The following is a 72,089-nucleotide window of genomic DNA, read 5'->3' on the forward strand; positions in this document are numbered from 1 at the left end:
TTTAAGGAATTAAACAGACTTTTTGTAAATCACCAGACACCAGAGAGATCTATTAGCAGCGTGTAGTTTATTAACAGAGTAGTCAGACAGGCAAGGGTCAAGGACAGAAGACAGCACTGGAGACAAGGTTAAATCGAGGTCTAATACCGGGCATAAAGATCAGGGCAGGCAGAGAACAGGCAGAGTCCGTGAACCAGGCAGAGGTAAAGTAGGCAGGCAGCAGGCAAGGAGAAGTCCGAGGCAGAAGGGGCAAGAAACGGTCAGGCAGTCACTGGGTTATAATGCTCGGTAGTGTTCACAAAAGCAAAACAAACTTCACACTGAGAGCTGTGTGTGGTGCAGTTAAATAGCCTGGTAGATGGGCTGCAGCTGGGCATGGTGATTAGAATCATTAACGAAGCTTGTTATGGGAAATGTAGTGTGAGTGAGAGTCAATATCTGCTGGCCAGAGAGAGGTTGCGGAGTCTGGGATTGTGACAGAGCCCCTCCCAGCAAGCGACTCCTGGGGCGAGGAGCCTGACAATGTCGGGGTCTTCCTCGTGGAGCCGGTTTGGTGGGATGAGCCTGGTGGAAGTCTGTAATCAGGCTGGGGTCCAGGATGTCTGAGGCGTCTACCACGAAGGTTCCTCAGGGCCATATCCCTCCCAATGAACAAGGTACTGCAGGGAACTGCCCTGACGTCTGGATTCCACGAGCTCCTGAACTCGATAGCTCTTCTCGCTTTCCACTAGGATGGACAGGGGGCTCTGGTCACGGGATCTCCCCTCCTCCCTCTCGTTGGGCCCATCAGCAGATTTAAGTAGAGAGACATGGAAGGTGGGAGCGAGACGGTACTGGTTAGGCAGGTTGAGACAGTAAGAGACTGGGGTGATCTGTTGTGTGATCTTGAATGGGCCCACATACCTGGGACTGAGCTTTTTGCAGGGGAGTTGCAGGCGTAGATCTCGGGTCGACAGCCAGACCCACTGGCCCGGGTGGTACTCCGGCCCCGGCCGCCGCCGACGGTTAGCCTGTTCCCTCTGACGGCGAACCGCTCGTTGGAGGTGGGTATGGGCTTGGTTCCAGGTCTCCTCGCTGTGCTGCAGCCAGTCGTTCACGGCTGGAACATTTGTGGGTTCTCCTGACCACGGGAAGAGAGGTGGTTGAAAGCCCAGGACACACTGAAAGGGGGTTAGGCCGGTGGAGTGTTTCGGGATGGAATTCTGGGCGTAGATCCCAGATCAGGTAACAACTCCAATCCTGCTGATGCTCATGGTAGTAGGAATCTGCAGGAATCTGATTACCTCCTGGTTCATGCATTAAGCCTGCATGTTGGATTGAGGATGATACCCAGACGTGAGACTGATATTGACCTGAAGGGTCTTGAAGAAGGCTGACCAAACTTGAGAAGTGAACTTGGGTCCTCGATCGGAGACAATGTCTTCGGGCTGGCCATAGAATCAGAACACCTGATTGCAGAGGTGTTCGGCGGTCTGCAGGGCTTTGGGGAGTTTTGCGAGGGGAATTAGGCGACAGGCCTTGGAGAACCGATTGATAACGGTGAGGATGGTGGTGTGACCTTCGGAAACAGGGAGATCGGTAATGAAGTCGATGGCAATGTGCGACCAAGGGCGTTGCGGAATGGGAAGAGGTTGTAACAGACCGGCAGGTAATTGACGTGACGACTTCTGGGTATTACAGATCCGGCAGTGTTGGACATTGGCTGTAGTATCGGAGGCTAAGGAGGGCCAGCAATAATGGTTTTGAAGTAGCTGGATGGTGGTCGTGATTCCTGGATGCCACCGAGCTAGGATGGGCATGAACGAGTTCCAGGACCTGATTCCAGAGGGTCTCGGGGACAAAGACTCGGTTGGGCGGACAGCCGGGTGGGATATGAGCACGGGAGTTGATATGTTCGATCTTAGTGTCGATGTCCCACTGGATGTGAGCGACAACAAGGTTGGGAGCCAGTACCGTCTTGGGGTCTTGTGATGTAGGTTGGTGATGGTATTCCTTGATATTCTTGGAACCTGGTCAATAATACCCCTTTTCCACCAAAGCGTTTTGAGAGCCGGTTCGGAGCCGGTGCCAGCGCGCGAACCAGTTCTTTGTGTTTCGACAGCCAAAGAACCGGTTCTCGGCCAGGAAAACTGGTTCCAAAGCGGCACCAACTCTTTGCTGGACTAGAACCAGAGAACCGTTCTTTTACCACGTCAGGCTTACGTCGGGGGCTGGGGGCGGGTTTAGATGTGTCCTAAACATCTTTTCTGACCGCAAAGCCAGGAGAAACATTTGCAGAAACACGATGTAGTCCGCCATTGTAATTGTTATGCTTGAAGTTGGCGCAAGCGTTTCTAGCTTTTTTTAAATTTTTTTTATTGAAAACATTATGTAAGCAAAGAAGAAAACAGTCACAAAATAGAACAAATAAACAGAGAGAAAAAAAAGACAAGACAGGTGTACATAACTAATCAGAAAAGATTACATATCAAAGGAAAAGATTAAAAGACTTACATATTTCAATTGTTTTTAAAGCCTTCTTGGTTCACGAGTTAGAGATAATCCCAAAGTAATGTTGTACTTGCAAGCGTTTCTAGCTGAGACGTATAGCGATGTACACAGTGACGTAACGACGTCGTTCGCTGGGCGCTCTAGAAGTGGAAAAACAAACAGGTTCTGAGGAGGTTCGCAAGTTGAACCAACTCCGAACCAACTTTGAACCAGCACCAGTTCCGAACCCGTTCTTTTTTGGTGGAAAAGGGGTATAAGTGACAGTGAAGTGGAACTGGGTGAAGAAGAGTGACCAACGAGTTTGCCTGGGGTTTAGCCTCTTTGCGGTACGTAGATACTCCATTAACAGAGTAGTCAGACAGGCAAGGGTCAAGGACAGCAAACACAGCAAGTCAAGTCATCCTCATTTATATAGTGCTTTTAACAATGGAGATTGTTTCAAAGCAGCATTACAGAGATACACATAATTTTAGGTAACAGAGATTGGATTGGTTTTATAGTGGTTCTTGAATGTTTTTTCCAGCTAAAGTTAGTTTTGATTGATTTACTTCCGTCTAAATGATCATTTGTTATTAAATTAGGGGCCACTAAGATGACACCGTTCTACTACTGAATAATCTGCCAACTACAATAAGAGAGATAAGGTATGATTATATAATGTTATCATTTCAGGTTTGCATGGAATATTCATGCATATTATATGATAAAGTTGTTTAAAGCTAAATAATAATGTATTGTAATCACTCGGTCTGGGCTCTATGACACGTGAAGAGCTCCAGAGAGTGGTGTGGAGACGAGCACATGTACCTGAGCATCTGCACACACAAACTTCTGTTTCAACTGAGTCATTTATACTCTTGTGCCCTAAAGAAGAGAGTGTGATCTGCTATATAGTGTGTGAAATAGATCATCTGTTTCCTTCGGGAACTGGTGCCGAACCTGTTTGCATTTTTCGAGAAACTTCAAAGTTTGATATCATGCAGGGTGTATTAGGTGGGTCTTCTTTTCTGTACATCATTAACACTAAATAAACTTTGTAATTGATGATCTGCATGTGTAGATTTGGTGAGTCTCAAACTGAATGCTCTCTACTCTCTTGCATGTATAATTATGTTATGTATTGAATAAGTTGCCCACTGGAGTATAAAAAAAGCTTTCCACTTAAATATACAATATACATACACCAAATAAACATTCAACTCTGGTCACAAATAGAAAGGGAAATAAAAGAAAGAGTACAAAAGTCTATAGAGTTGTTATCTCTTCTCCTGCTCACCTTACCTTTAACATCTATTACAGACACACTCTCTAAGCACGTACACAGTTCTCATTGTAGGTTAGGGAATATAATAAACAGTTTGTACAGTATAAAAGTCTTTATGTCAATGGAAACATATACCTGTGTGTGTGTGTGTGTGTGTGTGCGTGTGCATGTGTGCATGTGTGTGTGTGTGTGTGTGTGTGTGTCTGAAGGGTCTGTAATATGTCCATAAGAGCTGGTTAGTTTGTGAGAAACCCAGGCTATTGCGATGTCCAGTCCCGATATTTCCAAGTCATTTGGAATGCAATATATTTGATACATGAATCGAACACTGGCTTCTTTCAAATGCTCACTGGCACTTTGGCTGCTTAAACACTTGGCATTAACATGTGATCACCGTGATCTAAACAATCAGATCGGATCATTTAGCAAAATTCGTACTAATTCGTACGAGTGAGGTCGTATGAATTCGTATGAATTAGCCACCTCGTAAAATTCGTATGAATTGCCGTGAGATTAGGTTGTCATCACCCAATCCTAAAATCATAAAGTGACTCCTGTATCTGGATGACTGATCGGATCTGTGTTTCCCATGCAATATTTAAAATAAGTCTGTCATGGAAAAATAGCCCCGGTGCAAAGTCGACTTGAAGTGCTGAGGTTTCTTTTAAAAACTGTTTTCAGTCACCGGGCTGTGTGTTTCAAATTTCGTAAAATGAGGAGGAGGAAGTTGCAAATAGTAATACATTGATGATCAAAACAGTAAAAAAAGACATAGGTCTGAACTCATTGCCAGATGTGTTGGAAAAATTGTTTAGTCTTTTTGTAGACAGTTACAGCTGTGCAACTTTTGGGTGCAAAAGCAAACTTGCAGCGTTCAACTCTGTCTTCGCTCTTCATTGTCTCACAAAAGCTCCAAGCTCATGACAGTGAACAGGGTTTTGTGTTGCATTGACCTGCAGATACGATAGCTAGATTTTGTTTGCATTGCACTGAGATCCGATAACAATGCGTCCTCAACTCCTCTGTAGTAGGACACACATTCCCATCACAAACGTGTTTACACTTGTCTTTCAGTGTGTGTGTGGACAACACCTGGACACAGGTCACATGCCCAGCTAACAGGGAACATTCACAGAACTTCAGCTAACATTGTGACTCTCAAAGTTATGAACAAATATCCTTCTAACATTAATGTCTTCAATAGTGTTCTCAAAGCATTAGAACAAAAACTTATTGATAAATTGTTTGTGGAACTTTTTTCCTGTAATGTTTTATTTTGATGTTCAATTAATGTTTTTTTAAAGGTTTCTACTTGTTTAAGAAAGTTCAGGGAACATTCAAAAGTAATGTTCCCATGATGTTTGCAAAAATGGAATGTTCTCTTAACATTGGTATAACCAAGACTTTAAAACATTATAGAAACGTCCCGGGTTACGAATGTAACCCTAGTTCACCGAAGGGACGGACGCTGCGTATAATCGCAGTGGGAACGCCCTCCAGCATAACGTGTCTGAAGCATGAATGAAATCAGTCAATGGAGAGATGGAGCGTCATAGCGAGTGACATCATCGACCAGGAAGCTATAAATATCCCCTGAATACACAATACGCAAGCTTAAAGTTACTGAAGCAAGCGGCCCAAGGGGATGCCGGGAGTATGGCAGGACACGCAGCGTCCGTCCCTTCGGGGAACTAGGGTTACATACGTAACCCGGGACGTTCCCCTTCAGGGACTACCGCTGCGTGTAATCGCAGTGGGAATGCAATACCCTCATCCCCATACGACCAAATCCCCTTCGTGTGTCATTAGGAGACACAAACCGACGAGAGAACCTGAGCCCCGGGAGTGGAGCTAAGATCAAGGGAATAAAATCTAACGAAAGTGTGCGGTGAGGACCAGCCTGCCGCATCACAAACGTCCTGAAGAGAAGCTCCTGAAAGAAGAGCTGTAGAGGCAGCCATACTCCTGGTGGAATGAGCCCTTACAGCCAAAGGTGAAGGCTGATGGGCCGAACCGTAAGCAAGCGAGATGGCCTCGACCACCCACTTGCTCATCCTTTGCTTAGATGCCGGACACCCTTTCTTAGGTGACCCAAAACAGACAAACAGTTTCCGATCTCCTCCACAGGGCAGCTCTGTGGACATAAGCATCTAAAGCCCTAACGGGGCACAGCAAATTAAGTCTCTTCTGGTCTGACGTCAGAAAAGGCGGAGGACAGAAAGCCTGCAGAACTATAGGTCTAACAATAGTAGTTGGCACCTTAGGAACATAACCTGGTCTCGGACAGAGAAAGGCCTTAACCATACCAGGAGCAAATTCCAGGCACGAGGGAGCCACCGAAAGTGCTTGAATATCTCCAATTCTTTTTAGAGATGAGATAGCGAGAAGAAGGATAGTCTTTAGCGTAAGAAACTTTTCCGAAACTTCCTCGATGGGCTCGAAAGGAGCTAGGGAGAGACCTTCTAAGACGATGGCCAGATCCCAAGCTGGTACCCTCGTGCGAACTGCAGGCCTCAGCCTCAAGGCGCCACGAAGGAAGCGAGATATATGTGGGTGTCTCCCGAGAGAACCTCCGCTCGAAGGGGCGTGGTAAGCAGCTAAGGCCGCCACGTACACCTTCAGTGTCGAGTGGGATAACCCTGTGGAGAGACGGTCCTGCAGGAAATCCAGCACTGTACCAACCGGGCAGTTAACTGGGTCCTGCTGGCGCTCACCACACCAAGAGGTGAAAAGTTTCCACCTCGCGGCATATAACTTCCTCGTGGCGGGAGCTCTGGATTGGAGGATGGTCTCAACGACCTTAGTCGAGAGACCAGAATCTATGAGCTGGGCCCCCTCAGAGGCCAAGCCCACAGCCTCCATAGTTCTGGGCGGGGGTGAAGGATCGACCCACTCGCCTGAGAGAGTAGATCTCTCCTGATCGGTATCTCCAGGGGAGAGCCGTCGAGGAGAGACACTAGGTCCGCAGACCATGCTCGGGCCGGACAGAACGGGGCTATTAACAGAAGACTGAGCCCGTCCCGGCGAACCCTCTCCAGAACTCCAGGGAGCAGAGCGATCGGGGGAAAAGCGTACAAACGTGACCTCGGCCACAGATGTACCATCGCGTCCTACCCCAGTGGGGCTGGCAGGCTGAGAGAGAACCACAGTGGACAGTATGATGTCTCTCGGGAAGCAAATAGGTCTACCTCGGCACGACCGAAATGCTCCCATTGGAGCTCCACCACCTCGGGGTGAAGACTCCATTCCCCGGGCCTCGGCCCCTGCCTCGACAGGATGTCTACCCCCTGATTTAAATACCCCGGGAGATAAATAGCTCTCAGAGAAAGAATTTTCCCCTGGGACCATAGAAGGATCTGACGTGCCAGTTTGTAAAGTGGGCGAGAACGCAGACCCCCCTGATGGTTGATATAAGAGACCACCGATGTGTTGTCTGACCGGACAAGAACATGGTGGCCCCTTAGGTCTGGGAGGAAATGTTTCAGTGCCTGAAACACTGCCAACATCTCTAGACAATTTATGTGCCATAGACGGTGATGGTCCTCCCACAGACCCTGATCTGGGCGACCACTCATGATCGCCCCCCCACCCCGTGGGAAGTAAGCGTCCTTTAGATCTATCGTGACGAACCTGTCCTCGGATCTGATTTGACACAATCTGCTTGTAATTAAGAGACGCAGATCTAGAAAGGGACGCAGCCCTCCATCTTTTTTCGGGCATCGGGAAAGACAGGGCACCGTGTTTTTGTGCAGTGAACTCAAGTCTTCCACAATGGGGACCACCCTCAGAGTCCTGACGTTCAGCACGTCAGGATTTTTTCGACGCGGCCTTCTTTGCGATAATGACTGTCCTCAGATCAGCCCTACCCCGAGAAGGTGACGCCGGAGAGCATCCCGCCTCGTACCTCCATTTTCTATGCGGGGGGGCACGAGACGCGACACTCCATTTCTGCTGCGCTCTTTTTGAAGTACTCGGCGGCTGGGACTGCCCTCGCTCAGCAGCCCCAGCGACACGCACTTTAAGGGGCATAAATTTCTGAAAAGCAGCCGCCTGTTTCTTCTCTTCCTGGAACCTCTCCGTGACAGAGTGAAGAGCGTCACCGAAGAGGCCCGCAGGCGAAACTGGAGCATTTAAAAGGAGAGTCTTATCTTTCTCCTTCATAGAGGTCTGACTCAACCACAAGTGTCTCTCTGTGGCCACCATGGCTGCCATAGACCGGCCGATAGATTTAGCGGTCTCCTTGGTGGCCCGGAGAGTGAGATCAGCAGTCTGCCTGAGCTCATTAATCATATCCACAGAAATTTCACCCCCCTCACAAGCATCTTTAAGCAGGTCAGCCTGATAAGCCTGCATAATGACCATAGTGTGTAGACATGCAGCCGCCTGACCCGCCGCCGAGTAAGCCTTCCCCACTAACACAGAAGTATTTTTTAGTAGCTTAGAGGGCAGAGCCGGGGCTTTAAGTGTAGATGACGAAGCAGGAGAGAGATAGCTAGCGAGCGTCTCCTCTGCCTTCGGCATGGTCACGTACCCTGAAGCTTTTGCACCAAAAATGTTTCCATAAGCATTAGACTGGTTAGTATAAATTCTATTTGAAACAGGTCTAACCCAGGTCTTTGAAACCTCAGAGTGAAGATCTGGGAAGAATGGTAAGCACCGGCGAGAAGGCTGAGGACGTGCAGACAGAAGTCTATCATCTAATTTGCTTTTATTTCTAGACTCCTGCCTATCAGTTGGCCACTCGATGCTGAGCTTTTCAACAGCCCGAGATAAAAGTTCCACATCATGTGCCTCGACCCAGGCAGAAGTAACCGCCGCAGCGCGTGCTTCCAGAGGCGGGTGAGAGGCACTAGATCTCGCTGGAGATAGCTGAGATAGGGCGGAGCCCGTCTCAACGTCGCCAGTGAGATCCATCTGCGAGCCCCAAGACAAGCGCCGTCGCTCTGCCTCAACAGAAGCGGGACCCGAGCCTGGGGGAGCTCGCAGCAAACCACTCTCCTCGAAGAGCGATCGCCGCGAGGGCAGAGTTCTCATGGGAAAACAGACACCAGAGAGATATATTAGCAGCGTGTAGTTTATTAACAGAGTAGTCAGACAGGCAAGGGTCAAGGACAGAAGACAGCACTGGAGACAAGGTTAAATCGAGGTCTAATACCGGGTATAAAGATCAGGGCAGGCAGAGAACAGGCAGAGTCCGTGAACCAGGCAGAGGTAAAGTAGGCAGGCAGCAGGCAAGGAGAAGTCCGAGGCAGAAGGGGTCAAGAAACGGTCAGGCAGTCACTGGGTTATAACGCTCGGTAGTGTTCACAAAAGCAAAACAAAACTTCGCACTGAGAGCTGTGTGTGGTGCAGTTAAATAGCCTGGTAGATGGGCTGCAGCTGGGCATGGTGATTAGAATCATTAACGAAGCTTGTTATGGGAAATGTAGTGTGAGTGAGAGTCAATATTCGGGTGAGGGTGCCCTCTGCTGGCCAGAGAGAAGTTGCGGAGTCTGGGATTGTGACAGAGCCCCTCCCAGCAAGCGACTCCTGGCGCGAGGAGCCTGACAATGTCGGGGTCTTCCTCGTGGAGCCGGTTTGGTGGGATGTACATCATTAACACTAAATAAACTTGTAATCAGGCTGGGGTCCAGGATGTCTGAGGCGTCTACCACGAAGGTTCCTCAGGGCCATATCCCTCCCAATGAACAAGGTACTGCAGGGAACTGCCCTGACGTCTGGAATCCACGAGCTCCTGAACTCGATAGGCCTTCTCGCTTTCCACTAGGATCGACAGGGGGCTCTGGTCACGGGATCTCCCCTCCTCCCTCTCGTTGGGCCCATCAGCAGATTTAAGTAGAGAGACATGGAAGGTGGGAGCGAGACGGTACTGGTTAGGCAGGTTGAGACGGTAAGAGACTTGGGTGATCTGTTGTGTGATCTTGAATGGGCCCACATACCTGGGACTGAGCTTTTTGCAGGGGAGTTGCAGGCGTAGATCTCGGGTCAACAGCCAGACCCACTGGCCCGGGTGGTACTCCGGCCCCGGCCGCCGCCGACGGTTAGCCTGTTCCCTCTGACGGCGAACCGCTCGTTGGAGGTGGGTATGGGCTTGGTTCCAGGTCTCCTCGCTGTGCTGCAGCCAGTCGTTCACGGCTGGAACATTTGTGGGTTCTCCTGACCACGGGAAGAGAGGTGGTTGAACGCCCAGGACACACTGAAAGGGGGTTAGGCCGGTGGAGTGTTTCGGGATGGAATTCCGGGCGTAGATCCCAGATCAGGTAACAACTCCAATCCTGCTGATGCTCATGGTAGTAGGAGTGCAGGAATCTGATTACCTCCTGGTTCATGCATTAAGCCTGCCTGTTGGATTGAGAATGATACCCAGACGTGAGACTGATATTGACCTGAAGGGTCTTGAAGAAGGCTGACCAAACTTGAGAAGTGAACTTGGGTCCTCGATCGGAGATAATGTCTTCGGGCAGGCCATAGAATCAGAACACCTGATTGCAGAGGTGTTCGGCGGTCTGCAGGGCTTTGGGGAGTTTTGCGAGGGGAATTAGGCGACAGGCCTTGGAGAACCGATCGATAACGGTGAGGATGGTGGTGTGACCTTCGGTAACAGGGAGATCGGTAATGAAGTCGATGGCAATGTGCGACCAAGGGCATTGGGAATGGGAAGAGGTTGTAACAGACCGGCAGGTAATTGACGTGACGACTTCTGGGTATTACAGATCCAGCAGTGTTGGACATTGGCTGTAGTATCGGAGGCTAAGGAGGGCCAGCAATAATGGTTTTGAAGTAGCTGGATGGTGGTCGTGATTCCTGGATGCCACCGAGCTAGGATGGGCATGAACGAGTTCCAGGACCTGATTCCGGAGGGTCTCGGGGACAAAGACTCGGTTGGGCGGACAGCCGGGTGGGATATGAGCACGGGAGTTGATCTGTTCGGTCTTAGTGTCGATGTCCCACTGGATGGGAGCGACAACAAGGTTGGGAGCCAGTACCGTCTTGGGGTCTTGTGATGTAGGTTGGTATTGGTATTCCTTGATATTCTTGGAACCTGGTCGATAAGTGACAGTGAAGTGGAACTGGGTGAAAAAGAGTGACCAACGAGTTTGCCTGGGGTTTAGCCTCTTTGCGGTACGTAGACACTCCATTAACAGAGTAGTCAGACAGGCAAGGGTCAAGGACAGCAAACACAGCAAGTCAAGTCATCCTCATTTATATAGTGCTTTTAACAATGGAGATCGTTTCAAAGCAGCATTACAGAGATACACATAATTTAAGGTAACAGAGATTGGTTTGGTTTTATAGTGGTTCTTGAATGTTTTTTACAGCTAAAGTTAGTTTTGATTGATTTACTTCCGTCTAAATGATCATTTGTTATTAAATTAGGGGCCACTAAGATGACACCGTTCTCTCTAAACAGACTTTAAACGCAAACCTGTGATAGATGCTGATGGCGTTCACATGCGCATTAAGAATTGATTCTATAGTTGTGTACGTTTGAATATATGTGTGCAGGTTTTAATTCCTTACAAACCATGCCTAAACAAACTACTTGTCTTGTCTATAAATTGATGCAGAATTTTATTTTATTTTATCACTTTGGGTAGGTACGCGAACCGAAAATTCCACAACGCTTTATCTGTAGAGTGGTATAGGGATCCTCCATAGGCAGAGGCTAGTTGGCACTTCAGCACTGCATTGTCATCGGGTTGTCCAGGCGCAGGTCCTTCGTAAGATCTGGAAACGGCCTGGATCCGGCAGGCTGCGGGAAAACCTCGGGATAAACAAAGACACTAAAATTAGCGTAGATGCCATTCTTCTTATGAGGTAACGAGTACATCAGGATTTAAGGGAAGTGTTCCCAGTTCCGGCTGACCTAATCTATGCAGCCAAATATTGAATTATAGAAGTCTATAGTGTGTTATGTGTATGCTAGGTCAAAGAGGTGTGTTTTTAGTCTAGCTTTGAACTGACAGACTGTGTCTGCTTCTCCGACAATGTTAGGAAGATTGTTCCAAAGTTTTGGTGCTAAATAGGAAAAGGATCTAACGCCAGCAGTCAATTTTGATATTCTAGGTATTATTAACTGGCCGGAACTTTGAGATTGCAATAGACGTGAAGGACTATAATGCGTTAAGAGCTCGCGCAAGTACTGGGGAGCTAAACCATTTAGTGCTTTGTAAGCACTGGAGACAAGGTCTAAATCGAGGTCTAATACCGAGCAGAAGATCAGGGCAGGCAGAGAACAGGCAGAGTCCGTGAACCAGGCAGAGGGAAAGTAGACAGGCAGCAGGCAAGGAGAAGTCCGAGGCAGAAGGGGTCGAGAAACGGTCAGGCAGTCACTGGGTTATAACGATCAGTAGTGTTCACAAAAGCAAAACAAAACTTCGCACTGAGAGCTGCGCATGGTGGAGTTAAATAGCCTGGTAGATATGCTGCAGCTGGGCATGGTGATTAGAATCATTAATGAAGCTTATGGGAAATGTAGTGTGAGTGAGAGTCAATATTTGGGCGAGGGCGCCCTCTGCTGGCCAGAGAGAGAGGTTGCGGAGTCCGTGATTGTGACACAGACATGACAAATCATATGTCAAAATAGATTTGTTAATGCAGCCTTTTAGAGCTGTCACTGTCAATGATGACATCAATAATAATACAATGCTGGGGGGCCAAAATGATGCTGAGAGATGAACTAATGTTTTTAAACAAATATTTAATTCATCAGAATTCATAGAAAGATTAATAACAATCATAATTCATAACTCTCACAAATTTCACCATGTACTCATTAGCCAAATGAGACTGAGAAAAAAATCCTGGACAAACTTCTGAGACCTCAATGAGTACATACAGCAATAAAATACAGAAATCTAAGACGGGCTTGATAAGTATAGTTTATTTGTTTATTTGATTGAGCATTTTATTAAATTTAGAATTGTGTGTAGAGTTCAGATTGTTTGAAGTCGGCTTGAAACGGAAGTTGCGCTCGTCTTTTCTTCCCTTTTGTGACGTATATCCGAGTGAAACGGCTTCAGGAACGAGAAAAAATGTATTTTGGATTTTGTCTGTGGGGAATTGATTGGATGGTTGTGGTTTGCTATTGGCTGATCTTATGTGAGTGACAGGTTGCCCCGCCCTCGTCTTCAGAGAAGAGAAGAAATGCTGCAAGAAAAAGTTATTCTGATTCAAGATTATGAGAGTGCAATGAATAATGCAGGAATAATGATGTGTATGGATAAATCATGTATAATAAACTCTGCAATATTACATTAAAAAAACAAAACAAGAATTGTCCATTTTTATTTCAGTGTGACTTTAAACAATGCTTTCTGTCAGAAAAACTTTCATTCAGATAATAATAATAATACATTTTATTTTTAACGCACTTTATATTTAAGCAAAATTCCAAAGTGCTACAATGTAAAAAACAACCAACCAAAATCTCTTCCAAAAAGGTGAGTTTTAAGACTGCATTTAAAGCATCCACAGTCTGTTGTGTCCTCAGGTGTTCAGGGAGATCTCCCACAGAACAGAGCTTAGTCCTGGGGGGTTTCAGCAGATATGATGAAACAGAACGGAGGGAACGTGTGGACGTTTTGTAAGAAAAGTTTCCATAAATGCACTGGTGTGTGAGAAGGGAGACCTTGTACTCGATGCGGAGTGATCAGTGATTTAAAGATGGGAGTGATGTGGTTGTATTTGCACACTCATCAGGATCCTATCAGCGCTGTTTTGAATGTATTGTCGCCTTTTTCGCGTTTGTTGCCATTGGCTTTTGGCTTGCTTAGTTGGGGACATTTAATTTTATATTTAACAATATTATTACAACATTATTTTCCTGTTATCTCTGTAAAGCTGCTTTGAAACAATCTGTATTGTAAAAAGCGCTATATTCATAAAGGTGACTTGACTACTGCAGATTCTGAAGGCTTAGATAATCTAGTTTGGCTTTTTGGCTTTTTTGGGCTTTTTTGCACCTTTGGTTAGATGAATAAACCTTACATTGTTTGCAAACCTTGTGCTCTGTGCCCAAAGGTTTTTACAATCATTAAATATTGACCTGAGAGCCATAAAGTTGCATCACACCTGGAGAAGCAGGCGGAGTCACACTTTAAAAGGCTTCTCCTCAGTTTTCCTCCTGCTCTTCGTTAGGGAAGGACAGGATAATCTTCCAGCCACATTAAGACCAAAAAGGTATGTTTTTAATCATTTCATGTTGTTGTCATTTCAGTTTTTACATGTAATATTCCTGCATGAGAAAGAAACTGTCATGCAAATGAATTAGTTTTAGTTCAGTCATGTGCATACAGACGTTATGCAAAAGCAGTGGAAGGGTTTTCCCGAATGTCTGCGTAATTTGAATGAGCCTAAACCAAAAGTAAATGGAGAAATAAGCAGAAAGTTAAAGATTCATGGGTAACACTTTACAATAAGGTTCATTAGTTAACATTAGTTAATGTATTAACTAACATGAACTAACAATGAAGAAAACATATGTATGTATTATTACAGTATTTGTTAATCTTTTTTCATGTTAGTTACTAAAAATACAACTGTTCATTGTTTCTTCATGTTAGTCCACAGTGAATTATGTTAACATAACATACATAATGTTAACAAATACAACTTTGATTCTTAATAATGTATTAGTAAATGTTGAATTTAACGAATTAACCTTAAGGTAAAGTTTTATCAATGCATGTATTATCTTCATGTTTACTGTTTCATTAGCTCTGTGCTCTGCATAAAAAAAGGTTCATCTAATTTAATCGACTGAAGGGTAAAACCAAAGTACACAACTATAAAAGCTATTGGAAGTTTTTGTTCACCATAATGCAGAGTGAAAGCAATGCACAGCTTTCTATTCAACAGATCTGATCCACAATGCCAGCGCCTGGTGTGTGTTTAAACATTTTGTCGGAGCGTAATCTCAAAGATGGACAGGGATCTCCCAACGATCCGGAAAGGTTCCTGGATCAGGACTTCTACCAGCTCAAGCAGTTCTGCCTAAAGGAAAGACTGAGGTTTGGAGACAACTTGTTCCCCCCAGAGATGAAATCGATCGGTTTTGGTCCTCTGACACGTGAAGAGCTCCAGAGAGTGGTGTGGAGACGACCACATGTACGTGAGCATCTGCAAACACAAACTGAACTAATAACTGATCTGATTATAGCAGAAACTCGCAGAAATGAACCTGCTGATCATGATATTCTTACATTCAGTAAATACTAAGGTTCTCATAATGCCTATTCATGTTGACTTTAAGGCGTGAGTATAGTCAAGTGTACTAAAGAAACTGCAGAGTCATGCATGCTTTACTATATAGTTTATTCTATGACTTTTTCCACACGTAATAACCTAGAATACCGTCTAACACTTGATGGCTGCTCTGTTAAGTCTTGGTCGTCAGTTAGGAACCTGGGTGTGCTCTTTGATACCAATCTTTCATTTGAAAGTCACGTGTCTAGTGTCTGTAAAACCGCATTTTTCCATCTTAAAAATATATCTAAATTACGTCATATGCTCACATTGACAAATGCGGAACAACTAGTTCATGCGTTCATGACATCAAGGCTAGATTATTGTAATGCTCTACTGGGTGGTTGCCCTGCACGCTTAATAAACAAACTACAGCTAGTTCAAAACGCAGCCGCTAGAGTTCTTACCAGAACCAGGAAGTATGACCATATTAGCCCGGTTCTGTCAACACTGCATTGGCTCCCTATTAAACATCGTATAAATTTTAAAATATTGCTGATTACTAACAAAGCACTCAATGGTTTAGCTCCCCAGTACTTGAGCGAGCTCTTAACGCATTATAGTCCTTCACGTCTATTGCGATCTCAAAGTTCTGGCCAGTTGATAATACCTAGAATATCTAAATCGACTGCTGGCGGTAGATCCTTTTCCTATTTAGCACCAAAACTTCTTCCTAACATTGTCCGGGAAGCAGACACAGTCGGTCAGTTCAAAGCTAGACTAAAAACACATCTCTTTGACCTAGCATTCACATAACACTCTATAGACTTCTATAATTCAATATTAGGCTGCTTAGATTAGGTCAGCCGGAACTGGGAACACTTCCCTTAAATCCTGATGTACTCGTTACATCATAAGAAGAATGGCATCTACGCAAATTTTAGTGTCTTTGTTTATCCCGAGGTTTTCCCGCAGCCTGCCGGATCCAAGCCGTTTCCAGATCTGACGAAGGACTTTCGCCTGGACCCGATGACAATGCAGTGCTGAAGTGCCAACTAGCCTCTCCCTGTGGAGGATCCCAATACCACTCTACAGATAAAGCGTTGTGGAATTTTTCGGTTCGCGTACCTACCCAAAGTGATAAGATAAAATAAAATTCTGCACCAAAATTTTTAGACAAGACAAGTAGTTTGTTTAGGCATGGTTTGTAAGGAATTACAAACCTGTGCACATACATTCAAACGCACATAACTATAGAATAAATTCTTAATGCGCATGTGAACGCCATCAGCGTCTATCACTGGTTCACGTTTAAAGTCTGTTTAGAGAGAACGGTGTCGTCTTAGCGGCCCCTAATTTAATAACAAATGATCATTTAGACGGAAGTGAATCAATCAAAACTAACTTTAGCTGGAAAAAACATTTTTCAAGAACCACTATGAAACCAAACCAATCTCTGTTACCTTAAATTATATGTTTATCTCTGTAAAGCTGCTTTGAAACAATCTACATTGTTGAAAGCGCTATATAAATGAGGATGACCTGACTTGACTTGACTTTTTCAGAAGAACTTACTGTAATTAGGTCGGTCTGCTGTTATTTTTTATAGTGATTTGTACCCTTGTGATTCTGTGTGATTTGCTATATAGTGTGTGAAATAAATAATCCGTGTCCTTCAGGAACTGGTGCCGAACCCTGTTTACATTGTTCAAGGAACTTCAAGGTTTGACTTCCTTCAGGGCAATTTAGGTAGGTCTTCGGTGCTGTACAAAAAGTGTATATTTGCTGAGGGTCATACACAATTGTTTGCCATTTAATATAAATAAACAAATCACAACAGTGTCCACACCAAGCTTACATTACATCCTTGAAGCTATCAAAAATGTGCATTTGAAAAATAAATCATTAACACAAATGCAACGAGGTAAAGCAAAACCGACACATACTATCATTTAGAGGTGGTGAAAATGTCAAAGGTCGCAGGTCTCATAAAGTGGCAGTGCAATAAATCACAGGTGTATATGGTATTAGATATTATATTAGATGAATGCATGTGAATATAAACAGAAAATGTCAATAAACACATCAGCACAATAGCGGGCGATAATAGGTCATTCCCTTACTACTTGACCAAATAAACCCCAAAAAACAATAACAAACAGAAAATCAATGCAACATCAAAAGAACAGAAAATACCAAATCCAAACCAAACACTCCTAATAGCATACACGTATCAGGGTGACACACATAGATCTTCTTCCTGTAAGGTTACCCCCCCCCCCCCCCCCCCCCCCAACCAAATGGAGACCGGCACACTGTCGAGTTAGAGTTCACATACAAGTTCACAGAAAAATACACAGTTCGAACAAGAGACGGAAGGGTGGGCGAACACGGCGACTGGTAAATGAGACACCATCTAATCCGTCCGGAGTCGCCGTTGTCCAACGCAGATACGGTCTACAAAAGTAGCACGAGCCTCGCGAAAGTGTGCTAAGCTTGCTGCAACACCTCCACGCCTTGTACCACTGCGTTGGAATATCACATTAGTTTTAGGAGGCAAACGTCTCGTTTAGCTTAAGTGTAAGAAAAATGCATCACATACCTGGATTACATAACTCAAGCTGCGCCCTTACCTCCTGAACCTAAACTGGCACCCAACAAATGACATCACTTCCCAAACCTGGAATAGCACGCTTCCCTAGATGTCCGTCTCACCTATTTTATATATTCACGGAACACCATATTTGGGAATTAACCCTATAATGGCTGACTACATCACCACAATCTACCCTCCATTGATCATCTTAGTCCTGACGATGAAAAACACTACTGGTCCCACTGTCTGAACCAGGCCGGGCCCAAACTAGAACTGGCAGTAACCTGATGGACTTCACTTCCCACCGCTCGCGGCAAGTGGTGCCGGTTGGAGTGCTGACCTCCCCCAACACGGCCCGTTCTTCTTAGGGCACCCCCTAACATAGTGGCCGGTCCTGAAGCTATGGGTTCTAACTCTAGCCGAGAGCTCCAGGTATTCTCACTACAGGCTGGTTAGTGGATTCCTCTGCTCCCGGAGCTAGACTAACCCTTGCATCTAGTAGAGCCCTACCCCCTTCTACACCCCCTGGAGTAACCGACCGGGGCCTCTACCACCACACGGGCTAAATCCCCGTCCTCCAGTTCGTCCTCCAGTTCGTCCTCCATCTCTGGGTGTGATGATGGCTCAACAGGCCCCACTAAAGACTCAATACATGCTGGGTTATTCTGATTACGAGGTTTCAAGGACGCCCGATGAACATGACGAATCTTCTCGAGGTCCTGCACCGGTGCCACGGTATACACTGACCCCCCGTCTCGTGGAGCCTGGACTATCTGATATACCGCCAAGCTCCAAAGGTCCGGCATCTTATGACGTCCCACAAACCCATGCTCGCGCAGATAGACTAGCTGACCCTTCAATAGTGGCTGTTCCCTTACCTGCCGGTCATGCTTTACGTTCCGATGTTGGACTGCTGCTTGCAGCCGTTCACGGGCACCATCAAAAGCCACTTGAAGCCGGGACTGATGCTCTTCCACCCAATGATAGACCCTACCAGCCACTGGCACCTGCACCCGACCCAGCAGGAAATCCACCGGCAATCTAGGCTCCTGCCCAAACATCAAATAGTAAGGGGCTTCTCCAGTGGCCTGGTGGGGAGTGGTATTATAACAAAACAGCACCTGGGGCAAACAGGATACCCAGTCCCTCTTTCTCCCGGTGGGCAAAGTCCGCAACAAATTGTGCAGAGTACGGTTACACCGTTCGCACTGGCAATTGCCAGCTGGATGGTAGGGTGTAGTGCGAGACTTGCCCACCTGGTAGAGATTACACAGCTGCTGAATAAGACGGACTCGAAATTTCGGCCCTGATCCGAATGGATTCAAGCCTGTAACGCCAAACTTATAAAACCACTCACCCACCAAAACACGAGCCACGGTCTCCGCCTGTTGATCCCGAGAAGGGATTGCCACCGTAAATTTACAAAAAACGTCATCACGAGCACATTTCTTGCCCAGAATGAGAGGGTTCCAAGACTGTGAAGTCAAGGGCCACTATTTAATTCGGACGAGAGGCCAATAAGTGTGCCATATAACTCAGAGCAACTGATGCAGCCCCTTTGGCCTGTTGACACCGCTCGCTCTGCTGCACCCACTGGGCTTCATCGGCCGACATCCCTGGCCAGTAGCATCGTTGTCGCACTAACTCCAGGGTGCGCTCGATGCCTTGATGCCCATGGCCCTGATGTAATTGGGTCAGTACCTCAGATCGCAACACAAGAGGCAGCACCAGCTGAAGCATCTCTTCAACACCATCGGGACGACGGACCCTTCGATATAACAGATCGTCCCGTTTCTCTAGACCAGGGGTTCCCAATTTTTTTAGCCTGCGACCCCCTTGATAAATGCGCTGCTGCCCCGCGACCCTGCACTTTAATGTGATGGGTGCGCGCTGTGCGCTGAACAAAGCAGATCCAGTCTGGGTTTAGTTTTGGAGATGGCAACACGGAGATCATCTTCCACGTTAAGACGCAATCTAAATTATTTTTTTTATGTAAGTCAGTCCGGAGAAAGTGTTCTCGCATAAATAAGTTGATCCAAATGGCATCAGTGTATCCAAAGCCATTTTGGAAAGCTGCGGGTACTCATCCTTCACCGAAATCCAGAACTCATCCAGCGTTCTTGAGTCTCAATGTGTCCTCCAGGTTCAATCAGATGAAAGTTCAATAAGCGCGTCCTCCGTGTAACACGTCAGACGGTTTGCGGTGGCAGTGAAAGGGGATTGAATCCAATCGTGTTTTTCTTGCGTACCTTCCTCTGGAAAGTACTTGTTAAAATGACCCAGAAGGGATTAGAGATATTCAGTAATAGACTCCCTGAAAATATTTACACTCAATGTATTTTCCTCGAGGAATTCATCTAATTTGAACATGTCTATGCGCCCAGTTTCCACCCGTTCTCTCCAGCGCTCCACTTTGCACACAAATGCCTGCACTTTATCATTAAGAGACAGGATGCTAGTGTTTTCGCCCTGCAGTGACATGTTAAGTCCGTTCAGTTTTTCCACTATAGATGACAAATATGCAAGCTTTGTAACCCAGCCAGGATCGGGGAGGCGCTCGGCCAGAGGAGATCTTTGGTCATTGAGGAAAATGCGCACCTCATCTCGCAGCTCATACAGACGGCTCAGCACATTGCCTTGCGATAGCCAGCGGACTTCTGTGTGGAGCAGCAGGCCCTGGTGCTCTGATCCCATTTCATTGCAGAGAGTTGTAAACAGTCTTGTGTTAAGTGATCGTGATTTAATGTGATTGACCATTTTTACTGCAGTGTCAAGAAGTTGTTTAAACTCAGGGTTCAGTGTTTTACATGCGAAGGCTTCTCTGTGTATGATGCAGTGAGTAAAAATGACATGAGGTGCCACTTGCAGGACTCGTGCTTTTAAACCCTTATTTTTTCCGAGCATTGCGCCTGCACCATCTGGCACACTGACAAGCACTCGCTCCTAGAGAGACCCTCTTCTTTTAGATTGCAGTCCAGTTTGTTAAAAATGTCCTCACCAGTGCACGTTCCGTCCAGCGGCAAAACAGCATTTCCTTGTTAATCTTCCACTCAAAAATGTACCTGACAAAACTAGGAGCTGGGCGGAATTGGAGACGTTGGTTGCATGCATAATCAGACTCATGGCTATTGCCGTTGGCTTGATTAAAGTTTCACCTATCGTGTGAGGCTTTTTAGTCTGTGCAATTAAATATGCCACTTTTTTAGGAAGCCCTCTGAGCTTTTGTGGGGATTGTAGTTTGTGTAGTTAGGAGTTTCTTTTGCCCTCGTAACTCTCCCTCTTTTCTGCGGAAAAACTCGATTTTTACCGGCTTAAGACTCTCGTGAGCAAGGACTTCAGAGCTAACAACACACTGGGGATGTTGTAATCCGTTTACGACCTGACACACAAATCCATACTTAATAAAGTCCTCTCTGTATTTTCTTGATTTGGAGTAAACCGGGTCCGAGTGATGGGCTTGGCGGGCTCCACTCTTAGCAAAAGTGGAGGGCATTTCTTGTGGCTCACTGTCACTGACCTCCGCTGCCCTCTTGGATGTTCCCTCCGCAACTGCAGTCTTCGCACCATCAACCAGCCTCACATGTGACTTTTCTCCCCCTCTCGGTTTTTCTGTTGTGGATATTAACCACCGTTTCATTTTAAAGCAGGTATTATTTGTTTGTAGCCTCCAAACACCTTTACCTTCAGCAAACAACAGCGGGACACGTTGTGTTGCTGCGCGTGATGTACGTACGTACCTTGATTGTGATTGACGCTGACGTAATCTCGTAATGTTCGTAATCTTGTAATGTCTCGTAATATATGTATTAAATTTTTTTAATCAGACTTTTCTGCAAACACCATTTAACAAGTATTGAATTAAATTAATTGCAACAAAAATAAAATATTGCATTTATATATTTTTCCATTTTTTATTTATTTATAGAAATCATCTCGCGACCCCTACTTTTGGAACCACTGCACTAGACGGTCCCACTGACGGAGTAATATTAGCACTAGATTAGATAAGGATCGTCTCTCATGAGTCCCTGGGCCTCGCCCTTGACGGCAATACCCAAGGGCTACACCAATGACAGGGTCTTCCTCCTGGAGAGCCATCAAATCTGGCCCGGATCGACTGGGCATAGCCTGCACAGCCCTCACCGCGGTGGATCCCATTGGACCTACAACCGCTACAATCTGTCTACTCACTTTCCCTTTGTTTGCCTCGGTGACTAGCTGATGTAACGGAGCTGCTACCTGAGCGAACCCCTCTACGAATCGCCTGTAGTAACTAACAAAACTGAGAAAGGCCCTCAGCTCTGAGACCGTCTTAGGGCAGGGCCACTGCGCTACGGACTCAACCTTTCCTGGGTCTGTAGCCACCCCCTGAGACGATATTACATGTCCAAAGTACTGCACTGTTTCCCTGAAAAACGCACACTTTTCCAGCTTAACTTTGAGGCCAGCAGCTCGTAGGCGACCCTGCACCATCCTCAATCTCTGCAGATGGTGTTGCACGGACGAGGAGTACACAATAATGTCGTCAAGATACAATGAGGCAGACTGGTGTCGCTGGTCGCCAAAGAGCCGCTCCATCAAACACTGGAAGATTCCGGGTGCGTTGCACAGGCCAAAGGGCATACGATTCCATTCATATAGCCCAAAGGGTGTGCAGAAGGCCGTTTAATAACGATCAGATTCCGCAACAGGGATGTGATTATACCCGCTGGCCAGATCTAATGTAGTGAACCAGCGGGCCCCTGTTAAAGAATCCAATGTTTCCTCGATTTGAGGCAACGGAAACGAGTCTCTTCGAGTCTTAGAATTGAGTTGACGGTAGTCTACGCATAAGCGCAGGCTACCTTCGTTCTTCTTTACCAATACTACCGGGGAAGCATATGGACTGCATCTCTCCTGGATCACCTGAGCATCTAAAAGCTGACTAATATGAGTCTTAACCAACTCATATTCAGATGGAGGGATTCGTCTATAGCGTTGTCGAACTGGAATCTCATCTAAAAGAGGGATTTTATGAGACAACAGGTTAGTGCAACCCAGATCTCCCTCACCAGTGGAAAACACACTCTGGAACCCCCAAAGGAGAGCCCTGACCTTTTCCTGCTCTTCGTCTGACAACCCTTGCAATTCTACCTTTTCGACGCAGTCTGCGCCTGACACCACAATCCCATCACAGGTTGCTGTTCTAGCAGTCGCTGTCCAAACCTCAGTCAGCCCCACAGGAGGATCCACAAAATACACCTCCTGCAGCTTCCCTAGGATCGTTGAGGGATATAAAACAGCATTAAGTATACCAACGTTAACCACAGGTACTAAAACTGTACCACCGCTTACGTGCACTAAAGACGGAGAGGCTAATAAGCCCCCAGGTAACCCGGTCTCTCGGATTAGCGCCTGGGGGGTCACGAACCACCAATATTCCACACCCGGATATAGTACGACCACACAGTCCGATGTCTAATTCTATATAACCAATGTAAGGAATTTCATGTCCATTGGCGGCTCTAAGCCGCAACCAGTGACATGACTGCAACCGATCCTGGCCCCACGGTTCAAACCACGACCTAAAACAGCTCTCTGTAATGGCCAATATCATGGAACTGGTATCTATCAGGCAGGGCACTGAGACACTCCCAATCGTAACAACAAGGTGTGGGCAAGAGGAGACTAAATGAGACGTGGAGACACCATCAAAGAATACACGGGAGCATATCCATTCATAACCCCAACCGGACTGTGGCTCTGCAGCCCGGTGGTGACTAGTTTTCCGACAGGTGGGAGAAGCCAGACCTAACGCCGCTGGATAACGAGTCAACATGGGGATGAGCTGGAGGGCCAGGAGAGCGATGTTGCCAATTACACTCCCGAGCAAAATGCCCGGGCTGCTGGTACCGCCGGCAAATCACGGATGCAAGACCTGGCGGACGACCGCGGAACTGGGGACTTTGGCTACGGGTTAGAATCTGTGTAAGTTGATCAATTTGCTTTTGCTGCTGATGCAGTATTTCCCGTAGTTCACCTAATTCTGATGGACGCCTCCCATGTTCGGAGTTGATCCCCATATCGCCTTGAACCCCACATTGATTCCCGTGCACTAAAGGTGCAGATTGGCTCCGGCCCCTGGCACCACCTGGCATCCCCTCTCACTCCCAGCGAATAGCTTCCCCACGCACCTCCTAAAGTGTTGCAGCAGGCTGACGCTGTACTAGCTGTTTTATTCCCGGCGTAACGCATTATCCAGAACACATTCAATAAATTGGTCCCTTACTATGACATTTGCATTCAAAATAGTATGCGTTGACTGTTGTTTAAGTTTATCGAACAGACCTAACAGTACCAGGGAGAATTCTTGTAACGTTTCTCCCTCCGATTGTCGCCGCGAGTAAAAAGCCCACGTAGTACTGAAATAATTTTTTTGTTGGGTCATCTTTATCTATACTGGGTCGGTATTTAATTTCGTCTGGAGCCTCTCCTTCGAGATGATCGAACAAAAAGAAAGCCCTATCGGCAACATTCATAGTCCGCATGCGCATACACGCCTCTGCATCTTCGACCCATTCTTCAATGCCTATACCAGATCTACCATTGAATTTTGGACAACGCCGTTCCCGCGGAACAAACACGAACCGTTCGACGGTACCAATATTTGAGTCGACGGAACTGGGCGTTACCGGTCGCGACACACTACCACTACCACTACACTACGCACTACTTGCCAGGATCAAGCAACTCAATCGGTGCCCGCTCCTGTCGCAGTCTCTCATTGTCAGCCTTTAACTGAATCACAAGATCTCTAATTTTCTGTAATTCAGCCTCCATTCCCAAAATACTATAGGGGGCACTTTCCAGACGAATACCCACCGTATTGTCACCACTCAAACACACACAAAGACAAAAACAATCACCGCATCTGAATCTGTACGACAGCCACAAAACCCTGCCCTGCTTTGGCCCTCACTGCCGCCGCCTCAGGGGACGACGCTGAAGGAATAGACCCAGGTGACAGCTGTTACTTCCTGGCATCGGACAGCGAAGAGTGGCCGAGTTTTAATCACTCCGCCTCCTCCTCGACCCAGGAAGGCTACAAAGAGTACTGCAGCGGTGTATTCGGCAGCCAACGAGCCGGAAATGCAACCCGCTCGCCTGCACACAACCGCCGTTGCTACGGCGACCCAGACAAATCTCTCAAAAGACGGTTGAGTTCCGCCACGGCCGGACCACCATTGAAACATCTCGCCCTGTCAGTCCCCTTAGAAAAGGCTACTGCAGCAATGTATTCGGCAGCCAACGAGCCGGTGATGCAACCCGCTTGCCTGCAAAATCTCAAGAGTATAATGTCTGGTTATCCGGCTCATGCCGTTGGTGTTTTAAGTGTAGAAAACATGCCCACACCTCAGTGCTCACCTCTACACACAAACACTATACCCCCCGTGTCTCACACACTCACAGAGCCCACTCTCATAAAGCTGGCAAATGCCGCTTGAGTGATAGATGTAGAGAATGTGCCCACAATTCTGTGCTCACACCTACTCGCTGCCCGCTCTGTTACACGGCAACAGCCTCACCGCGGCCAAGTTATGAATGTAAGTCATGTGTCCGCGCACGAGCGCTCACGCGTACTGACAAACACTTCGCCCCAGGCTCCGCTCGCACACAATATCTTCACAAAATATTCCCCATTCCAAGCAATCGGGACGTCTCAAGTGATACACCCAGCCACAGCTGTCAGCGAGCCGCCGTTTCCGAGATCCGACGGCGCGCGCGCCACGCACACTAGAGTTCTCAACGGGCCTGAAAATTACGACCCGACCCAGCCCGTGGCTTTTAAAGCCCGGACCCGATGTAACCCGACACATCAACATTAATTATGAACCCGAACCCGGCCCGCGTCCCAGGGCCCGACGCCGATTTTCTTTTTTTCCCTTTTTTTCTCATACACGTATTATCATGACCAGCAGACAGGAATTCAAATCAACCTTTAATGTTCACGTCTTTTAACAATAGCCTACAAACAATACAAACAACTGAAACAAACTTTAAATATATAAATAGGCTATATAGGCTACTAAATATGCCTCAAATAAAAATCTTCTGGACGACCCTGTTTTTTTGCTGTCATATTTCATCAGCACCTTGCATTTTGAGCATTGCACATAACCTGTAGAATTTCCATCAGAATCCAGCACCACTCCAAACACTTTCCAGACACTTTCCTACTCCTGTAGTAGCCACGGTGAATTCACCTGCGGCAAGTTTACTTTTCACCAACTCCATCTTCTTCTCCAGGCTAAAGGCATGCACGCAGCGACGTCAGGTCTGCCTCCGCGATGCACGTTGCACGCAGCAGCCAGACTTTCTTTACGGTGAACAGCAGCGATGATTAATAATTTTTTTTTTTCACTGAGCGGAAAAGATTAAGCCCGATGTCCGACCCGACCCGAGTCATTTGCTTATATTTTCAACCCGAACCGTGCCCGAACCCACGGGTCCCGTCGGGTTTGTCGGGCCGACCCGGAACTCTAACGCACACACCTCCGGTTTAGTTGTAAAACCATGGGAGGCTATTCCAGGGGTATCAGAATAGGTGCTGAGCACAATAAGTCAGGGCTATTCACTACAGTTCGCTCGCTTTCCCCCTCGCTTTCGAGCACAGACCGAGCACAGAGACGAAAGTGAAAGCGGAAGTAGCGCATATACTCCGCACAGAAATAGCCAAACTGCTGTGCAAAGGGGCTTTGATGAGCGCCGCGCCTATACCTCCGGTTCAGTTTACCGAGCCCACGAAGCGTATGGCGATCGGAACCAGGAGGCTATTCTGCCCATGGCCATGAATGTAAGTTACATGCCCGCTTACTAAAAAACGCACAGCGGTGTTCGCGCATCACAAAGTTATCTCAAACGTTCCCCGTTCAAAGCAATCGGGACGTCACATGTGAAACAGCCATAGACTGTAAAAAATATGGACAAAGCTTCTGTGACGTCACCCATAGACTTTCTGAAGAACGGTTTTGAGGCCGTTTATGGGGAGTATGGGCGGCGCCATCTCGGAAAATCTTTTCAGAAAGGATACAGAGGTGGTATGATGTGTTGTGTCAGATCATAGCCGAGACGTCAAATTTCAGGAATTCCACTCGGCAAAGCCCGTTATCAGCTGTCAGTCAAGCTGTCAATCAAAGTTAACCATGCCCTTATTTGTCAAACATTTTATATCTAAATACGATCTAAACTAACGAGTTAGAAAAAAATGCACCCCCTCACAGTTGTTAGGCACTCGGAACCTATCGAAAAATACAATAAAAGTCCATGGGACCAACCTGTAAAAACATGAATTTATGCTGTGTAAACAGACATTTTAATATTGGGGTCTATGGACATTTGCTCCCTTTTGGGACCTGCCCCTAGCGGATTTTCGATGTATTGCAGTTTTTCGCACTTCCTGGTAGGCTTCATTTTTCAGATTGGAATGTTGCTGCTTGGAAACAGCCAGCCATAGCTGTCAGTGAGCCGCCGTATTCAAGCACCAAGGGCGCGCTCTCTCGCTCTCACAGAGCCCACTCTCTTAAAGCTGGCGAATGTCGCTCAAGTGTTAGATGTAGGAAATGTGCCCACAACTACGTGCCCACGCCTACTATCTGCCCGCTCTGTTGCACGGTCAAAGCAGCCTCATATCGGTCAGGTTATGAATGTAAGTTATGTGCCCGCTCATGAGAGCTCAGGCTTACTAATAAACACCTCGCCCCAGGCGTTGCTCGCGCATCACAAAGTGATCACAAAACGTTCCCCATTCAAAGCAATTGGGACGTCATTTATGAATGTAAGTTACGTGCCTGCTCACGAGCACTCACGCTTACTAACAAACTTTTTGCCCGGGCGCCGCTCGCTTATCACAATGCTATCACAAAACGTTCCCCATTCAAAGCAATCGGGACGTCACATATGAAACAGCCAGCTACTGCTGTCAGCGAGCCGCCGTATTCGAAAGCCGAGGCGCGCGCGCGCCGCGCCCCTACCTCCGGTTCAGTTTCCCGAGCCCACGAAGTGCAGCGCTCGGAACTCGGAGGCCATTCTGCCCCTAGCTATACATGTAAAAACATGTGAAGCGATTCCAGGGATATCAGAGTGGGTGCTAAGCACAATAAGACAGGGCTATTCACTATAGTTCGCTCGCCATCCCCCTCGCTTTCGAGCACGGACCGAGACGAAAGTGAAAGCGGAAGTAGCTCATCTACTCCGCGCAGAAATGGCCGAAACTGCTGTGCAAAGGGGCTATAGAACCAGTACCTCCTTCTTTGAGCAAGTAAGGCTTTTACGGCCGCTATTTCTCATACCCAAGAAGGACGGAGCTCTAAGACCTATCTTAGATCTGAGATCTTTGAACAAAGCTCTCATGAAAAGACCGTTCAAAATGATCACGACCAGACAAATCCTCGCGCAAATTCGCCCAAGGGACTGGTTCATATCTCTCGATCTGAAAGATGCTTACTTTCAGATTCAGATAATACCCCATTACAGGCCATTCTTGAGATTCGCCTTCGACTTGCCAGGTATATCACCGTCCTCCCGTCTTTAGCACCCCGTACATTTACAAAGTGCATGGACGCGGCTCTCGCTCCCCTGAGAAATCAGGGCATGCAGATTCTGAACTATTTGGACGATTGGCTGATTCTGGCACAGTCAGAGATAGAACTTTTATCTCACAGAACAGTGCTCCTCATCTGGAAAGCCTGGGTCTCACAGTCAACTGGACCAAGAGCTCATTACTGCCCAGTTAGTCAGTTTCCTTTCTGGGGATGGAACTGGACTCTGTGGCTATGACGGCCCGTTCATCGACACAGTGCATGCGCCGTGTGCGACACCTGGCCGCGTCTTTCCAGAAGGCCAGCGTCGCTTCTCTGAAAACGTTTCAAGAAAGCTGGGCTGCATGGCCTCAGCTGCAGCAGTGCTTCAGCTGGGCCTACTGCGCATGCGCCCGCTACAACGCTGGTTGAATGCTCGAGTACCTCACCGAGCTTGGGCTCTCGGCTGCAGATGACTCAGAGTGAATAATAAACTCTCTGGAGATAATAGCGGTCGAGAACAAGCTGAAGAACTTTCTCCCGCTTATACAAGACCACCACGTTCTAGTCCGATTGGACAACATGTCTGTGGTGTCATACATGAACCGTCAGGGCAGTGTCAGATCCAGGAATCTCTGCAGTCTGACGGAACGCCTCCTCATATGGACCCAGCACCTTCTGCGCTTGCTGAGAGCCGCGCATGTGCCAGGCCATCTGAACGATGACCCAGACAAACTGTCCAGGAACAGCGTTCCCCCAGGGGAACGGTACCTGCACCCCCAAACAGTCCAGTTACTGTGGTGCTTTTTTGGAAAGCGGAAGTCGAACTGTTTGCGTCAATAGACAACGCTCATTGCCCGATGTTCTTTTCAAAGAACTAGGATGCGCTGGCCCAAATCTGGCCCAGCTTTCCACTCCATACTTTCCCTCCGGTCTCTCCGTTACCACAGGTAATCAAGAGGATCAGGGACACACGCCAGTCGGTGCTCCTTTCAGCCCCGCGATGGGAGAACCAAATCTGGTTCCCGGAGCTGACGCGGCTGTTACACACAGCCCCTTGGCCGATTCCGGTGAGGAAAAACCTACTCTCTCAAGCCCGCTGCTCAATCTGGCATCCCCATCCAGAGCACTGGTCTCTGCATGTATGGTTAATCAACGGATACCCGTTGTCTTGCCAGAAGGAGTGATGAACACGATTACGCAATCCAGACGCTCTAAGCGTCTAAATGGTCTGTGTTCTCCAAATGGTGTGCTGATCGAAATCTGGACCCAAGGACATGTGGGGTGTCGTGGTTGCTTAGTTTCCTTCAAGAGCTTTTGGATAAGTGCAGGTCCCCATCCACGCTTAAAGTTTATGTGGCGGCTGTCGCAGCGTTCGCTGAGTCGACGCGAGATCAGTCAATAGGAAGGAACGAGCTTATCATCCGCTTCCTTAGAGGAGCCAGGAGGATGAATCCCCCGCGACCCCCGTCGGTTCCCATGTGAGATCTTTCCTTGGTCCTAGAGGCCCTGAAAGCATTTCCCTTTGAACCACTAGACTCCGTGGACCTAAAGTACCTCTCGCTCAAAACCGTTTTTCTGACAGCTCTGTCATCAGTTAAACGTGTGGGGGATTTACACACACTGTCTGTTAGCGCTGCGTGTCTTGAGTTTGGACCAAATGACTCGAAAGTCATCCTTAAACCAAGGCATGGCTATGTCCCTAAGGTGTTAGGCACTCCCTTCAGAGCGCAGGTCATTTCTCTATCGGCTCTGCCAGCATCCGATAGTGAGAGTGCTGTTAAGCTCCTCTTCCCTGTCAGGGCGCTGAGGGCTTACATTACGCGCTCTGCCTCTTTCAGGCGCTCGGAGCAGCTCTTTGTTTCGTTTGGTGGGCGCACCAAAGGTCTCGCCGCCTCGAAACAGAGCCTGTCCAGATGGATAGTGGATCCGATTACATCCGCTTATGTGTCTAATGGTCTGCCATGCCCCATAGGGCGTCAGGGCTCATTCCACGTGAGGCGTCGCCTCGTCGTGGCCTTGGTCCAGCGGAATTTTCAGCCACGACATTTGTGGCGCGGCAGGCTGGGCCTCTCTGTCTAAATTTGTTAGGTTTTATAATCTGGAACTTCCCGCCCGGCAGGCTAGACTTATGTCAGTATGAGTGGTGTATATGTTCTGCCCACATCTGATCGTGTGCAGACTACTCTCAAGTGACCTTAGCTCTCCTGGTTGAACTGCACTGTATGGTAGAAGTTTATATAGACCGGCAACACCGCAATGTATGCCCTATACATGTGCTTATGAATATGTGCTGGCCCGCGCTGCTGGCCACCTGTTTCCCACTTATCTATGTTCCCCGGGATTCCCTGGGACTCATGAAGTGGATGCTTGGCGCGCACGGCACTGACAATTGGTTCCCGTAGCGTAAGCTACTTACGCAATACGGGAGAACCTCTCATAAGAGAACATACTCGGTTACATACGTAACCTCGGTTCTCTCTAGAAGAGGGAACGAGTATAGCGTAACCCGACCGTGCTAGCGCCTCGAGCGATTTTCGCTTCTGTCAATGGAAACCAGTGAGCTGCCTACCAAACATGCCTTTTATACGCTATACCACACCCCTTTTGCGCCCTCATTGGGCATTACGTCACGTGCGAGGCTCAGTGGTAGGCTGCTGCAGTTGCCGCAGGGCAGCCAATGAGCACGTGAGTCTGCCTGCTCTAGGTTTGCTAGCTGCTGCACTGCGTTGACAATAAATATAAATGGAAAAATTAGGATAATTTTTTGGCTTCAATATCTCGAAAAAATAGGACTTTACCCGCAGCGTAAGCAACTTACGCAATACTTGTTCCCTCTTCTAGAGAGAACCGAGGTTACGTATGTAACGAGTACGTTTCATATCACTACTTTACAGACAGTTTTCTGTCTCTGCAGGATGTCAATGGAGGATTTCTGCAGGAATTTTTCAGATGTCAACATTTGTTGTTCGGACATGAACGTTCTTGCTGGATCTCATTCTTCATCCTGGAAAGCTGAAGTGCACAAAGGCCAGTGGGTGACTGGAACAACAGCTGGCGGTTGTTCAGATGACCTAGGTAAACTAACTCATATTATATTATTCTTACTACAACTATTTTTATTATGACTATGACTACTACTCTCTGGTTAAGCATAATCTGCTTGCAATAACATCAATCTCTATAGGGCACAGCTGATGGGTTGCTGCTGTATCAGTAGCCAATGAGCTCGCTGCTCAACCTTCAAATACTTGGTCAGCATTTGCTATAGCAGTATCAGCGTTTTTCTTTTAGAAAACCATCCACCTTCCCCAGCTCCACCTGTATAGATCTGCTACGGGTAATTCATGTACGTTATATTGTACAGCAGCAGCATGTATTAAACTGGGTTTATACTCACAGTGTCCGCACGAGCGCAAAGGTGCGCGTGGCAAAAAGGACGTTATTGCGGTGTGCAAGAACCCATTTTGCTTGGTGGTGTGCACGTGTTTTCTTTTTGTATCAGCGCGTGGCTCCGAATCCAAAGATGAACGACTTTGAGGCGAATCTAGCTGACTACGTAAGTCTCATCACACCAGAACCAAATTTAACCGTCTAAATCAGTAGCTAATATTTACAAAATGAGCTTACAATAGCATAATAAGCCTTTTTAATGAACATAAAGGTCCATGTTTTTTTTAAATGTTCACGAAACTTAATTAAACTTTTGCTGAAATTAGAAAATATTTAAGAGATCGTTAATTTAATTGTATGCATAAATGTTCTCATATCCATATACAGTATTTTGTTCTAATGTCAAAAGTAATAATCTGAAAAACTGAAAAACTTTCTTCAGTTAAACAAAGACAAAACTGAAGTCATTGCGTTTGGAAACAAAGATGAAGTTCTCAAGGTGAACGCATACCTTCAGTCTAGGGGTCAAACAACTAAAAATCAAGTCAGGAATCTGGGTGTGTCTCTGGAGTCAGACCTTAGTTTCAGTAGTCATGTCAAAGCAATAACTAAATCAGCATACTATCACCTGAAAAATATTGCAAGAATTAGATGCTTTGTTTCCAGTCAAGACTTAGAAAAACTTGTGCATGCTTTCATCACCAGTAGGGTGGATTATTGTAATGGACTTCTCACTGGCCTTCCCAAAAAGACCATAAGACAGTTGCAGCTCATACAGAACGCTGCTGCTAGGATTCTGAGCAGAACCAGAAAATATGAACACATCACACCAGTCCTCAGGTCTTTACACTGGCTGCCAGTTACATTTAGGATTGATTTTAAAGTATTATTACTGGTATATAAATCATTCAATGGCCTAGGACCTCAATACATTGCAGATATGCTCAGTGAATATAAACCCAACAGATCACTCAGATCATTAGGATCACATCGGCTAGAAATACCAAGGGTTCACTCTAAGCATGGCGAGTCTGCTTTTAGCTACTATGCCAGCCGCAGCTGGAACCAGCTTCCAGAAGAGATCAGATGTGCTCCTACAGTAGTCACATTCAAATCCAGACTCAAAACACATCTGTTTAACTGTGCATTTACTGAATGAGCACTGTGCCACTGTTCGTCCGACTGTTTCCACTGTATTTTATTTTATGTTTTAATTATTCTGATTTCATTTGATTATTTCTGTATTTTATCTTTTATTCTAAACTGTTTTAATTATTCTGATTTCTTTTGATTATTTTAATTTCTTCTATGTAAAGCACTTTGAATTACCATTGTGTATGAAATGTGCTATATAAATAAACTTGCCTTGCCTTGCCTTGCCTTGCCTTGCCTTGCCTTGCCTTGCCTAATCTCAAGGTTTACTGAGTTTTACACGATTCGTTTTGTAGTGTGGTATTGGTGGTGTACTAAAATAAACATGGTCACGTGTGTACCTTACTTCTTCTCACTGCTGATTCCTGATGGTTTAGAGGACAATTACTCGAGTCGCCCCCTGTCGTTTTACAGAATATTGTGTCAAGTATAAATGCCTCATCCGTTTTGGGAGGTGTGCGCGCAGACAGTGGAGACTCGCACTGCGGAGCCAGGCCAAAGTATAAACAAGGGTTTACTTGCTCACAGCAGTGTGTTGATGTAGGAATTAGAAGTAGCACATCCTGTACTTGTTTTGCAACAGCAGCAGCGATAACCACCACCAGCAGCAACAGAAATAACAGCAGCAGCAACAGCAATAACAGCAGCAGCGTAGCAGATCTATTCCGCCAAGACCAAACATATCAACATTGTCATATGTATCCATTACCTCGTCACGACAGAACTTTAGGTCAGAAAGTGAATCAGATGCTCATTCAAAAACAGCTTAGACAGATTCAGTAAGAGTTTATTCAGTAAAGGATTTGTCAGACTGATTCAAACCGATCGTTAGTTATTTTTAACAATTTGTTAGAAGAACTGGCTCAAAAGAGCGTATTGCTTTATATTATTGTGTTCAACTCAAGACATCACAATGTTCCCTTTACATTACTCAACATATCTGGAGAGACAAAAGAAACAGAAGAGATACCGGCTGCTGGCCAGCAACAATCATTCCCTGTGTTGTGTCGAATTCTGACCCCGCCAGATTATGACCCCTGAGTCCCCAGTATAAGTAGGTTTAAGATCAGGTGTGGGTTTAGGATTAGGCAAACGGGTACATCCTCAATGAGGGAGGGATTCATTTGTCAGGGAGTTAAAATTTGGCACAACAGCGAACAGCAGAATTGCCTAGGTGATATCCATGTGGTTACTCACTTGCAAAACTTTTGCGCCCCCCTGAGAGACATTTAAGGAAAAATAAGAGATGGCTTTTGCGTTCGCTTGCAAACTTTTTCACAAAGTTTGCATTTTCTTGCTAAACTTCCTTCGAGAATGCATAAGTGAACGAACAAAAGCATTTAATTTTTTCTGTCATCTAATTGTCTCCATCTATAGCCCTAAGCCGATATAATATAGTGTGGGTAGGTTAACCGCAGAGGTAGGTCAGGTTTTCAGGACACCAGCTCACTTCAAGCACTGGTTGACAGACATTCCAGGATTTTATAAATTTGGTTGCATGTCAAGTTTAAGCAAGATATTGCGTTATTGCTTACATGATTGATGGTAGCTTGACAGTATTACAGAAACTTTGTATCTTAAAATTAAATTAAGATATTTTTAAAAGTTGTATATTTCTTAAGTGAAGTTACAATGGCTACTAAACTTGTAGTTTAGGAGTCTGAGTTAGAATGCTTCTTTAATAGGCCTATAAAGTACCAGTCTCTCTTTTTTCTTCTTTTGCATGTATAGAGAGTTTTTCAAAGAATCCCCAGTTTCGTGTGACTCTTAAGGAGACTGTTGAAAACCCTAGAGATAAAAGCTCTCCAAATCTCCTCGTGTCTCTCATTCAAAAATCTCACAAGAGAAACAGGCACTTGGCAACCAATTTCCATGTTGGCTTTAAAATTTATGAGGTTTGTAAAAAGTATTTGGAAAACATGTGATGTATATTTTAAGACCTTCATTTGAATGCAATGTTGAGTATTTAAACATTTTGTTTTTTGTTTGAAACTCTTGCAGGTGCCAGCTCATGTACGTATTGAACCTGTTCCTGATACATTTGGTTGTATTTTAGGTTTTGCAGAGACAGAATAATACTTTTGTTAACTTTTACTCCAGTTAAAGAACCAAAGGGAAAAATTCCCTGCCTCATTCTTCAGAAACACCCGTCCTGCTGGAAAAAGCAAAGCCTTCATCAATGTTCGGGAAATCATGGAGTTTTTCCAATTCAAAGCAGGCGATTACCTCATCGTTCCTTCAACTTTCCACCCAAATGAAGCTTCATCCTTCCTTCTGACAGTCTATTCAAAGACTGAAGCCGTCATTGAGTAAGCCTGCGCATTATTAACATGAAGTGCTGAGCTAGTCGAGATGCTCAAAAAAACGTGTTTATGATATCTCTGCTTATTAAACCAGGATAGGAGAAACATTACTTCATTCATAAAACCACATGCAGCAGTTTTAAAGTTTTTAGTATTATAATATAATGTAATGTTGGACTACACAGATTTTGATTTTGTGTCTTCAGAGACAGTTCTGGATACGGCATAACAAGAACTAAGGTATATATATATATATATATATATATATATATATACACAGTATATCTATATTTTTTTTTTACATGTTACATATATATGTGTTCTCAAATTCTCTCAGATGATTCCCAGGGATAATGACGATTCTTTCCAGCTCTTTCTACAATATGCAGATAAGGTACCTTTCCAACTGTTCTGGATTATGAGGGAATTTGAATGATCATGATCAGATATACAACTAAAAGCAACTTAAAGACCCCAAATATGTAAATCGAACAGGAAGTTGTTTATCTGCTATCTGATATATGTCTGTTTCTGTAAGTATGGAGAAGTGGACGCTGAGCGGCTTCAAAAACTTCTGAATGAGAATCTTTATGCAGGTGATGATTCAACCTTCCAGAGAAAAGTCACAATATCAGCTCGTGTTTTTAAAGCCTTTATTCCTGTTTTGCTTTCAGTCATTTGTGATTCTGCGTATGTTGTTTTATCTGATCTCAGGACATTCACAGAAAACCACAGGTTTCAGTTTGGATTTGTGTAAGAGCATGGTGGCCCTGATGGATGTATCCTCTACTATAAAGGCTTTCAGACACTTGTGTTTTTCGTTTGCTATTTGTAAATTCTGGAACAAAAATCTAATTCATCCCATTTTACAAGTTGTTTGATGATGCTCTTTAACGCAACAATACAGCTCAGTGTCACTGGAAGTCTCAGTGAATTTGAATGTCTCCGTTTTTGGAAACGAGCCGTTTTTCTAAAGGTAACGATCCATCGGAAGTTGAAAGAACAATTGGAACAACAAATTTTAGCTTAAAGTGACTCAGTATGCGGTGGTCCGTATTTTTTCTACATTACACATTACATATACGAAATTGGTTGCATTTGCTTTTCGGGTCTGTTTCTCAGGATATTTTCTATGGCATGGATGTTTCACACACTGGAAGTCTGTCTCTGAATGAACTCAGAAATGCTCTTAAGGCTACAGGTAACTCACTTTAAAGTCATAAACGTTATAACACCATTTAATCACCAAATGTACAAACCAACAGAAGGATCTTCTCATATTTTTTTTTATTTTTTCAAGGGTTTGTATTGAGTGACAGTATGCTGAATCTCATGGCTCTCCGATACGGTGACGCTGGTGGTGAAATTACACTAGAAAACTTTGTTGTGCTCGTCCTGCGCATGGATTGCATGGCCAGTGACTGGCCATTTAAATCCTAAAAATAGCACTTGAGATATCATGTCTAAGATAGATAAGTTAACTTCATAAATCATTTGTGATGCATGCTTTATAAATATAAATGCAATGACAGCATAACATCCACACCTAACCTCTGTAGAGATTAGAGATGTTAAAGGTGCAATGTGCGATATTTCTTAGGATCTATTGACAGAAATGCAATATAAGATCCATAACTATGTTTTCAGTGGTGTATAAAGACCTTACTCAATGAGCCGTTATGTTTTTATTACCTTAGAATGAGACATTTATATCTACATAGGCGTGGGAATCCCCTTCTATGAAGGTCGACATATTGTGACGTCATGTGTCTACCGTAGCTGAAAGCGAACAAACAGCGCTAAAGAAACCTCATTGCTTGACTTACTACTCTCTGCTGCTGACTCAGACTCAGACGACGACATCTTTTGTCTTATGTCGGCCACCGTAGCTTCTCATTCGAGTTTGAAAACCGAGGGATAGGCCGCGAGTGACTCGCTGTTTGCAATTCGCAATATCGCAACTAGATGCCGCTAAAAATTACACACTGCTACTTTAATCGCTGTAACTCATATTATTATTATCATCACCAGAAACATTCAAGAGACTCGCTGCTGGGGGGCCAAACATGATGCTGGGAGAAAATGAAGTAATGTTTTTAAACAAATATTTCATTAATCAGAATTCATAGTAAGATTAATAACAATCATAATCCATAACTCTGTTCTTGTAGTGGATGCATCTCACCATGTACTCATGAGCCAGAGAACGAGAAAAGGATCCTGGACAGACTTCTAAGACCTCAATTATAACATACAGCAATAAAATAAAGAAATCTACTTTATTTTCATTCTTGGCACATTTGCAAAATGGATTATTAACAACTATAATTTATTTGATTGTGCATTTGGTGATTGATTGGATTGTGATTTTATCAAATACAGAATTAATTGTGTGGGGAGTTGTTTCAAGTTTTCATTCAGATAACACTAATCTAGTTTTGTTTCAATAGCACCATTGACAAGATGACCAAACCTTACATTGTTTGCAAACCTGAAGATCTGTTTGCTGAATGCTACATACTTTTAAACCAATAAATTATGCCTCACAATTCACTCCTTTGTCGTGCATGTTTTTGACAAATTGTTACTTTACAGTTACAGTAAAATGCAGTCTCATGCTGAAAATAACGCGATTCAATGAACTTTGGGCTCAGATTAATGTATCCTACAGTAGGTTTAGTTATTAAATGTTAATTAAATACTATGACGTTCGATCAATAGGCCTCACTGATTGGCGGAGCGTCAGATGTTGGTAAGGCGCGATAGACGAATGAACGATCCCACTACAATTAAAGCTTGACTTGCTTAATATTAATTAGGTGTGGTGACCGTTCTCTCAGCAAATCATACCAAAAAAGTCTCTACGATGACGACCTCACTAGCTCAACCTTCGCCATAGTGGAATAATATGGAAGGCTAAAAGGGCTAAAACGTGCGAAACTGTCTTGTTAACACGTAATTACGCGTTAACACGCAATTTACACATCAACACGTCATTTATGCGTTAACACATAATTACATGTTAATGCGTAAATTATTGTGTTAACGCGTAAAATATTGTACATTAGTATGGAAGGCCAAGAGGCCAAAAACACGTGAATATTATCGAGTATTTAACATAAATATGCGTTAAATATGCATGACATATTCAGTGAAATACGAGTTAAAAATCAGTTTGAATGGGTCAGTGTCATTGGCTGATGAAGACTTGGGTCTAACCATTTCTGTGAGCTTAGAGGGGTGTACCTTTCATAGACCAGGCTACCACCAGTTTACATGCTATATAGATAAGCTTACTCAGCCTATTTATTTAGTCATTTTTTGTATAACCTATAGAAATAATATATTTAAAAAAAATTTAGATAAAAATAAAATTGACTTGTTTTTCTCCACTCATGCCTTTTTGTAAATAAACACATTAGTGGACATTCTAGCTTTAACATCAAAGCATTAACATTTGTGTGGGGAAATACAGTGGAGGTAACCAATCAATGCAGGTTTAAGATACAGACCACTGTAATCAATATCTGTCTTTGGAAAACAACGTGAGCTTTTGTTGTGCATTTACAGCTGTCGCAAGCAGGTGGTGCTATTTGAATCCTTTTTGTTCTGAAATAGGCTTTAAGCCCAGCTTCACTACTTCCTGAACTTCAGCCAGCTCGTTTGTTTCCTGTCTGCCATTATTGGACAAACTGATTAATCCAGGTGTGCCTGATTATTGTTACTGAGGCCAGGCACATCTGGATGAATCAGTTTGTCCAATAATGGCAGACAGGAAACAAAGGAGCTGGCTGCAGTTCAGGAAGTAGTGCAGCTGGGCATAAAGCCAATTGGGCACTCATCAGACAAACAGCAATTAGGCATACAGGTGATATTATCAATTGAAAGGAATTTAATGACTTAAAGTATTTAAATATGGTATTTAATGCTTTATATATAAGTATTGAATACTTTCAGGATTAGAATGAGAGCTTGTGCTCAGGTCAGGACAGGTATAAGAACTTGATTTGGCTTTCCTGACAGCAGAAGTATTTTACTGTACTAAAGTCCTAGGCCACCTTGAAAATTGGTATTAAAGCAATTTATCTGTAAAAAATGTTAGGCACTTTGTTAAAACACCATATAACATTTAAGTAAGCATACAAACATAAAAATACAAAATAGCTTATTATGTGTTATGTGTTAAGCTTATTATAGCTTATTGACCACACAGTAAATCTCCAAGTAATCTGGATTGTTGCTGAGAAGCCTATTGTACACTTCATAACAGCTAGAATTAATTTTACGGCTGGTTTTGTGACAGTTTATATGCTTGTTTAGCAATGTCACAGACTTGATTGGCTTACTGAAAGCATTAAAAAGGTAGGACAGAAGACTAATTATACTGCACACTGCTCAAGGACCTATACCATGAAGGTAGCTGAACAAACTCAGGGTTAAAGGATTAGTTTTGAGTTTTTCGCGGTTTTCCATTCATCCCCCTTCCTGATGTGAAGGTGCAGTACTTTCCCAATGCCCTTCCTCAGACGACAAGATGTGCGTTTTTCTCCCATCGTTTGTCACCTTGTCATCGCATCACCTGCCGAACGTAACTATGTCTATGGTAACAGATAGTTGTTGGCCATCAAGTTAGCGTTGGAGGAGTGGCGTCATTGGCTAGAGGGGTCAGGGGTACCTTTTATCTTTTGGACCGATCATAAGAACCTTGAATATGTCAGAACTGCTAAAAGACTCAACTCCAGACAGGCTCGGTGGGCACTTTTTTTTCGGACATTTTGACTTTTCACTCTCGTACCGCCCGGGTTCCAAGAACATCAAGTCCGATTCCTTATCTCGTATTTTTGATTCATCTGAACGACCCCGGTTACTCCCGAGTGCATTTTGCCCGAGAAAGTAGTTATCTCTAGACTCATATGGGAGGTTAAGACGCCCTTAGAAGGGGTAACGCCTCTGCCCGGTTGCCCAACGAATAGATTGTTTTTTCCGAAGGGGTTACGGTCCGACGTCATTCAATGGAGTCACTGCTCCAACGTGGCGTGTCATCCAGGAGTAAAGCGCACTAGCTGTTTAGTAAAGCAACGGTTCTGGTGGCCACTTATGGCTCGCGAAATTCACGATTTTGTTTCGGCTTGCTCAGTTTGTGCCATTGGTAAGACATCTAACCGACCTCCTGATGGGTTACTTTGACCACTTTCTGTCCCTTCGAGACCCTGGTCCCACATTGCGCTAGATTTTGTCACCGCCCTCCCACCCTCTAATGGCATGACGGTTGTTTTAACCGTAGTGGACCAGTTCTCGAAGGCGGCACATTTCATTCCCTTGCCCAAATTACCTTCAGCCAGGGAGATAGCGGTCACCGTAATTGATCACGTCTTTCGGTTACATTGTCTCCCTAAGGACGTGGTTTCGGACAGGGGTTCCCATTTGTGTCCAAATTTTGGCAAGAGTTTTGTAGATTATTGGGAGCTACAGTTAGCTTGTCTTCGGCTTATCATCCCCAGAGTAATGGTCAGACCGAGCAAGCCAACCAGGATTTGGAGAGAATGTTGCGATGTTTGGTATCCAAGAATGCTTCATCCTCCGGCGTACAGGAGAATTCATCCTGCCTTTCATGTGTCAAAGATCAAGCCCGTGTTTTACTCTCCTATTAATCCGCCTAACTCATTTGGTTCCATCCCATTTATCATCACGAACGTTTACAGTAAACTGCAGTTTAACTTCAAAAATAACTTGAATCAGTGAATTTTGGAGTGATTCCTACCACAGTAAAAGACTTGGTTCATTATGTACCATGACATTTGCACAATATTTAAATATTGACCTGAGAGCCATAAAGTTGCATCACACCTGGAGAAGCAGGCGGAGTCACACTTTAAAAGGCTTCTCCTCAGTTTTCTTCCTGCTCTTTGCTTAGGGAAGGACAGGATAATCTTCCAGCCACATCAAGACTGAAAAAAAAGGGTATGTTTTTAATCATTTCATGTTGTTGTCATTTCAGTTTTTACATGGAATATTCCTGCATGAGAAAGAAACTGGCATGAAAATGAATTTGTTTTAGTTCAGTCGTGCATTTTCCCGAATGTCTGCGTAATTTGAATGAACCTAAACCAAAAGTAAATGGAGAAATAAGCAGAAAGTTAAAGATTCATGGGTAACACTTTACAATAAGGTTCATTGGTTAACATTAGTTAACATGTATTAACTAACATGAACGAACTGTAATAATACATACAAATGTTTTCCTCATTGTATTTATTATTGTTCGTGTTCTAAAAATACAACTGTACAATTGTTTGTTCATGTTAGTCCACAGTGAATTATGTTAACATAATGTTAACAAATACAACCTTTGATTTTTTATAATTTGCTAGATTAAAAAGATTAATTAATGCTAGAAGTATTGTTCATTCTTAGTTCATGAACCTTATTGTAAAGTGTTATCTATTCATGTATTTTCTTCATGTTTACTGTATTTCATTAGCTCTTTGCTCTGCATAAAAAAAGGTTTATCTAATCTAAATCTAATCGACTGAAGGGTAAAACCAAAGTAAACAACTATAAAAGCTATTTGAAGTTTTTGTTCACCATAATGCAGAGTGAAAACAATGCACAGCTTTCTATTCAACAGATCTGATCCACAATGCCAGCGCCTGGTGTGTGTTTAAACATTTTGTCGGAGCGTAATCTCAAAGATGGACAGGGATCTCCCATCAATCCGGAAAGGTTCCTGGGTCAGGACTTCCACCACCTCAAGCAGTTCTGCCTAAAGGAAAGACTGAGGTTTAGAGACAACTTGTTCCCCCCAGAGATGAAATCGATCGGTTTTGGTCCTCTGAAGAGTGAAGAGCTCTGGAAAGTAGTGTGGAAAAGACCACATGTACGTGAGCATCTGCAAACACTAACTCAACTAATAACTGATCTGATTATAGCAGAAACTCGCAGAAATGAACCTGCTGATCATGATATTCTTACACACAGTAAATACTAAGGTTCTCATAATGCCTATTCATGTTGACTTTAAGGTGTGAGTATAGTCAAGTGTACTAAAGAAACTGCAGAGTCATGCATGCTTTACTATTCAGTTTATTCTATTACTTTTTCAGAACTTACTATAATTAGGTCGGTCTGCTGTTGTTTTTTGATAGTGATTTGTACCCTTGTGATTCTGTGTGATCTGTGTGTGAAATAAATAATCTGTGTCCTTCAGGAACTGGTGCCGAACCCTGTTTACATTGTTCAAGGAACTTCAAGGTTTGACTTCCTTCAGGGTAGATTGGGTAGGTCTTCGGTGCTGTACAAAAAGTGTATATTTTCTGAGGGTCATACACAATTATTTGCCATTTAATATTAATAAACAAAATTACAACAGTGTCCACACCAAGCATACATTACATCCTTGAAGCTATCAAAAAATGTGCATTCGAAAAGTAAATCATTAGCACAAATGCAACGCGCTAAAGCATACTATCATTTATAGATGGTGAAAATGTCAAAGGTCGCAGGTCTCTTAAATAAAGTGGCAGTGCAATAAATCACAGGTGTATACGGTATTAGATATTATATTAGATGAATGCATGTGAATATAAACAGAAAATGTCAATAAACACTTTTGAAGAGAATAGAAGTTAAACTTAAAACTAAATAATTCATTAGGTCAAATGTAAACGTTAATGGGAGTAGAGAGATAAAAAAGCAAATGAAAACTAACACAGTAAGTTTATGAGGCTGTTTTCCACTTTATGGCGTTTTAGTGTTTTTGACAATGTGTGTGTATGTGTCTGTGTGTGAGTGAGTGAATGAATGGGGTGTGTGTGTGTGTGTGTGTGTGTGTGTGCGTGCGTGTATGTGTATGTACAGGTTTGGCTATACTTTGACGGCCAAATGTCCTCACTTATGTAGTGAAATATTATGACGACCTACTAGTGAAGACATTTTAATGGTACTCACTAGTTAAAAAGGCTTATAAACTTGTTTTTTTTATAATTATTTGCACATAAGTTCATGGGTAGGTTTAGGGGTATAGGGCTTGGGTTAGGCATTAGAAAGTATCATTAACCTGATATAAAATCAATGGTCTATGCAATGTCCTCACTAATATAGTGAAACAAACGTGTGTGTGTGTGTGTGTCTGAAGGTAACTGCTGGTTTCTGGCATCGGTTGGAGCTCTTACATCTCAACAACGAATTATGAAGCAGGTTATCCAGGATGATCAACATTTTTCTGTGGATTATGCAGGAATATTTCATTTTAAGGTTATTTTTTAAACCATTTTTGTCTGAACAATTCCTTTAAGAGTTAAAGCTTCTATATTTTTAATAATAGCGAATCTCTCTTCTTTTGTTTTCAGTTCTGGAGATTTGGATCATGGGTGGATGTGGTTATCGATGACAAACTCCCAACTATCGACGGCCAACTCGTCTTTGTTCAGTCTAAAACACCAAATGAATTCTGGCCTGCTTTGTTAGAGAAAGCTTATGCTAAGTATGTTTCAGTTTAATAACAGAATGTTTTATGTTGTACTATAATTTATTGCTTCATGTGTTGAGCAGTTCATTCACGTATAAATAATAATAAAAAAACAACCTTTGATTTCATATACTTTCTGCTTCGAATATTGTAATATGTCCATCAGAGCTGGTTAGTTTGGTTCATGGATCAGAACTTTTTTTTTTTTTAATGCACATAAATAATGAATGGGAAACATATTTCTATCTTTTCCAGAGTGTGCGGCTCTTATGCGGATATGGACGCAGGAAACATATCAGAAGCTCTCATGGACTTCACCGGTGGACCACACGTGACCATTAAACTGAGTGAAGCATCAGACAAGCTGTGGGACACCATGAGACGAGCCAGCCAATCAGAATACCTGATGGGATGTGGCACTCCTGGAGGGGTAAAGTATAAAATATGAAATATAAATATCTCAAATATTAATAAATGAATTATTATAAAGCAATTAAAAAAATACTTTTAAAAAAAACAATGCATTATTATTATTATTATCACGTGACCTACATGCTACAGTCATGATCACATTAAGTCCTTATTTGTTCCTTTTAGCAAGCAGGTCTGCTGCAAAATAATGTGTTACCCAATGGCCTTGTGGAAATGCATGCGTACACGGTCACAGGAGTTACAGAGGTGAGAACTTCTTAAAGACATCAGACTAATTAAAATGCGGTTTACAGTTTTACATGAATTATGCATTAAGCATTTTTTACAAAGAGAAGCAAAAACAATTAGTCCAAAAGCCAACAATCTTTGTAATATACTGTACCTTGCCAGATTTATTAGACGACAAGTTTCGAAGTGTTTAGCTTCAGTAAGTTCTGTTTTTCCTGTAATCTTATGAGATGTTCTTTCACAGGTTGTATACAGAGGTCGTCCAGTGAAGCTGGTGAGGATCTTTAACCCTTGGGGTCAGGGAGAGTGGAACAGAGACTGGAGCGACAGGTCTGAATCCTTGACGTTTCTATATATAATTCCTCTACATCTATTATTAGGCATCTGATATCTTTTTTAATCTGGTCTCTTTAGATCACTATTGTGGGAATTTGTACGTCCTGAGGACCAAAAACACAAAGTTGTGCTTGACAATGGAGAATTCTGGTGAGCAGAACTAATAATCCAAAGGGCCAAGTTATTTTAGATCAATGCTTGTATCTCTTGAATATAAGGCGTTTTATTTAGTATATACCACGGTTTCATATCACTACTTTACAGACAGTTTTCTGTCTCTACAGGATGTCAATGGAGGATTTCTGCAGGAATTTTTCAGATGTGGACATTTGTTGTCCGGACATGAACGTTCTTGCTGGATCTCATTCTTCATCCTGGAAAGCTGAAGTGCACAAAGGCCAGTGGGTGACTGGAACAACAGCTGGTGGTTGTCCAGATGACCTAGGTAAACTAACTCATATTGTATTATTCTTACTACAACTATTTTTATTATGACTATGACTACTACTCTCTGGTTAAGGATAATCTGCTTACAATAACATCAATCTCTATAGGGCACAGCTGATTGGTTCCTGCTGTATCAGTAGCCAAAGAGCTCGCTGCTCAACCTTCAAATAGTTGGTCAGCATTTGCTATAGCAGTTGCAGCGTTTTTCTTTTAGAAAACCCTCCACCTTCCCCAGCTCCACCTGTATAGATCTGCTACGGGTAATTCATGTACGTTATATTGTACAGCAGCAGCATGTCTTAAAGGTGCATTGTGTAATATTTCTGAGAATCTATTGACAGAAATGCAATATAAGATCCATAACTATGTTTTCAGTGGTGTATAAAGACCTTGCATAATGAACCGTTATGTTATTATTACCTTAATGAGACATTTATATCTCCATAACAACGGGCGCCCCCTTCTATGGAGGTCGACATATTGTGTCGTCATGTTTCTACAGTGGCTCAAACGGTCAAACGCGTTTCGTTACTATGTTGCTCTTCATGCAAGGAAGCAAGCTTAGTTCAGCGAATAAAACACTGACACAATGATGAACAAGTAACAATAATATTCGCAATAACATATAGTTTTACTGAATAATTAAGTAAACATAATTTCTTAATTTATCCTTGTAAAGAAACCTCATTGCTGAACTGGCTACTCACTGCTGTCTCAGACGATGACATATTTTCCTGTGGGCCACCGTAACTTTTGTTGGTTGTAATTCGTAACCTCACCACTAGATGCCGCTAAAAATCACACACTGCACCTTTAAGCTGGGTTTATACTCGCAGTGTTCGCACGAGCGCAAAGGTGTGTGCGGCAAAACGGACGTCACTGTGACACAAAAAGGCCCTATTTTGCTTGGTGGTGTGCACGTTTTTTTTTTGTAACAGCGCGCGGCTACGCATCCGAAGATGAACGCCTTCGATGCAAATCTAGCTGACCACGTACGTGTCATCACACCAGAACTATCTAAATAAGTTGCTAATATTTACAAAATTAGCTCACACTAGCATAATAAGCCTTTTTAATTAACATAAAGGTCCATGTTTAATAAAAATGTTCACGAAACTTAATGAAACGTTTAGTGAAATTACAAAATATTTAAGAGATCGATAATTTAGTTGTATGCATACATGTTCTCATATCCATATATTTTGTTCTAATGTCACAAGTAATAATCTCAATGTTTACTGAGTTTTACACGATTCGTTTTGTAGTGTGGTATTGGTGGTGTACTAAAATAAACATGGTCACGTGTGTACCTTACTTCTTCTCACTGCTGATTTCTGATGGTTTAGAGGACAATTACTCGAGTCGCCCCCTGTCGTTTTAAAGAAAAGTGTGTCAAGTATAAATGCCTCATCCGTTTGGGGAGGTGTGCGCGCAGACAGTGGAGACTCGCTGCGGAGCCAGGCCAAAGTATAAACAAGGCTTTACTTGCTCACAGCAGTGTGTTGTTGTAGGAATTGGAAGTAGCACGTCCTGTACTTGTTCTGCAACAGCAGCAGCGTTAACCACCAGCGGCAGCAACAGCAATAACAGCAGCAGCGATAACCACCAGCAGCAGCAATAGCAATAACAGCAGCAGCGATAACTACCAGCAGCAGCAACAGCAATAACAGCAGCAGCGATAACCGCCAGCAACAGCAACAGCAGTAACAGCAACAGCGATAACCGCCAGCAGCAGCAACAGCAATAACAGCAGCAGTGATAACCACCAGCAGCAGCAACAGCAATAACAGCAGCAGCGATAACCACCAGCAGCAGCGATAACCACCAGCAGCAGCAACAGCAGTAACAGCAACAGCGATAACCACCAGCAGCAGCAACAGCAATAACAGCAGGAGCGATAACCGCCAGCAGCAGCAACAGCAATAACAGCAGCAGCGATAACCGCCAGCAGCAGCAACAGCAATAACAGAAGCAGCGATAACTACCAGCAGCAGCAACAGCAATAACAGCAGCAGCGATAACCGCCAGCAGCAGCAACAGCAATAACAGCAGCAGCGATAACTACCAGCAGCAGCGATAACCACCAGCAGCAGCAACAGCAATAACAGCAGCAGCGATAACTCCAGCAGCAGCAACAGCAATAACAGCAGGAGCGATTACCGCCAGCAGCAGCAACAGCAATAACAGCAGCAGCGATAACCGCCAGCAGCAGCAGCAGCAACAGCAATAACAGCAGCAGCGATAACCGCCAGCAGCAGCAACAGCAATAACAGCAGCAGCGATAACCACCAGCAGCAGCAACAGCAATAACAGCAACAGCGATAACCGCCAGCAGCAGCAACAGCAATAACAGCAGCAGCGATAACCACCAGCAGCAGCAACAGCAATAACAGCAGCAGCGATAACCACCAGCAGCAGCAACAGCAATAACAGCCGCAGCGATAACCGCCAGCAGCAGCAACAGCAATAACAGCAGCAGCGATAACCAGCAGCAGCGTAGCAGATCTATTCCACCAAGACCAAACATATCAACATCGTCATATGTATCCATTACCTCGTCATGACAGAACTTTAGGTCAGAAAGTGAATCAGATGCTCATTCTAAAACAGCTTAGATTCAGTAAGAGTTTAAGATCAGGTGTGGGGTTAGGATTAGGCAAACGGGTACATCCTCAATGAGGGAGGGATTCATTTGTCAGGGAGTTAAAATTTGGCACAACAGCAAACAGCAGAATTGCCTAGGTAATTTCCATGTGGTTACTCACTTGCAAAACTTTTGCGTCCCCCTGAGAAACTTTTACGGAAAAAAATTAGAGATGGCAGGAAAATGCTTTTGTGTTCGCTTGTAACTTTTTCACAAAGTTTGCATTTTCTCGCTAAACTTCCTTCGAGAAGTGAACGAACGAAAGCATTGAATTTCATCTAATTGTCTCCATACGCTCAATACCGATATAATATAGTGTGGGTAGGTTAACCACAGAGGTAGGTCAGGTTTTCAGGACACCAGCTCACTTCAAGCACTGGTTGACAGACATTCCAGGATTTTATGAAGTTGGTACTTGAAGTTGTATGTCAAGTTTAAGCAAGATATTGGGTTATTGCTTACATGATTGATGGTAGCTTTACAGTATTACAGAAACTTTGTATCTTAAACTTTTCTTAAGATTTTTTTAAAAATTTTATATTTCTTAAGTGACGTTACAATGGCTACTAAACTTGTAGTTTAGGAGTCTGAGTTAGAATGCTTCTTTAATAGGCCTATAGATTACCTGTCTCTCTTTTTTCTTCTTTTGCATGTATAGAGAGTTTTTCAAAGAATCCCCAGTTTCGTGTGACTCTTAAGGAGACTGTTGAAAACCCTAGAGATAAAAGCTCTCCAAATCTCCTCGTGTCTCTCATTCAAAAATCTCACAAGAGAAACAGGCACTTGGCAACCAATTTCCATATTGGCTTTAACATTTATGAGGTTTGTAAAAAGCATTTTGAAAATATGTCATGTATATTTAAAGACCTTCATTTGAATGCAATATTGAGTACTTAAACATTTTGTTTTTTGTTTGAAACTCTTGCAGGTGCCAGCCCATGTACGTATTGAACCTGTTCGTGATACATTTGGTTGTATTTTAGGTTTTGCAGAGACAGAATAATATTTTTTAACTTTTACTCCAGTTAAAGAACCAAAGGGAAAAATTCCCGGTCTCATTCTTCAAAAACACCCGTCCTGCTGGAAAAAACAAAACCTTTATCAATGCTCGGGAAATCATGGAGTTTTTCCAATTCAAAGCAGGCGATTACCTCATCGTTCCTTCAACTTTCCACCCAAATGAAGCTTCATCCTTCCTTCTGACAGTCTATTCAAAGACTGAAGCCGTCATTGAGTAAGCCTGCGCATTATTAACATGAAGTGCTGAGCTAGTCGAGATGCTCAAAAAAACGTGTTTATGATATCTCTGCTTATTAAACCAGGATAGGAGAAACATTACTTCATTCATAAAACCACATGCAGCAGTTTTAAAGTTTTTAGTATTATAATATAATGTAATGTTGGACTACACAGATTTTGATTTTGTGTCTTCAGAGACAGTTCTGGATATGGCATAACAAGAACTAAGGTATATATATAAAATATATATATATAGTATATCTATATTTTTTTTTTACATGTTACATATATATGTGTTCTCAATTTCTCTCAGATGATTCCCAGGGATAATGACGATTCTTTCCAGCTCTTTCTACAATATGCAGATAAGGTACCTTTCCAACTGTTCTGTATTATGAGGGAATTTGAATGATTATGATCAGATATACAACTAAAAGCAACTTAAAGACCCCAAATATGTAAATCGAACAGGAAGTTGTTTATCTGCTATCTGATATATGTCTGTTTCTGTAAGTATGGAGAAGTGGACGCTGAGCGGCTTCAAAAACTTCTGAATGAGAATCTTTATGCAGGTGAGGATTCAACCTTCCAGAGAAAAGTCACAATATCAGCTCGTGTTTTTAAAGCCTTTATTCCTGTTTTGCTTTCAGTCATTTGTGATTCTGCGTATGTTGTTTTATCTGATCTCAGGAATTTCACAGAAAACCACAGGTTTCAATTTGGATTTGTGTAAGAGCATGGTGGCGCTGATGGATGTATCCTCTACTATAAAGGCTTTCAGACACTTGTGTTTGTCGTTTGCTATTTGTAAATTCTGGAACAAAAATCAAATTCATCCCATTTTACAAGTTGTTTGATTATGCTCTTTAACGCAACAATACAGCTCAGTGTCACTGGAAGTCTCAGTGAATTTGAATGTCTCCGTTTTTGGAAACGAGCCGTTTTTCTAAAGGTAACGATCCATCGGAAGTTGAAAGAACAATTGGAAGAACAAATTTAGCTTAAAGTGACTCAGTATGCGGTGGTCCGTATTTTTTCTACATTACACATTACATATATAAAATTGGTTGCATTTGCTTTTCGGGTCTGTTTCTCAGGATATTTTCTATGGCATGGATGTTTCACACACTGGAAGTCTGTCTCTGAATGAACTCAGAAATGCTCTTAAGGCTACAGGTAACTCACTTTAAAGTCATAAACTTTATAACACCATTTAATCACCAAATGTACAAACCAACAGAAGGAATCATATTTTTATTTTTTCAAGGGTTTGTGTTGAGTGACAGTATGCTGAATCTCATGGCTCTCCGATACGGTGACGCTGCTGGTGAAATTACACTAGAAAACTTTGTTGTGCTCGTCCTGCGCATGGATTGCATGGCCAGTGAGTGGAGATTTAAATCCTAAAAATAGCACTTGTGATATCATGTCTAAGATAGATAAGTTAACTTCATAAATCATTTGTGATGCATGCTTTATAAAAATAATGCAAAGTATAGTATATTAGTATAAATAATGCATCATAACATCCACACCAAACCTCTGTAGAGATATTATTGTCTGGATATTTCTGTTAATCGCTGTCACTCACTGGAACTCATATTATTATCATCACCAGAAACATTCAAGAGACTCGCTGCTGGGGGGCCAAACATGATGCTGGGAGAAAATGAAGTAATGTTTTTAAACAAATATTTCATTCATCAGAATTCAAAGTAAGATTAATAACAATCATAATCCATAACTCTGTTCTTGTAGTGGATGCATCTCACCATGTACTCATGAGCCAGAGAACGAGAAAAGGATCCTGGACAGACTTCTAAGACCTCAATTATAACATACAGCAATAAAATAAAGAAATCTACTTAATTTTCATACTTCGCACATTTGCCAAATGGATGATTAACAACTATAATTTATTTGATTGTTTATAGGGTGATTGTGCATTTTATTAAATACAGAATTAATTGTGTGGGGAGTTGTTTAAAGTTTTCATTTAGATAACACTAATCTAGTTTTGATTCAATAGCACCATTGACAAGATGAACAAACCTTACATTGTTTGCAAACCTGAAGATCTGTTTGCAGAATGCTACATACTTTTTACAACCAATAAATTATGCCTCACAATTCAATTCTCGTGCATGTTTTTGACAAATTGTTACTTCAGTCTCATGCTGAAAATAACTTGATTTAATGAACTTTGGATTTAGATGAATGGATCCCTACAGAAGGTTTGGTTCTTGAATGCTAATTAAATACCATGACGTCCGATCAATAGGCCTCGCTGATTGGCTGAGCGTCAGATGTTGGTAAGGCGCGATAGACGAATGAACGAATCCCACTACAATAAAAGCTTGACTTGTTTAATATTAATTAGGTAATGTGACCGTTCTCTCAGCAAATCATACCAAAAAAGGTCTCTACGATGACGACCCAACAGGGTAATCCATCAGCCGGAAACTGAAGCCTCCCGGGAGCCGCCATTGTAGCAGAACTTCACCTGCTGTTAGCATTGACTCCCATTCATTTTGGCGTCACTTTGACAGCGAATAACTTTACATCTGAGGCGTCCAAAGACTTAATTTGTCCATTATTTATTTCTAAAGAAACACGACAATGTGTAAAAGGCTCCATTACTTTGTATCTTACATTATGGCCCCGTAGAAGCCTTTTTTGTAAAAAAAGGCTAACGATTGCGTCATAACCACGCGACTCTCTGTCGCACTGTAGAGAAATTACCGTACAGACAGGAGGAGAAGCTCGCAGCAATCTTTTACTGTCTATGAGGCAATCGAGAGGACATAGAGGCATAAAGTCAAGGGAGAAGCCCATAGATAGAGAGTCCATAAAAGCAACGGGACAAAATATTTCAACAACGTTTTTGAGGAATTGGAAATAATAGATTTGTCTTGGCACAGCTACTAGAAGATTTACAACTGTCAGACTGTCGTCAAGCTCAGTTTGAGCCTGCGCAGTTGCTCAGCCGTCAGGAAGTGAGTGCTTCTAAGCCGTAAAAAAAAAAAAGTTTGGTTCCCTTTCAGTCGATAACGTCGGACGTAGTCGACGCGACTGAAATGGGATCACGCTAGGGAGCCTATCATCTTCGAGTACTATTGAACGAGCCAATGTAATTGGCGTGCGTGATTCGCATCACACACTCCGCCACTCTGAGAGTGCTGTTGTCTACAACGAGCGAGTGTGTCGGTGTTCTTCAGGAAGACTCTCCCAGTGCTGGTGTTCTACAGCGCGAGTGCAGCGGTGATCGCGAGCTTTGAGCTCTCAACTGCTGTTTTAACAGCAACAAATTTCTAAATGTTTGTGTGTGTTGATGGCTGGTTAGAGGGCGGAAAAGTGAGTGCTTCACTGTTTCAGTTCTCTGTTCAGTGTTGCCGCGGTCATTTCCCTGTGTGCTCCGGCACTGGTGACGGTCCTATTTTCTGAAAGAGCAACACGGGTGCGTTTGCGTCTTTTTCAAGATGTCATTCCGCCCGTGCGTTTCTGGGTGCGGTCGTTCCCTGTCTCTCTCTGATGGTCACAACTGTTGTGTCACGTGTTTGCCTTACAGCACGCTGAGACAGCTTTTGTGGACAGCTCATGTTTTCACTGTGGGAACATGACTGTCGCAGTGTTGAGGGCGAGACTCGCCTTCGTTCGCGGAGAGCGAGTCCCCATTACCATGCCCCACCCTCGGGTGCTGTGTGGGATGGGTGACCGGAGGATAGTGTTGGATGTCCCGCCCGGTAACCATTCCCTGTGGGCTCCTCACTCCTCCCTTCCACTGCAACCACTGGAGCCTCCTGTGTTGTCTGCTGGTCCATCTGTAATGGGTGGGCCAGCGGTTTCACTCGGGGCTCCCCTGGAGGACAGGACGCCGATTGCAGCATCAGAGGGTGAGCTGACTTCTGGAGATGATGACTCGGCTGCATTGTCTCCCTCCGGGAGTTCAATGTTGCCCGAGCCGGATCCAGAATTATCAGCTATGCTGAAACGGGCCGCCGAGGCTGCCGGGCTCGAGTGGAACCTCCACCGTGTCCCGTTCAGTCTCGGTTGGAATCTGGAGTTTGGTATCTTGTGGCGGGCCGCGCTGGTTCTCAGCTCGCCGCCCCAGTGCCTTTCTTTCCCGAAATGCATGGAGAGCTTATCAGGTGGTGAACAGCATCTTTCTCTGCCAGAAACTGCCTGAATAGCTTTTCCCCCTCATTACCCTTGATGGAGGAACGGTGAAGGGTTGCGAGGTGTCCCTCCATTGGAGCGGTCTGTCGACACAGGTGCACCTGTGTCCGGCGGCCGCTGCCTTTTGGGGGGATCCTTGTCTCCCCCCTAAGGCCTGTGAGTTTCGTCCGTTCCGACGGGCAGAGCTTACAAAGCCTGTGGGCAAGCCCCTTCCTCTTGCGTGCCATGGCGTTGCTGCAGGCTAGGGCACCCATGGCATGCACGAGGGTAATCCAGACCGTGCGCTCATAGGTGAGCACCGCACTGCATCCGACCTCACCCTCCGGGGTACGGGTGTCGTAGCGTGCGTGATCGGTCTGGCGATGTCCACCTTGGTGGTCCAGTAGCGCCTTCGTTGGCTCAGCCTGGTTGGTATGGCGGATGCGGACAAGGTTCGGTTCCTGGTCTCCCCAATTTCCCAGGTTGGGCTGGTCGGCGACGCGGTGGAGAACTGCATCAAACAGTTCTCTGCCGCTCAAGCGCAGACGGAGGTCATCCGGCACATCCTGCCCCGGTGGCCAGCTGCTGCCTCCACCCGCCGCCGGTGGCAGCTCCTCCGCCTGCTCGTCGCCGTGGGCGTTCTCCGGCCGCCGCTCCTGCTGGGCCTCCGCAGCAGCCTCCACCCAGGCCTCAGCAGGGAGCCGGCCGCAGTAGAGACGCCCAGCCCGCTCCAGGCGCTGCCAAGCCAGGTGGCAAGCGACAGCGAAAGCATTCCGGAGCGGGCCGCCCAGGAATGGATGAGATGCTCTTGGAGTGGCACGATCACTCCCTCCCCCCGGGTGAGGGCCGGGTGGAGCCTTTGTTTGTGTGTGTGTCTGTTCCGCCGCTGGCTCCCTAAAAAAAAAAAAAAAAGCGGAGCAAGCGGTACCCACACTTCAAGGAGAGAGCAATTTCATCTGTTCCTGGGTCCCAAGAGGGCCAGTCTGGCGGGTGTGACCCTGTATAGCCTTACACCCCTCAGCTCCCCCTTGGTCGCCAGCAGGCAGCTTGGTGCGTTCGAGGACCCGGTCATCCGCCTTCTCACGCGCCCCCTGCCGCTTGTGGAGACAGGTAAGTGTTGCACAGCACACTAACACCACTCTCTCTACTTTGCTGCCCCACCTCAGGCTCGGCTACCCCGCTCAAGTCAGTGATAGTCATCACATTAGGTGTTGAGCAGACGTGCTCCTGAAAATTCAGTGATATTCATCACACCGAGTGTTGAGCAGTGCTCCTGACTTGTGCGTGCTTATCTTATCCTGCTGGCGAAGGATTTGATATAGCCGCTCCTCCAGCCGGTACGAAGGCCAGTTGTAAACTCGTTCTTCGTGCTACTAGGTGGTGGGTCGTGACCATCTTGGCCCAAGATTGGTCTGCAGCTTTGACCTGAAAGACATGTGCTTCAGATCTCTACCTCCCGCACCGCAGGCCATCCTGTGTGTTGCGTCTAAGGGTGGAGTATCAGTACAGTGTCCTTCCCCTCGAGTGCTCCAGAGCCCGTTGGGTCTTCAGGCCAACTGGAAGAGAGTAATCTCGCCCACGGGCTGAGTATCTCTTTTCTAGTTTTGGAGAGGTACTCGGTCCAACATGTCTCTCCAATGAGAATGTGTTCAGCTGGTGTTGAAGTGAGAAAGGGTCCCACTGAAAGAACTTTCAGAGGCTCCTGGGGTATATGGTAGTCGCAGCCTTTGGCTCCCTCCATATGTGACCGCTTCAGCGCTAGCTTCACGATCGAGTCCCGAGGTGACCGTGGCAGAGCAGCTCACCCTGTGTGACTATAGTTCATCCCGGTCTGCTGCCAAACCCTCTTCAACAGAGCGGCCATGTACAAAGGGCGTGTTTTAACGGGGGCCTGGGCGACCCCCGACTACACGGGCATTCGTGCCTCGAGTTGTTAGACATTGCGACCGTTGCGCAAGCTTCCCCTGCATGTCACAAACTCACCCGTCACCTCCTCCTTGGAGTCAGACGCTTCTGAGGGCGCCTTATTCCACTCCTCCCGCTTACTCAATCGTGCCGCCATCGAGCCTCACGACAGTTATAGCCAGGGCAAGTGGAGACTCCATCCCCTGGGTCCGGCTGGGTCATGACCATTCCGGGGCCGCTCAGTTGCCCCCCCGGTTTTATTTTTCCGCCAGTGTTTGGGTAAACCGAGCGGACTACCCTTGGACAAACACTGGGACTCAGCGGCCCCAGGGGCCCGCAGAAATGCGTTTAACCCCAGTGAGCCTTCTAAAATTGACTGCGACTCATGGTCGCCTTGCGCCTGCAAGTCAGTGAAATCATCACTCTTCATGTTGAGCAGATTTGCTCCTGAAACTCAGTGAAGTTCATCGCACTCTGGTGTTGAGCAGCAATGCTCCTGTAGCTCAGTGAGTCCATCACAGGTAGCTCAGTGAATTCATCACACGCAGTGCTGAGCAGAAATGCTCCTGGTGCTCAGTGAAGTTCCTCGCACTCAAGTGTTGAGCAGAAATGCTCCTGAAGCTCAGTGAGTTTATCACACTCAGGTGTTGAGCAGTAATGCTCCTGAAGCTCAGTGAACTTGTCACACTCAAGTGCTGAGCAGAAATGCTCCTGTCGCTCAGTGAGGTTCTTCGTACTCAGGTGTTGAGCAGAAATGCTCCTGAAGCTCGGTGAGTTTATCACACTCAGGTGTTGAGCAGGAATGCTCCTGAAGCTCAGTGAACTTGTCACACCCAAGTGCTGAGCAGAAAATGCTCCTGAAGCCCAGTGATCTTCACATGTTGTGTTGAGCAATGCTCCTGTCTTTTGCGCCCGTCACTTGCACCTACGTGCCATGTCAGGAGAGGAACAGGTCTTCATAGTTGCCCCTTATTGGCCCAACTAGACCTGGTTCCCTTCAACAGCCTTCCTGACTTCCCCTGGAAACTCTTTCGGGGACGGGGCACGATGGCACACGCGTTCTTCCCCCGGAGATTCCGGGCGGTCTTACATCTGAACGCGGAGGTTCAGGTGGCTATCACAAGAACATGTGATAGTTACCATCACTGTTGCGAGGACCCCCTAGAATTGGGTAGCGTGCTTACGCCTTTAGAAGTGGAACCTAGTCGTTGAGTGCGTCTTCTCTCCTGAGGAGATCCTGAAAGCTTTCGATCACTTCAGTGCTCTCTTTCCTGCAAAATGGGTTGCAGTAGGCTGTTTTCCTAAATCACCCTCAAAATGATGTTGCCTCGGTGTTTAAGCGACGCTCATCGTGTTGCAGAAGTATGCAGAAGCACGTTCTGGTCGTCAGGTTCCTGAGGAGCAAGGTCTTGTAAATCCTTGTGTCCCTCTTTATCCTCTTGGGCCTTGTCCCTGGTGCGACTGCACTGCAGAGACCGCCCCTGAGCCACTGCAGGTAGTGAGTTAAAAATTCTGTTATATCAGTTCTCCTGCTCGCGTGGTCTCTACTAGAGGGTAGGGACTTGCTCGCTTTCGGTCAACGTATTGTGCCTGGAGTCTGGGCCGGCTAACTCTCACAAGCTGAGACCCCGGCTCGGATTGTGCCCAAGGTTCCTACCTCTTCCGTAATAGGAGCAGGTGGCGAGCCTGCAAGCGCTGCCCTGGAGGAGGCAGATCCAGCCCTGGCTTCTCTGTCCGTTTGCTTGGACGTGTACAGAATGCAAGTCATAGACCTCAGACCAGCTCTTCAAATATCTGTTGGAATTCAGCAGAGAGGGAAGGCTGTTTCCATGCAAAGTTGCACTTAGTGCTTGCCTTCATTTCGGCAAAGATCCGAGATGCAACATGTCCACTTAGGTGTTGAGCTCCTCTATGATGAGTGTAAAGTGCTCCGCCTGGGCGTTGACGATATACTTTGCTAAACAGATTCTAGAGTTGGGGGGCTGGACGACACCTGGTTGAACCGCTGCTTCCCGTGGGCTCCCTTCTCATGAAGCCAGTTTCACCGTGAGCCCGGTTCAAGTGTCGGCTTGCTGCGCCATTCCCCTCCTATGGACTGGATACGTGCGCCTTTCTACTCCAGTTGAGTTCCCTTAAAATTGAACCCTGTTGAGTTCCTCCACACCCCTCCGACGTCGGACGTGCGGAATGTCTGGTGTTAGGCCTACCACTCGTAAGCAGTGTGGAACCTGTGTTAGGCTGGGTCCATATGTTGCGGTCCCTTCGGTGACCCCATATGTGTATTCTTCCACGATACGGCTCCCTGCGGTGAACCCGTGTCTTACCTCGGCAGAGTCTCTCTGCCGTCACTGTCCGGTGTGTCTCCCCCCGTCTTAGGCTGGAGCCACCCCAGTGACATTCCATATGTTAGACTGCCCGGTTTCCGCCCAGTTCATATGTGTATTCTCCACATTTCCTCCCTCGGGTTGGATGTGGCTTCCGCAGCGTCCCTTCCTTCCAACGTACGGGGAACGCTTTCCCAGTGGTCCTGTAGGAACAGCAGTGACTTCCCTGGCCTAAGCCCTGTCCTTCCCCGCGTTAAGTTTACGGGGGCATCAGGAGGCTTTGGTTTAGGCACTGGAAGGTGGCAGCGTTAGTGGCGTGTTCAATGGTTGATCCCATTTCAGTCGCGTCGACTACGTCCGACGTTATCGACTGAAAGGGAACGTCCTGGTTGCGTATGCAACCCACCGTTCCCTGACGGAGGGAACGGAGGACGTAGTCCCCTTGCCACTACCGCTGGACCACCGCTGACCCCGGGTTACTCTCGGCTCCTCAGCGAAAAGCAACTAGTGCGTGCATCCACTTCCGTATTTATACCCGCGCCGCGGGGGCGGAGTGTGTGATGCGAATCACGCACGCCAATTACATTGGCTCGTTCAATAGTACTCGAAGATGATAGGCTCCCTAGCGTGATCCCATTTCAGTCGCGTCGACTACGTCCTCCGTTCCCTCCTTCAGGGAACGGTGGGTTGCATACGCAACCAGGACGTTCCGGTTGGTTGTCAGTTGAGGTCATGGGTCGGTAGGAACTTTTTATTTTTATTTTTTATTTTATTTTTAGTGGCAGCAAGGGATAGGAAGGAAATTATTAATTTATTTATTTTATTTTTATTTACAGTGGCGATTGATAAGCTACTCAATATTTTCACAACATAGCCTACCTGTACATGTACTCTACCACCTTGTGTGTCCCAGCATGTTACACACACACACACACACACACACACGCTGATTTTAAATGTGTGCGCGGGGGCAAACGGGGTTGCCTTATTGTAAATTGTTACCGATTAGTTATACACCGATTCAAACGTCTCGTGAGTTCAGTGTTGGAAAGATCAGTTGTTTTAACCATTCATTAAAAAGAATCGGTTCAAATGAGTTATTTGTTCGCGAATTGGACGTGTCATTATCGGACGTGTGCACGTTGTGTGATTATCCCGGCGGTTAGGACATCCCACAAGATTTGTGTCATCACAGAAAACATTTCATCACGGGATAGTTTTTTCGTTTATTTAAAGTGTGGTGTATATGTCAGCTGAATGTGTGGAACACTTTTCAGAGAAGATAAGGCAACGTATTTTAGCACAATTCCCACCCAGCGGTAACTCAGGAAAAAAGAAATCTCCGAATGCTCCACATGAAACTTTAGTCTTCCGACCTTGCCATCGTGTCGATTTATTTTCATTAATATGTGCGAGGGAGAGAGAGCAAGACATTGCTTAGTTTTTGAGACGGTGAGGCCTATACTTTCGCCTGGCTCCGCAGAGAGAGTGCGCGCACGCAACCGGGGCTCTCTCTCTATCTCTGCTCGTTCAGTTCATGCGCCCTGTCACAAGCGCAGCAGTGCATCTACATTACAACAACGATGTGTGAACGCTCGTGGCTGCCTCGTTTGTTAGCATTGCTGGAGGACAACAGGCTATACAAATACGGTGCTGTATAAAAACATAAATTATAGTTCGCCTCAAAGTTTTTTATTGTGTATTTATTTAATTTGTATAATTTCTTCCCCAAGCTCATAAAATAAATTTGGGTCGCACGTAAATTGACAGGGTCGGTCGGAAACCGGAACCAAACAATTTTTTTGGTATGCCTAATGGGCTTCAATTTTTTCCATTGAAATCAAGGGGGTCGCTGTGTCCATTTCTTTTACTGTCTATTTGACGACCTCACTAGCTCAACCTTCGCCATAGTGGAATAATTTGCGAGTTATCATCAAGGGGTCAAACAAGTGGATCTTAGCGGTTGGCAGTGGCACACGAAGCCACACGAAAAGGTGGGTAAACTAGTTAACAATTCAGCAAGACTAAAGTCATATTGCAAAATACCGAATCTGTTTATTGCAACCACACGTTTCCACACGCCAACATTCAGTTAACTAGCCACAAAAACTACTTAAGTAGAAACTCTGAATCGTATACTGTAGTATGTAGCCTGTTTTTATTAACGCACCAGTGGGGTTCGACAGCCTTAGTCAAACGGGTTGGCGCGTATGGTTGGGTTGCATAGAGATTGTGAGATTGTGGTTAGGTCTCAGCAGCAGGAGGGATGTAGAGGTCAGTAAGCTGGGCTGAGTTGAGTGGGGGACGGAGGGGGGTGACTCTGGGACGCCAGAGTCACTGTCGAGCCCTCTTGAGGTGTCGTGGGCTAGTCGACGAAACACTGAGGACGGAAGGTGCCCACTTGAAGACCCTAGAGATGTCCCCTACTCAGCTCAATCCAGACGGTTGTCATGGGGGGACCGCACTGTAGTTGCAGCCGTTGTGTGTGCTGACGCGTGTTAACACTAGACAGAAGGAGATTTACATCACCATATGGAAAGAAGCGTAAATGGATGGAGAAGCATAGGTTACTGTAAAGCTATGTCTTAGTTGGTTCTTATATTGGCGAAAGCCGAGTACAAATCAGCATGAAGTTTTAACATCTACTCTCATGTAATGGAAATCATGAAGATCTGGATACGTCCAGTGACTGCAGTGAATAGTGCTGCTGGCAACAAGGGAAAGACCTTGTGACAGCCTGGTGAGACAGCTGACAGGAGGAAAGAGACCCCAATGGGGCTGGTAAGGGGTTAGTTACCCTTGTCGGCAGTATCCAGCTCTGTGTTTACAGGATGCTGGAGACACCTGTCCAAGGCTTCTGAGAAATTAAAGAGAAAAATACCCCTAGAATCTGCGAGAGCAGGGGCGGAAGATGACTCAATGTTGGACAACATGGTTAACGACGTTGGAATGGAAACGGATATGAGTATGGAGAGTACTTCACAAAAGACTAGTTCAGGTTCTGCAGTTAGCAAAGTCATTGAACTCCAAGCTTGTGGCTGTGGCTGGAGCAAGGCGACAATGGTCAGGGGGTTGATGATTCATCAAGGGAAAATGAAATGCTTGAGGGAGAAGTGACAAGGGCCTCGCATTGATCAGTACTTCTTACGAAGTCAGTCAAATCAGTCGAATGAAATCCAGCGACAGGAAGCAAACCACAGTTCGCAGGATATCAGTACCCCTGTCATAAAGGAGATGAGGGTTTGCACAGTTAGTGATGAACACATTGATACTTGTGAACCCGGTCAAACTAACCAGCATAAGAGAGAAAAGAACCTCAACGGGCATAGGCCTGGAGTTAGATGGCCAAGAGCTTGTGAGAAAACTGCATTGGACACGGTAAACACAGATCTATGCTTTGCATTGGAAAGATTAACTGGTACAGTTGAAAAGAAGCTGGATAAATGTGGGGACATCATTTACGCATATGGAAGTGAGAGGTTTGGTGTGGAAAAAAGGAAGAAAAAGTACAAACTACTCCTGCTGTATCTAGACGGCAGCAGAAAATTGAAGGGTTAGTTAGAGAAAGGAGACAGCTGAGGAAGCAATCGAAAAAAGCAGAACAAAGTCAGAAGGAGGGACTCAATCTCTTACAAAGGGCCATAAAAGAAAAGCTTGCAACATTACGCAGAGCTGAGCGCCTATGGAAACGCTACAAAAAGGAGGAGCGTGCTAGGGCTAATTTCTATAAAGACCCATTCAAATTCGTAAAGAAGTTATTCACCAGTGAGAAGAACGGCACTTTAAAAGCATCTAGGGTTGAGCTAGAGAGATATTTGGAGGAAACGCATACAGATGCAAAAAGGCATGAGCCTATGTCAATTCCGTCAGATATCCCACCTATCAATCCACCAGAATACCAAATAGAGGTCTGTGGACCTAAGTGGAAAGAGATAGAGCAGGTTGTGAGAAAGGCAAGGGCTTCATCATCTCCAGGGCCTAATGGAGTTCCGTACAGAGTGTACAAGAGTGCTTCAGGAGTTCTACGAATTTTGTGGAAATTGATAAAAGTGGCATGGGAAAAGCAGGTTATACCTAGAGCATGGCGCCGAGCAGGTGGAGTCTTTATACCTAAAGAAAAAGATGCTACAAGGATCAGTCAGTTTCGTCCTATTTCACTACTAAACGTTTTAGAGTACCAATGTCAATAACAAATTTAGTGAAAGCCTATTTTGGAGATTTGCAATTTAGTTTCTCAACTCCAAAATTCAGCACCGCATGGCAATGCTTAGAGGTTGGAATAATGGCAGGATGCACCATTTCTCCACTGGCTTTTACCATGGCAATGGAAGTAATCATTAGGGCATCAAGATGGGTAGAAGGAGGAGAGTGCTTGGCTTCTGGGATGCGACTACCACCAATCAGAGCATACATTGATGACATGACAACCATGACTACAACAGTAGCCTGCATTAATCAGTTATTGGGGAAGTTAACAGATAATATCGAATGGGCACAAATGCAATTTAAGCCCTCTAAATCAAGGAGCATCTCGATAGTTAAAGGAAAGGTAGTAGATAAAACATTCTTCATTAATGGTAAGGCAATACCAACAGTTTCTGAGAAGCCAGTGAAGAGTCTTGGGAGATGGTACGATGGGGATCTAAAGGACATAGTTTGAGTGGGTGAAGTTAGGCGACAAGCAGTGGAAGAGTTGAAGACCATAAACAGCTGTGCTCTACCAGGCAAACTAAAACTCTGGTGCTTTCAGTTTGGTCTACTGCCATGGTTGCTGTGGCCACTGACTGTGTACAAGGTTTCTTTGACAACAGTGGATAAGCTGGACGCGTTAATAAGTTCTTACATCAGGAAATGGTTGGGAGTTCCACGCTGCCTCAGCAGAGTGGGACTTTATAGTAAAGGAGTATTGCAGCTGCCAGTCTCTGCTTTAACCGAGGAGTTTCAGTGTGCCAAGGTCAGACTGGAAATGACTTTAGCAGAGTCACGTGACAAATGTGTAAGGGAGGCAGCCCCTGTGGTAAAAACTGGTAGAAAGTGGTCAGCAAAGAAATCTGTAGTAGAGGCAAAGGCTGACCTTCAAATTGGGGATATAGTGGGACAGGTACAGCATGGAAGAGGGGGTTTTGGGCTCAGTTTAGCTCCTCCTAATTGGCACAAGGCAGGCCCAGCTCAAAGGAGGAAGCTGGTAGTCAACGAGGTGCGAAAGCAGGAGGAGAGGATGAGATGTATAAAGGCCATTTCCCAGGCCAAGCAGGGAGAGTGGATGAGATGGGAGAGTGTGGAACAACGCAAAATGGGCTGGCAAGACCTTTGTTCAATGGAAGAGAGTAGGATCAGTTTCCTTATTAGGTCAACATATGATGTTCTCCCATCACCGCAGAACCTAAACCTCTGGGAAGGAGAGGATCCCTCTTGTCCTTTGTGTTCATCACCTGCCACATTAAGGCACATTTTGACAGGATGTAAGGTGGCTCTCAGCCAAGGTCGGTTTACTTGGCGCCATGACCAAGTATTGCGATGTTTGGCTTTAGCATTGGAAGGCAAGCGTAGTATGACCAATAAATTTCCGCCTGTTCTAGGAAAACATTACACGAAGAAGACGATATTCCTCCGCCCAGGCGAGCAACCACCAAGAAAAGGTGCTAACACCAATTCTCACCCAGGACAACTGGAAGCTGCTAGGGACTGGAAGATAGAGGCTGATCTTGATCAACGGCTTATTTTTCCACCTGAGATTGTCACCACTAACCTACGACCAGATATTGTTTTGTGGTCTGGATCAGCACGCATTGTTCAACTGATAGAGTTAACAGTGCCATGGGAGGATGCGGTAGATGAGGCATATGAGAGGAAGAAACTGCGGTATGCTCATCTGGCCACTGAAGCAGAACAGCGAGGATGGAAAGTCCAGGTTTATCCAGTGGAAGTGGGTTGTCAAGGTTTTGTGGCACACTCTACAACCCGGTTCCTCAGAGACGTTGGATTCAGTGGCCAAGAGTTTCGTCGCACAGTAAAGAACTTATCTGAAGCAGCAGAAAGGAGCAGCAACTGGCTGTGGTTGAGACGGAAAGATTCTAGCTGGCTGTGTACAGGCCGCCATGCTACGGTGTCGTAAAATTCTTGAAAACTTGAAGGGTCTGTTGGTTTATTTGTATAGGTTGTATAGTATTTACAGTTATTACGTTCCTGTGTATATTGCGTGAATGACGGGTGGTTGGGCAGATATTGTGTTTTGCGGTAGGTGGTATGCCATACGGAACCGTTGCCACTGAAACTGCATATTAACGCACCAGTGGGGCTCGACAGCCTTAGTCAAACGGGTTGTGTTGAAGATTTTATTATTTAGAAACTACGTAATTTAGCTATATATTTGGACACAATTATTTCTTGTATGAATTTCCTCTAATAGGACTCTGTCTAGGTGACTTTGAAAGCTGCAAGACCTTCTGTAAAAAGACCCTGAATGTCAATTATATTCTGAGAAGTCATATGGTATGAGATATTTACCCAAATCTATCTATAGGGTGTGTTACCTTGTTTGGAGGAAGAAGTATGTATATAACTCTGAACCAAAATACACTCGGGAGCACGCGCTGGAAGGCCAGAGGGCCAGTGGGCCAGAGCGTTAGAGCGCCGTTCTATGGAACGGAACTGCGTTCGAAAATAAAGTCTAATTATTTCTGGCATCAAAGATCTCTGCGAAGTTATTTTTCACAACAATTGAAACCACTTCAGTTGGCGCGTATGGTTGGTTTGCGGAGAGATTGTGAGATTGTGGTTAGGGGAGATTTACATCACATGGAAAGAAGCGTAAATGGATGGAGAAGCATTGGTTACTGTACAGCTGTGTCTTAGTTGGTGCTTATCTTGGCGAAAGCCGAGTACAAATCAGCATGAAGCATTAACATCTACTCTCATGTAATGGAAATCATTATACAGTATATATGGTTATATAACTGTGACTTTTCTGAGCTCATCCTGAGGCAAGCAGAAGTCAAATTGAGTAAATTACAACTAATTTGACACTGAAGCTTTAGTTCACAATGTCCTCTTTGACCCTGTGGTTGTGCCATTTTCATTTACCATATTTACATGACACTTCAAGCTAGGTACTGAAAGAATACCATGGTACATGGGCAAAGGCATGGTATATGGTCCTTTTAGTAGTGTTTCTTGGTGGTGATAGTTCATGAATGACCCATTTGAGCAGGATTTGAACATTTAACCTGTCAGTTACCAGCCCAAACACAACTTCTGTTGTACCCTTGTGCATCCTTATGGACATTTTTTTAACACTTTGCCTGTGTTAATGCTAACTGCATACAATTTGGCACAGGTGTGTATCTGTATGGGAATTTTACAATTGCATTACCATTTCCTTTAAAAAAAATCTATTTTGCACTAGGTACACAAAATACTTCCTCTCAGCACCTTTTGGATAAAAATGTCCACATTGAAACCCATTTAAACTGCAGTTTTCAATCCCAGGGCCATTTAACTGTAAAATAATGCAATCTTTGTTAAGAGGCTTTTATTCTGTTGGCAAGGCTTCCAAATTTAATTTTTTACTATTTTTTTACCAGATGGTGACATTTTCTCAGGTTTGGCCTATAAAGCAATTGTTACCGGTCTCAAACAGGGAAGGATGAGATATAGTAACTGTATAAAATGATGAGAAACACACATTAGTGTCTGCAGCGTTCTGGTGCTTTTCTTTTATATCTATTTTATAGATATATTGAAGTTCTGAACAAAGAGAAATCAGGATAAATTCTATGAACAAACAGAATAACTTTGATGGAATAACCAATCAATAATGATTAACAGTCTCACTTGATGTAGATATGTTGATGTTGTTGTTGTTGTTGTTGTTGTTTTTACACTTACTAGTGTACATTTTTAAAGAAAACATAATTTTGAATTTCACTTTTCCACAAAATGGTGTGACTAACTCAATATAGCACATTATACAGCTCAACCTGGAAAATCTACCAAGATTACACAGGAAATATAGTTGTTGTAGTATAATTGCTTCAATTCTCTTACTTGCACATCACATTTCCTACGAGCATCGTGAATTTGGACTGTTTAATCAGCTGGAGATTGCATCGACGGAATCACACATAAACTAATCATCTGAACACTTACAATCAGTATAACGTACTAACCTCGGTTCTCTCTAGAGAGGGAACGAGTACACCTCGGTTCTCTCTAAAGAGGGAACGAGTACTGCGTAATATCTTACGCTATGGGGAAAACCTCTTTTCCACGAGATATTGAAGCCAAAAATTATCCTTAATTTTGAATTAATGTAAAACGCTGTGCGGCAGCATGCAGACATAGGCAAGACGGCTCACGCGCCTGTTGGCTGCCTTGCGGCAACAGCAGCAGCCTGTCGAGAGAGGCCCTGCGTGACACCATATCCAATGGGGGCATTTCGCGTCACGTCCCGCCAGAAAGGGCGTGGCCTCATCCTATATATATAGCTCGATGGGCTGATACAAACTGGTTTTCATCGCCGAAGCGAACCAGAGCGTGTTGTAAGCACGGAAAGATACGCAGCACTCGTTCTCTCTATAGAGAGAACTGAGGTTACGTTAGTAACCGAGTACGTTATCTTACGAGAGTATCTCTCGTACTGCGTAATATCTTACGCTATGGGGAACACAGTGTAACACGCCGTGCTTACTGGGATCCAACACCAAAGTCCCAAGGGCAGTAGCCCGAGGCATGTATATTGCACAATCACCATAGACTCACAGAGAGTTGGAGAAGAGAGGCTGCAAGCATCATTCCCCATGAAATAGCATCCTACAGGAACTAGTTATGTTAACAGTGTGTCACGCAGACAGGGTGAACGTGTTCAGCCTGAACTGGGTAATAGTATGGGTTATTTAACACCCATGGAGCTGTTCTATCGATCAGTGAGCGATGCACAAGCAAAACTCAGCATCTGGGCCGGCACAGCGGGGCAGATAGCACTGAATTCTAGACCGACAGAAGCTTGGCTTGTACGGGCGGGAACCTCTAAGGTTATAAAACCTTATAAATGTAGACGGCGAGGCCCAGCCCGCTGCCGTACAGATATCTTGCAGGGTAATCCCACTATACCACTCCCAGGACGAGGCCACGCCTCTCGTGGAGTGCGCTCTGACACCCAAAGGACACTGCAGGCCCTTAGAAGTGTAAGCCAGCACTATGGCGTCGACTATCCATCTGGATAGGCTCTGTTTTGATGCGGCCAGTCCCTTGGAGCGTCCGCCAAACAAAACGAAGAGCTGCTCGGTCTGTCTGAAGACAGACGAGCGGGAAACATAAGCTCTCAGCGCCCTGACGGGGCAAAGGAGACTCGCATCCTCCTCATCATCATGAACCGTGAGGGCGCACAGGGAAATAACCTGGGCCCTGAACGGTGTGTTGAGGGATTTGGGCACGTACCCGTGCCTTGGTTTGAGTATGACTTTTGAGTCATTAGGCTCAAACTCCATACATGACGGGCTTAATGAAAGCGCTTGTGAGTCCCTTATGCACTTCACTGAAGCGAGAGCCATAAGAAACACCGTTTTGAAAGACAGATACTTCATGTCTGACAAATGTATTGGCTTGAATGGGGCACCTTTCATGGCTTCCAAAACGTAGAAAGGTCCCACACCGGGACTGAAGGAGGTCTGGGAGGGTTCAGCCTCCGAGCTCCCCTGAGGAATCGCACGACTAGGTCGTTTTTCCCTAGTGACTGGCCAGACATAGGTTTTGAAAATGTTGCTATGGCCGCCACGTACACTTTGAGCGTGGATGGGGTTCTGCCCTTATCCAGCAGCTCTTAAAGAAAGGAGAGTGCTTCCGTGACCCCGCAGTCTGGGGTGAAAAGCCCTGAGCTTGACACCAGGCAGAGAACACAGACCATTTCGAGGAATAGAGCCGTCTAGTAGACGGGGCCCTCGCCTGCGTGATCGTGTTTAACACTCCCTCCGGGAGGTTAGCGGGTACCCATTGATGGCTCATGCACGTAGGGACCATAGTTCCGGGCGAGGATGCCAAATCGAGCCCTTGGCCTGAGAGAGGAGGTCTTTCCTCAACAGTATTAGCCACGGGGCAGTACTGGTCCGCTGCATCAGGACTGGGAACCAAGTCTGGTTTGTCCAGAGCAGAGCCACAAGCCAAAAAGCCTGTTGAATTGCACTACTTGAAAAAAATAGGCATTGCATTTACCATCAATGCATTTTAATGCATTGTATTTTTAGGGCTTGCATTTTTATGGGCTGAAATTCAACATGGTTGAATATTTAAGCTGTGAATATTTAAATTAAAAAAAATTCAAAGACATTTTCATTATTAAAAATTCAATAATCCATATTCACCATTCATATTTCACTTCCAAAATATTCTAACTGTTTAAAAATACAACCAATAATATTCAACAGTCAATTTTCGGCCCATTTTATTTCGCTTCCACAAATGCAAATTCGCTTCCACAAATTCAGTGGTTCAAATTCGACAGTAAATTCAACATTGACGTCCAGGAACTGAGGGAAAAGCAGAAGATTGCCGAGCATACTCTCCATCTGCTGTTAGTCGACCTCACCATCAGATGGTGCAAAAGCGCTTGTTGTTGACGAAGACATTCATTCATAAAATGGAAACAATTATCTGTGACAGTATATGCGGAAAAGATGATAAACACACAAAAGCTGTATTTATGTTTCATTCAATAACTTCATTATTACTTTCCCTGTGTATTCTTCATGTCATCAGCTTTCTCTACCATGAACATGATTATAATCGGTTTCCCTCAATACCTCATACTCAAGGATTCCCTTTCCGTTGGGACAAAACGCTTAACACATACAGTGATATGAAAGACCAGTCTTGCACCTTATTGAGGATGTAGGCTGTAGGCTACTATATAGGCTACAGGCAAGAAGATGGACTCAGATAATAAACTTTACGCGCAAAGTTTCATGCTGAGCGTTTCGTGATATACTGGCATAAAATCAACACTTGATCAATTAATACTAACACTTTCTATTCTATTCTATTCTATTCTCTCTCTCTCTCTCTCTCTCTCTCTATATATATATATATATATATATATATATATATATATATATATATATAAAGTCCTAAAGTCCTAAAATGCCTACGTGTATTGCATTAGCTTAAACTGGGATCATAGCACTTGCATATTGTTTTCCTCCTATTGTTAGTTTAACTGTAAATATGGACGCTTTGGATAAAAGCGTCTGCTAAATGACTACTTGTAAAATTGGCTTGACATTGGACATTTGCACATTTAGGGACCGTCTCTAAAATTGCATACAACATTGCCATGTACGTTTCTAACTTCAATAGCAAACTTAAATTTATTTGAATAAATATCAAAAATCCAAAGGGTGCGCATTATGCCTGACACTACATGAACACTTTACAGTTGGTTTTATGACCGTAAGTCATTCTATTCAAATGCTATTGAAGTTAGAAACGTGTATACCAAAGTCGTATACACTTTAGAGACGGTCCCTAAATGTGCGAATGTCCAACATCAAGCCAACTTTATGCCAGTCTATCACTGGGAAACGCTCAGCTGTGCGCGTTATTCTGAGTCCTTCTGTTTGCCTGTGAGTTTGGACTTTTACATCACTAGTCCATTAAGCTACGTTAAGCGTTGCATATGTCCAGCAGGGGAATCCTGAAGTATTGAGGGAAACCCTAATAGCCTGCATGCAGCACATCGCGACAATATAAAGTTAAGGCAACTAAACAACCAAGAGAAATATATGTCAACCTCAAAAATGTAACATTGGATCTGTATATCCGCATCGGGGGATAAAATTATGATCTCGTTCACGGTAGAGAAATATGCATGTAGGCTACACAGGAAAAGTAACCGTGAAGGCACCGAATTTAACAAAAACAGCCGTCATAATAATCACAAATAAACTTACATTGCTGTAAATGAGTTTTATGAATGAATGACTTGCTCTAATTTTGCTGGTCTTCGTCAACAACACGCGCTTTTGCACCCCCTGCTGGTGAGGTCGACTAACAGCAGATGGAGAGTATGCTCGGCAATCTTCTGCTTTTCCTGCAGTTCCTGGACGTCAATGTTGAATTTACTGTCGAATTTGAACCACTGAATTTGTGGAAACGAATTTGCAAAGCGAAATAAAATGGACCGAAAATTGCCTGTTGAATATTATAGGTTGTATTTTTAAACAGTTGGAAGTGAAATATGAATGGTGAATATGGATTATTGAATTTTTTAAAAATGAAAATATGTTTGAAATGTTTTTAATTGAAATATTCACAGCTTAAATATTCAACCATGTTGAATTTCAGCCCATAATAATGCAAGCCCTAAAAATACAATGCATTAAAATGCAAGCATGGTTAATGCAATGCCTATTTTTTTTTCAAGTAGTGCAATTCAACAGGCTTTTTATTTCAAAAACATTTGACATTATTTTACTTCCATACATCTTTTCCAGACAGTTTATGTGTAAGAGCTTTTCCCGTTCTGACCACTGGCCAAAGAACAGTCTGCCCTCGAGCAGCACTCCCCATCCCGAGGTGGAGGGGTCCGTGGACACCACCTTCACACTCGAGGGAGCGCTCCGGCGACAGACGCGCTGTCATGGATAGCGAGTCCAGCACTGTTCCCAGAAAATAAATTTTCTGACTGGGAGACAGTGAACTCTTCGCCCAATTGACTGTGAGACCCAGATTCTCGAGATGCTCGAGTAATGTGGTCCTGTGTTCTATGAGCTCTGACTGTGATCGAGCTAGAATCAGCCAATCATCCAAGTAGTTCAAAACTCGCATGCCCCGGAGTCTCAGGGGTGCGAGAGCCGCGTCCATGCACTTCGTAAATGTACGGGGTGCCAGGGACAGGCCGAACGGCAGGACTTTGTATTGGTATGCCTGGCCCTCAAAGGCAAATCTCAAGAATTGCCTGTGACGTGACGCTATTTGTTTTTGGAAATAGGCGTCTTTCAGATCTATTGACATAAACCAGTCCTCCTGGCGAACTTGCGCAAGGATTTTCCTGGTTGTAATCATTCTGAACTGGCGCTTCGCAAGCGGTTTGTTCAGCTGTCGCAGATTTAGAATGGGTCTGAGACCCCCGTCTTTTTTCGGTACCAGAAAATATCTGCTGTATAGACCCCCTTCGCTCTGAGCCTGAGATAAAGGTTCTATGGCCCCTTTGCTCAGTAGTTTCGCCATCTCGGCTCGAAGTAGATGAGATACTTCGTTTTTTACCGTTGTTTCGACTCGCGCAGTGCAACAGTGGGGACGTCGAGCGAACCGCAGCGAATAGCCTCTTTTTATAGTGTTCAGCACCCATTCTGATATTCGGGGAAGCTTCGCCCACGCATCTGCGTGAATAGCTAGAGGTAGAATGAAATCTAACGGCGGCCGGAGCCCAGATTTCATTCTACCTCTAGCTATTCACGAGAGCTCCGGTGTGCTGAGAAATAAACACTGTGTTTGCAGTGTGCGAGGCAGGGGGTGCGCTGATCACAGCGGGCAGCCCGACCACACTCAGCTTCTCTATGACAGATTGTGGAGAGAGAGCGAGCGGGACAAACCCCGTGGGGTTGAGCGTGTCTGTGAGGGAATGTGGGCGCGGGACAGCGGGCACACTCACTGCACTGAGAACACTGTTCTCGCTTGTGCTGACTGAATGTGTTCTGGTTTCGTTTTTGCAGAAACCGTGGACACGCATCGTGTAGTGTTTGTGGGCACTGTGTCGTGGGCACATTCACTACATTTTTTTTTTTGCACAATCGACCTGAACTGTGGCAGGCTGTGTCTGTGTGTGGGAATGGGCACTGAGACGTGGGCATTCTTACAACACTCATAACACCATCGGCCGTGGCCGGAATACCAGAAAATACACTATTTTTGGGATTTATCTGGGTCGCCGTAAAAATGGCGTTCGTGTGCAGGCAAGCGGGCTGTTGTACCGGCCTGTGTACTGCAAAATACACTAGAACAGTCACATTGTTTGGAACTGAACGAGCGAGAAGTTTCGGTGGAGTCTGGCCGCGGCGAGACTTAAACACCGTGGGCCTTAGCTGACTGTATGTGTGTTGGTTTCGTTTTACAGAAAATGTGGCACATTAAGTGTGTAGTGTTTGTGGGCACTGGGTTGTGGGCGGTTTCACTACATTTAATGCACAATTGACATGAATCGATCTCATTTGTGCGAGCCCTGCACTGTGGAGGGCTGTGTTTGTGTGTCGGCGAGCGCGAGAGCTGCATGATCCTTACCCAGCCGGGTAACGCAGAAGAAATGGCGGTCCCCGTCGCTGAGTGCGGCTCGGCACCAGCCACAGGAACGAAGCATCTTAAAAAAGACGCTGCTATTTTAGGTAAGAGAGAGAGAGAAAGAGTGTGAGTCGCGACGCCGAACACACACTCTCAGCAGAGTAATAGGATATTGACGCCGGAAAGCGTAGCAGGTACGGGAACTGAAGGCGGCGAGGTGAAGGCCAGCGGCTTCAGGTTCAAGGGCTCGTCCCACAGAAGGCTTGTGTCAAGGGCGCGGCTTCCCACTCTGGATCCAGCGATGCTTGAGCTTCGCTGAAGAGATGAAAATCAGTTTGTATCAGCCCATCGAGCTATATTTATAGGATGAGGCCACGCCCTTTCTGGCGGGACGTGACGAAATGGGCGCGAAATGTCCCCATTGGATATGGTGTTACGCAGGGCCTCTCTCGATAGGCTGCTGCTGTTGCCGCAGGGCAGCCAATAGCGAGGCGTCTTGCCTATGTCTGCATGCTGCCGCACAGCGTTTTACATTAATTCGAAATTAAGGATAATTTTTGGCTTCAATATCTTGTGGAAAAGAGGTTTTCCCCATAGCGCAAGATATTACGCAGTACGAGAGATACTCTCGTAAGAGAACTGAGCAAACAGAGTCTAAAAGCATTTATGAATGTCTCAAGTATCACTACTGATCGACATTGAT

General features: G+C 44.8%; 2 protein-coding genes across 2 annotated transcripts; both read left to right on the top strand.

Annotated features, from left to right (window-relative positions):
- The first annotated feature begins 23,882 nt into the window (after nt 1–23,882).
- On the top strand, nt 23,883–37,494 carry LOC143746491 (calpain-2 catalytic subunit-like). The gene is made up of 14 exons (XM_077238311.1): nt 23,883–23,888; nt 31,011–31,171; nt 34,370–34,533; nt 34,640–34,651; nt 34,739–34,947; nt 35,148–35,181; nt 35,279–35,335; nt 35,480–35,537; nt 35,656–35,720; nt 35,849–35,917; nt 36,064–36,142; nt 36,242–36,358; nt 36,973–37,028; nt 37,113–37,494. Exons 2-14 carry the CDS (start codon nt 31,012–31,014, stop codon nt 37,137–37,139), a joined length of 1,107 nt encoding a protein of 368 aa, XP_077094426.1. The 5' UTR covers nt 23,883–23,888; nt 31,011; the 3' UTR covers nt 37,140–37,494.
- A 4,042-nt stretch (nt 37,495–41,536) lies between these two features.
- LOC143746462 (calpain-14-like) lies at nt 41,537–50,706 on the top strand. The gene is made up of 21 exons (XM_077238258.1): nt 41,537–41,818; nt 42,149–42,218; nt 43,076–43,194; nt 43,290–43,423; nt 43,664–43,838; nt 44,006–44,086; nt 44,313–44,398; nt 44,483–44,554; nt 44,689–44,849; nt 48,154–48,317; nt 48,424–48,435; nt 48,521–48,729; nt 48,930–48,963; nt 49,048–49,104; nt 49,249–49,306; nt 49,425–49,489; nt 49,618–49,686; nt 49,832–49,910; nt 50,002–50,118; nt 50,353–50,408; nt 50,493–50,706. Exons 1-21 carry the CDS (start codon nt 41,582–41,584, stop codon nt 50,517–50,519), a joined length of 2,082 nt encoding a protein of 693 aa, XP_077094373.1. The 5' UTR covers nt 41,537–41,581; the 3' UTR covers nt 50,520–50,706.
- The last annotated feature ends 21,383 nt before the right edge of the window (nt 50,707–72,089 follow it).

Source organism: Siphateles boraxobius, unplaced genomic scaffold, assembly GCF_051911475.1.
Source record: "Siphateles boraxobius isolate OS27281-9 unplaced genomic scaffold, OSU_SipBor_1 22, whole genome shotgun sequence".
Classification (NCBI taxonomy): domain Eukaryota; kingdom Metazoa; phylum Chordata; class Actinopteri; order Cypriniformes; family Leuciscidae; genus Siphateles; species Siphateles boraxobius.

Excerpts from the sequence above, each read along its gene's own strand:
- LOC143746491 (XM_077238311.1), top strand. The coding sequence starts at position 31,012 with ATGTCAATGGAGGATTTCTGCAGGAATTTTTCAGATGTCAACATTTGT. Across the intron at positions 34,948-35,147 it reads AAGACTGAAGCCGTCATTGA|AGACAGTTCTGGATACGGCA; the intron begins GTAAGCCTGCGC and ends TTGTGTCTTCAG. Across the intron at positions 36,143-36,241 it reads AAATGCTCTTAAGGCTACAG|GGTTTGTATTGAGTGACAGT; the intron begins GTAACTCACTTT and ends TATTTTTTCAAG.
- LOC143746462 (XM_077238258.1), top strand. The coding sequence starts at position 41,582 with ATGCCAGCGCCTGGTGTGTGTTTAAACATTTTGTCGGAGCGTAATCTC. Across the intron at positions 43,195-43,289 it reads CAGGAATATTTCATTTTAAG|TTCTGGAGATTTGGATCATG; the intron begins GTTATTTTTTAA and ends TTTTGTTTTCAG. Across the intron at positions 48,964-49,047 it reads ATGGCATAACAAGAACTAAG|ATGATTCCCAGGGATAATGA; the intron begins GTATATATATAA and ends AATTTCTCTCAG.